The 72,089-nt window shown below is 46.7% G+C and overlaps 1 protein-coding gene and 1 non-coding gene across 3 annotated transcripts; both read left to right on the plus strand.

Annotated features, from left to right (window-relative positions):
* Positions 1 to 14,114: 14,114 nt before the first annotated feature.
* On the plus strand, positions 14,115 to 56,642 carry PTP4A1 (protein tyrosine phosphatase 4A1). Of its 2 annotated transcripts, none has more exons than XM_078611699.1 (6): positions 14,115 to 14,199; positions 24,936 to 25,898; positions 27,238 to 27,330; positions 39,411 to 39,541; positions 53,096 to 53,170; positions 55,460 to 56,642. In XM_078611699.1, the coding sequence occupies exons 2-6, from the start codon at positions 25,794 to 25,796 to the stop codon at positions 55,575 to 55,577; spliced, it is 522 nt and encodes a 173-aa protein (XP_078467825.1). In that variant the 5' UTR covers positions 14,115 to 14,199; positions 24,936 to 25,793; the 3' UTR covers positions 55,578 to 56,642. The 2 variants fall into 2 exon arrangements, with proteins under 2 accessions (XP_078467825.1, XP_078467836.1); XM_078611710.1 differs by lacking the exon at positions 14,115 to 14,199 and adding an exon at positions 20,368 to 20,525.
* A 15,162-nt stretch (positions 56,643 to 71,804) lies between these two features.
* On the plus strand, positions 71,805 to 71,876 carry TRNAD-GUC (transfer RNA aspartic acid (anticodon GUC)). The gene has a single exon. It is a non-coding gene; the product is annotated as a tRNA-Asp (tRNA).
* The last annotated feature ends 213 nt before the right edge of the window (positions 71,877 to 72,089 follow it).

The following is a 72,089-nucleotide window of genomic DNA, read 5'->3' on the forward strand; positions in this document are numbered from 1 at the left end:
AACACCATGGAAGTTTCAACCCGGCCTTAAAGGGCGTTTTTGCAGTATAGTGTGCCCTATCATCTAACGTGGGGGCAATCTGTTTTTTGTATTTTGATGATCAGTACTTTTTTTATGTACTTCTAGATGCGTCACTATGCTAGAGCCACCGCTTCCAGTGTTGTGCATCTGCAATTTCACTGTGCCATCTCCTCTCTGGCCACCTTCTCCATCTGCCACTCTACACTACCAGTGTCCATTTATCACGTGTAGTTACACCACTAGCTTCTACGACATCTTGGGTCCCATCTCACTGCCACAATCAAGCCTGCACATCTGTAAAAAATAGCTTTATAGCTCATCGAATTCCTTCGGTATAAATACATATTCCGATTCGGATTCTGTCTGCAGATGACGTGTTCACTGCGATGGATGGATGAGTGTGCAAAGCCCGCTTTATCTCCACCCTTGTACAAACATGTATGGCCACACGCCTGAGTATTTTCATAATATCTACGATCTTGAGACTCGCATATGGCAGTGAGGTGGTGATGCCCGAGCTGTTATCATCCTCGTATTGATTTTAATTCTAAGGTTTCATTGGAAAAGTGAACCGCTATTTAAATGCTATTACCATTGTGCAATAGGTAACGGGCCTTCAAATGAGAACTCTGTCGCAGGGCAGTTCTGAGATATCCACAGAAGTGGATGTGACAGAACAACTTCTTAAATCCCTTCAAGTGACCTCGGATTCACACTAGGGGGCAGCACTTTTACACATGCCCTGAAATAAGTAAATGTTTATTGCATGACATTCACAAACCAACGTTCCCCCCCCCCCCCACTCAGAGCTGGAAACTTAACCAACTTAAGTGCAGAACTAAATTTAATACTATGGGATTTTTTATCTAGATCTTAAGTTTTCGTGAATGCAATGATCCATACTCTTTAGTTCTTTCGGTAAAGTCACGTAGGTATAAAATAACATGAATTAAAAATAAAACAAATTAAAAATAAATCAAATCACGACGTTTCGGAAGCAACACAAGCTTCCGTCATCAGGTGGGACAGCCACAGCAAGAAACAAATTGCTGTAGTGGGCACAAAAAGCAGATATTTAAAAAAGAGTATTTATTTTATACCTACGTGACTTTACCGAAAGAACTAAAGAGTTTGGGATTTTTGTTTTCACTGCCGACAAATCTAAGACCATGAATTTGCTACTCTTGTAAACCCAGTTTAAATCACAGTAACAGATCAGATTCAAACTTAGAACACGTGTCATAATAAATCAATATTAGTATGAAAATAATTGCATTATTTAAATGAATTTCAATTCGTTTAAGACCAAGTAAGTGCCTATTCAGGTTGTAGTTGTTTTTCAAGGAATACACAGAGTTAAATGCAATGATCATTGACCTCTCCAACTTTAGCCATCCATGAATGGCTTATTTTTAGACTCAGTCACGTCAATAATTAAGTGTTTTTTTAATCTACTCATGAGTCTTAAGAATTATGTATAGGGTGCTGGTTTGAGACATTTGTCCATTTTCTACTCTAAAACATCTGTTCTTATTCTGTAAATTCAGATCTAGGCTCCATGTCCCAGGGGTGTTTGAAGCTTCATTAAAAATGGGAAAAGGAGGCGTTAAAAATGAATGTGTTGTTTCACATTCACGTATAACTCATCATATTCTGATTGCCATTTACTATATTTACCAAACGGATTGTGGCTCTTAACATCTTTAAATGGTTAGGAAGGACTCATTCCACAACACCCCATAAAGGCTCCCATTATGGTACCACTCAAAATTCAAGTTTGTTGTTTTCTGAATTTGCCTGTTACACCGAAGCAGTGCAAGTGTAAATGTAATCCCTCAATAGTAACTGGTTGCTCAACGCAGTTGAAAATTTTATTCGTGGGTACAGAGGAATACCATGGCCATAGACGCAGAGAAGAGGAGCGTATGCAATGCTGAGCAACCGGTCTATTTTTCCAACACACGGCTTAAACCATAAAAAGTAAGAGGAGGGTGTAATTCTAGAAAATTGAAACCTCGATTTTCCCCAAATGATTACTTACTTAGGGAGCGAGCACCATCACACCACCCCCCACCCCCCGAGTTCGATTCCCGCTCACGGCCATCACCAGTGACGATCATTTCAACTGATCCTCGGCCTCCCCAAGGTCAACCTCATCCTCAAATGAGTACCTAGTGCGGTGTGTAAATATCTCCAACGGGAAGACAAAGGTGGTCGTGCGTGGTGCCGACCACCCACCCCCTCGTGTGCCATGCCGGCCTTCATTAGGTGCTCGCTAACATCACTTGCCCCAACAGTCTTTAAAAGGCTATGGGCGGGGGGTCTTTTTAAATCCTTTTATTAAGTTCACTTGCTTGCGCGCTTACGACCGTGCAAATCTTTCGATCGTTTTTTAACCCACTTCCCGTGATCCAATCGAGCTCACATTTTGCACACAGACTCGTTGTGCGTGACAATTTGTCGTGAAAATTTTTTTCCAAAATTTTACACTTTTTAGGAAAAAAATAATTTCATATTTAATTTAAAATACCAATGTGATAAAAATGAAACTCTTACTCAAGAAAACCAGAAATGAATAATAAAATAAAACCGATGCCATGCATATAAAGGATTTAGTGAAAAACTTTGTTTTTACGGGTTAATTTTTTATATTTGAGTTTCCACCACTTAGAGGGGGCGGGGGGGGGGGAAATCAGGGAGTTCGGGATCACGAGGCTCCCTGTAGCCTCTCACGGAGCCACGGTGGCGCTACCCCACGTGCCTCATCGGCAAGGGTAGATTTTAACAAAACAATGTTGGCAGCTGGCATTGGCGCCGTCCGGGCATGGCATTTAATCCGACGACACAGAGGTCATCCTGGCAGTTGGTGACGGAGGAGGAGGAGGGGTGGTGGTGGTGGTTTGTGCCAGAACACGTTCGACCGAAATATACAGCGATAACATCAACAACAACAACGCAATGAGAATGTGCTCCGTGCCATCACCCATAGAGATGAACCGGCCATCTTGTGCCCTTGAGACACCGAGCATTGTGTTTCCACTTGCCTTTTCTAATCATAGTTGCTATAAACATCGGCCGAAAGGTCTATGGTGCATAGCTACCGGAAAATAAGGAGCACTAGATGATAACGTGCAGAAAATAAGAACAAAGCAAAAAACATCGTCTGATTATAGCAAGGCGACATGTGTTTCTACATATTTTGCCAATATTGAAATCCAGAACAAAGAGTGTATACCGTATTGATACGTTTTTGCGGCCATGGAAAAGCATAGCTGACCCGTGCCGTGCCAAGCCTTTACTAGGCCTGACCCGCCATGGACCTTGTCTTGTCCCAACGCTTCAAAGGCCCAAGTGGCTTCATGTTGATCTCGGACCCCTCCTGCTCCATCATCTCCGTTTGTTGAACTTCTTTCGCACCGTACGTAGCCAACCGTGCTAACATCGGAGATCCACCATCAGCTTTCTTTCCCTCGGCAGCCAGAGGAAACCGATAACAATCTATAAAATGTAATTTTCCGCAGTTTTTTTTTTATACAAAAACACAGCCTTTAAAACAACTTCTTGCCACGTTGACCCTATGACGTCATGACTGGTACCTCGTGTCGGCCCAGGCAGTTCCTTTGAGGGAGCCACGTGGCTACTGACGACGACACTAAAATGCGTCTATGGACGGTGGCAGGTTTTAAATGTTGACTTTTGTTTTGTACATTGTTCAGGCACAAAGTTGTTTTTCACATTAGTTATCATGAAAGACCTGACAAACTGCGCACACGTGTGTTTGTGTGTAATTTGTGTTTTGTTTAGCCGCACAGACTAAAAACGATTGCTCAGCCTCTCGGCGTGAAACATGGGCGGGCATTGCAGGTGGACGCCAGCGTCAGGTGTCTAAAAAAATATATTTTTTTAAAACACGGAGAGTCGGAAAGCAAGCGCACAAATAAATAATTACTGGAAGCAGAATTTTTCAACAACACGGCACTCGAAATAATTCGACTAAATCCGCTCACAAGGGCTAATGGATATTAAATCTAGCCCCTGCTCAAGGCAGGAACATGTGCGCGTCGGTCAGCGCCGAGGCCCTCCACGTTGCACTTTCATTTTATATTCCGAGCTGTATAGCTGCAACTCTTACTGGTAGGAACCTCCTAGTTACACCAGCCCACAGGGGATTATTGTGTCCGTCTGTCCGTCGTGCATCCAAAAATGGGAGGGGTGGGGCTGGGTGGAGAGGGGCTGGGTGGAGAGGGGCTGGTCACCCCGTGGTGCCCTTATTAAAACTCAACGTTTAACCTTCTCACGCCGGCTTGTACCCGCCCTCGCAGTCGGGCATATTTGCAGAATACACCACGCCGCCGTTGACCCTGGCCATTGACAGGGCAACCCGACGTTCCTACCAGCTCCCTCCGCAGGAATGTGTTGTGCCGTCTTCAAGCGACTGGGTGGTTCTATCTGGGCATTGGGGGGTTAACAGGTCGGATTCAAGTGGTCGCGAGTCTTAAATGAGATGCAAAAAAAATGGGTTGACGACAAAGATGATTATCCTAAATATTGGAACTTGCTGGATGTTCCTTAACTTGCTCGACATAGTTTAAAGCAAAAAGTCGATTATCCAATCACCAAGTCTGGTTGAGAATATTTCAACCTCACCGGCGAACTGAAACGACACTAATAATTTCCGCTTTAATGCGTACGACGAGCGACAATTTAAATGTGGCTATGTTTGGTTGGTGGAGGCTCCTGCAACTGCAATTTGTCCAGATCATTTGCGTGCACCAATCAAATCAATTGTGAAGCAAAGTATTGCCTGCGAAAATCGAGGTGTTCAGAAGAAAATGACAATGTGCATGTGGAGATGCTGATGGAGGAGGATTTTATTTTGTACCGGGCTAAAGAAAAACTCTCCAGGTTCCTGGTTTCCCCCCCCCCCCCCCTCCAAATTTATAAAACGTGCGTTTAGAGTATCTGGGCGCTATACAACTCAACGCAATAAGCAACTTTGTTGGGCTATCATTTGTGGCCAGGTCGCTTCTGAAAAAGAGCTATATAGCTCAGGTGGGCGGGCTTTACCTGATAAAAAAAATTAGTTTATTAGGGTTTTTTCACAAATCAATGCGATTTATAAAAAGAGTCGGTCATGTGTAGAGAAAACCAAAACACATGACAGTCTTGATCCTGGACTTGCACATGATTTGTGAACATGTGATTGCTTGCTCATATGATCCACGCAGCGGTGCTCACCTCTCATTTATAGCACTGAGTCAGTGGTGGAAATTCCAAATTCCCATCATGCGGACGATTCTATTTATAGCACAACCGATGTTGAGTATAATAATAAACACACGCATGTGGATAATGACGTGTAGCTGATGCATAGCAAGTATGCATCATCGTAGTTGATTGTGATGAAGATGATGATGAGTCGGTGCTGATGAATGACAATGACACGAGTGGATTATAATGATGCTGGAGACGCATGTGCGTGGGTACTGACAAATGGGAATTCATATCAAATCGGCATTACGGGCCAACGCAGTGGAGACACCCCTGCCTTGTACACAGCGCGGCGAATTGTGGGGGTTTTAAAAATATTTTTGATAATGGGCGGTGGGGTTTATAGATGGCCGTGACGTCATTAAAGTATGCAAAACATTTGACCGCCAAGACTCAAGAGGTGGATTAAATAAGGCAACATAACAACCCAGATACTGTCAAATTGGTATGGATTTTTAACAGTTATCCCCTCTTATACATCGGGCTTTCTCTGGGTGTTTCAATTTTCTTTTGGGTGCCAACTACAAAATATGCATCATACTTGCGATTAGTACGGTTGGCTACGTACGGTGCGAAAAGAAGTTCACACCATGGCACATACATAGAATTGACCAAATATCTCAATCCTTGCGAGTCCTGCAAGAAAGGTTCTCAATGCAAACCCTTTATTGGGTAAATAAATATTATAATTATTATTATGGAGCTATCGGAGGGTCCCGTTCAAACCGACACAGTCCCAGAAAAAGAATGTGTGAACGGCCCCGGCATTCTTACACGCGCGCGTTTGCGCATGTACACGTGGGGCGTGTGTACGCGAGCATGGCTGTGTACGTGCGCGTGCTCCATCAGTAATACGGCACACTGGCCTGACAACGGGGCTAAAATAAGCCGTGGGTACGTGCGGACGAACGTTTCCACGTGGTTGAATTTTTCCCGCAAGAGTCACATTTCTGGCTGGCATTAAATGAACGAGGGTGCCTTTAACCACCATGCTGTACGGCGATCAGCTTTGTGGCCTATCATGTGCAGGGAAGCAGAGTGGGAGTGCTCTCTAGCTGTATGCTTGGTGGGGTGGGGGCGATTTTCATCTCCAACTTACTAAAAATGTCAATAGAGGAATTGGCCAATCTGGCCAAATAATCCCAGTGCAGCGCCTTGTATTGAAAACTAGTTATCAAAACTTAAAAAATTATTCTTTGGTAACACTTTGCCAAGTTGTTGGTGCAGCGGTTAGTGCATTGCAGCGTTCGACTCCAGGCCACGGCAAATATTGGGTGGCAAGAATTATACGAACCGATCCTTCACTCCCCCCCCCCCCACGGTCAGTAACCTTCAAAATAGCCAGCGTGGTGAAGTACGGTCAAAATAGTGCCTGTGACTGAAAGACGCGAGGGGGCCCTTCATCTACCAGTGGATTAAAAAAAGATGGCAAAATGCAAACATCGGGAATAATAAGCTAACCGAACATCCCACCTAACCATCAGGAAGCTCACCGACCCTTCTATCCCCCACCCCCACCCCGTATCCGAACCGGCCACTGCAGGTGCAGCTACCTCCTCCACGAATGGAGATGAAGGGAAATCGCCCGAATGTGACCGTGACCTCGCAACAACAAACTGTGGAGCGCGTCGTGATCTCGTGTCCACTGCGAGCGTTATCTGAGGGCACGAGGAGCTCCTCGCTCGCTATGCTCCGAAGCCAGCAGCTGGAGTCACAACTCGGACGTTGATTTATACAGCACAGCATTCCCTCGTTATTCACGAACGGTGCGCTATCTGCGATTTTGGCTATCCGCGAAATTGCATCTGGAATTCTACACGACTGCATCGAGAGAAAAAAAATTAACCCTTAAAAACAAAGTTTTTCACTATAAATCCTTTATATGCGTGGCGGCTAGAGTCCTCTCGTCCTCTGGCTTGAGATGGCTGCCACCTATGGGTCAGATGAATGGCTGCCACCATTAAGCAATTGGTAATTAAATATAATTTATTTTTCCTAAAAAGTGTCAAATTTTGGAGAAAAATGTTTTCACGAAAATACATTGTCACGCACAACGAGTTTGTGTGCAAAATGTCAGCCCGATTGGATCACGGGAAGTGGGTTAAAAAACGACCGAAAGATTTGCACGGTCGTAAGCAAGCAAGCAAGTGAACTTAATATAAAGGATTTAATAAAAGTGATGAGAGAGAAAGTGATGAGATAAAGAGAAGCATCTGCAGATGTTGCACGCACGATATTCGGTGGCAAATATAATGATCCGCGAAATTTTCCATTCGCTAGCATCTCCGGAACATATCGCTCGCGAGTAACGAGGGAATAATGTACTTGCTACACAATTCAAGTCCATACGAAAGAGAGAGCGAGGGACCGTAGTGATATCACCCCCATATATTTTTTTATGTCAATTCAAGGTCGCCACTGTTGTGCCTTGACGGAGCACCTGGCCACGCTTTTAAAGAGTCTTTAATCTCAATGAAACTCCAACGGCGTCGGTCGGGCAGCCCAGGTACATATCTACAAAAGCTCCTTGTTTTCCTATTAAATTGGTGACGATACATGAAACAATAATCTATATTGACCCACTTGACATTCTAAAAATAAAAAAAAATATCTTGAACCTAAATATTCCAGTGAACAAATCCTGTGGTATCCCATGTTAAAGTAGCTCCCCGATGGAGTGTTTCCTCACCTCCATTGCTGGACCCGAGCGAGTTGTGGGAATATGCAGTGGAACTTCCCACATCATAGTACTCATTTTATCGACTCCGGATGGCCGATGGGATGACCAGGATTAGAACTCTTAACCCTCCAATCGCTGCGCTCTGAACCACAACACCACCCAGGCGGATATCCTTTCCAGAAGGGGGGGGGGGGGTGAGGAGGAAAGGAAATTTGAAATAAATCCTCATTGCACCCTAAAGGAATGCTACGTTCCTCTGAGGTCCAACAGGACATGTCTGAAAATCCTACATGATCGCTTTGTTAGGGGGCAATGGTTAGGGGGTGGTCGTGGAGACAGGCAAGGTGGGGCCTGTAGCAGCAGCAGCAATGAGCATATATCCACAAGCATGGGCTTTCCTGAACTTCCTAAATTTATCTCGTGCAAGGCCACAGGATGTCGGGAAGTTTTGCCCTTTTTTGCCCTCCCCATCCCACCCCTGCTCGCCTTTACCTCCTTCCCTTCCCCCGGATTTCAAAGCGAGGCGCAGAGGCAGACTGGGCGGCTAGTGAATGGCTGATGCCAGCAAAATGTATTTCTGTTCTGCTCGTGAGCACCGGCAAAAATCGACGGGAAATAATCTCGCGGAGACGAGACGGGCAGGGCGCCTGGAGGGTTTGGGGCGAGGCACGCGTGCGACACGGGCTGGCTACGCACGAGCCCGGCTGGATCTGATAATCCGCGATTGTATTATCACATGAATTAGGCATGTAACAATTCAGCCCCCCCCCCGCCTAGCAATCCCCCAACAACGCGAAGCATCGTCTTAATTTTGGGAGTGCAGTTCAGTTCAGGAATAATTAGATTAAAAACTTTGAACTGGCCTTTTGTACGATTTGTCATTTTGCACAGTTGTGTTCACTCCATTTGCCCACACATAACATCGGTGTACAATTTGAATATAATTTGCATACATCGTAAATGGACAAAAACTCCCATGCACATATCATGAGCATATTAGTCAATCGGGATTAATTGTGGAGACTAATGCCCGTTTGTGCAGGCCAGGTGCAGTCACATTGTGGCCACAGGGACAGCTGCGACTGAGGGTGCCCTTTCAAATATCCGAGATGAAAGTCGCGTATTGCTTGGAAAGCACGCGGACACATCCTGGCATAGAGGACGCTGTATCAAAAACAAATAATAATCTTCTTTATATTTAGCATATTCATCCATATGCAAATCAAACTCCCATGACAAAGCCGCGAGGGATGGTCATCAGCCAACAAATGAATCGATAAATGGCCTTACATTGTTAATATATAAAACAGAGGACTGCAGTGGTGTTGTGCATTCCAGGGGGCGACTTAATGCTTAGACCAAGATGCACGATCCTTGCGACGTCTTCCGTAGTCCACTTCAGCAAAGTATTCTTGCATCGCACATGGAGTCTTTCCGACTTTAAATATTCCCACCGCGGCAAAACAAAACAGCCTCCCCTCCACCTGTTCCACAGCCGAACCTTATACCCTGTAGGCAATTCTAACCAGACCACGCCTCCTTGTCAATTGGACCAGGGAGTGGGGGAGTGTGGCCTGATGTGATTGTTCCACTTATAGCCCAACACGCAAAACGCACAAACACAAAGTGCCGCGCACGCCGGCGCGGTCACAATCATCCGTGGTGGCTCCCCACGTGCCCGCTCCTATTCCCACAGCCATGGACGCTCCTGCAAACAAAGGTACAGATAAAGATCCCCCGTATAGCCCGGGCAGACTGTTTAGGCAAGTGCTGTTTGCGAGAACCTATTAAGGCCCGCAGAGCACGCGACGGGGTGAGTGGCTAGCACCACACCCGGCCGCCTTCGTCTCCCTCTCCCTAGTGGCAATGTTTACACACTGCACCAGTTACTCATGAGGCCGAGTCGACCTAGGGTAGGCCCAGGATCGGTTCAAATACTCCTCACCTGGTGTTGGCCTTGAGCGGGAATTGAACTCGGGTCACGGGGTTCAAAGCGCAAAAACACACACATACACACAGGCTTGGTGCTGCGAATTTTGTGAAACCTGCCCAGCACGCGACAAACAAGCAGCCTGCATTCGTCCCACCGGGCATTCCGATGCGTCAAAAATAATGACAGCCCATTCTCAATCCATTGCTGTAAATGGGCCTTCCCCCTCCACCCAACATGCCGTGAGTCAGACCATACTTCAACAGGCTGGTTTGTGTGGGTTCGTTCAGGAGGGAGATTCTGGACCAGTTCAGATAATCACTCACGACCGATGTTATCCCTAGCAGGAAATTAAACTGAGATTGCTCGGTTCATTGCCCAATGTGCTAACCGCTGAATTCACCACTTGCGGCTCATGCAATAATTGTTGAATTGTGTTAACGCTGCCGAGTGACATTCATAAATGCATTAAACTATGAAGAACATCCTCTTATCTTAAAACCGATTATTCATCCTTCCCGTTATCTGCACACACCAAGTGGGCCTTATTAAACCGAGCCTGGTGTGGATAAGACACGTTAACCAAGAAGTATCGGAAAGTTTATTCCTATAATAAAGACGGAGCACAAATCACCTGGAAGTGATGTCCCGAAATCACAGCCTTCTCCCTGCGCTTTCGCGCCAATGAGAGATTTGGAAGTGGTAAATTCACCCTATTATTGCATGCGCTTAGCCTTGCCACTCGCAGAAAATGAACGAAATGCAGATATTAAGTACAGATAACGGGAACCACCTATTACACCCCTACACATAAAATAGCATGCGAGGATTTTAACTGGAATAAAATGGTACGTGTTACTACTCACGGCAATGGCTGTTATGAGCACACCTTCCACCTCCACCAGCCACACGTGACTTTACAAGAACAGGACCACCGAGGAAAGCCCAGTGGTCATTCCATGAGTGACAAGCCCAATCCCTGCCACGGTAAAAAGCGTCATTTCAACCACCGGCTCCGTGACCTTCAGCGGAGTTACCGAGCCTACCCCAGTCACTGAGGAATTGTTGCAGGCAAGTTAGGCAAGAGGCGGTGGCTACCAATGAAGGAGCGTGATCTTTCGGCGGGGGGGGGGGGAGACGTTAACCCCCCTCCCACAATGTCACGGGATCACCACGAGTCTCAGGTGGAGGGAGCGGTCGTGGGCGGGCGCGCGGTGTTTACGAGAGGGCCGCTTGACGCCTAGACAAAAAGGGGGGGGGGGGGCGGCTCACGCAGCCCAAGCTCTGGTGGAGAAAGGCGACGTGTACCTATGGGACGACGGGCAGCCGAGGCTGGGGTGGCACAAGGAGGTAATTTGTCTTGCGAGCGGATCGTATCCCGTTTCATCGCGCCCAGTATGGCTCGGAAATAGTTGCAAGCACGTATTAGTATTTCTACCCCCCACCCACCCCCCACCCCACACGCGTTTCCCACATTGTAAATATGGACACTTGTGTCCCAGCTGGTTTAAGATAATGTGGGATTCATGTTTTGGGAGCCAAGCGTGCATGGCCGCATCGCTCTCGGGCCGACTGCAGCTGCTGCCAAAACTTGGGCGGAGCCAAAGGTGTCATTTCCACAACTGCTCAGCAATTATCGCAGCGGGTTACCAAAAGGATGCGAAACAAAATCATTGTTGTGCATCATCAAGGGAGGCACCGTGTTCCCCAATGGCATGGCCAATTATTTTTTTGGTCGATTGACGTGGAACTATTCATTCCACATTTCCACAGGAAAGAGAGGTAGTGAATATCTATTGCATCTCACCTGATGAAATAAAGGATGCCGATTTCTAACACTCATGAGTTTAAATAATAATAATAATAGTAAATTGTTGAACAATCTCATTACATCTGCTTGGTTCTTTCGGTAAAGTCACGTAGAATGGAAATAATAAAATAATAATAATAATAAAACATAATAAAGTAATATTACATTATTGTATTACTTTATTTTATATAATCTTGTTATGTTTTATTTTTATTATTTTATTATTTCCATTCTACGTGACTTTACCGAAAGAACCAAGAAGATGAATCCCTGCAGTCACGAAATAAGCTTTAAATCGAAATCTCATTACACCCCTCGGACAACAATTTCGCCGGAAAGCAGTGGGGTAACTGTTGGAGGGACACAACTAGAGGACACGGCAGGGCCTTGTATACGTCTGGAGGCGAACGAGGATTTTAAAAACACAAATTAGAAAATAAGGAGGCAAATCAAAAGCATGTTGGAGTCGTTTTTGGAAATGTAATACCTACTCGAATCAGCCAGGAATGACCTTAACGCTCGTGACGTCACTCCACATCGACCAGCCCCCCCTCATTAATATTCATGGCCAGGTGACGTCCTCCAAATGCATACCCTCCCCACTCCTCATTAATGAGCGGGTGACGTCACTCAATACGGAGTACTCCCCCCCCCCCCCTAATAATCATGAGCATGTGACATCACTCCACATCGAACAGCCCCCCTCATTAATATTCATGGTGAGGTGACGTCCTCCAAATGGACACCCACCCCCCCCCCCATTCATAATAATTAGCGGCTGACGTCACTCCACATGGGGGGGCGAGGCGCCTCCTCCCCCCCTCTTCAGCGTCAACTTACAACCCTCACTACAAAGGCAGAACCCTCACGTCACGCGATCTACGTAACGCTACTGAGACATCGAAGTAAAAAGGACGTCGTGATGAACAAGGGATTATAACCTTTAAATGAAATAGGTCTGTGTCACCGCGCCCTTACAAATTGGACACGCATTCGTGCAATGAATATCACGTCGTGGTCTTCTTTTCACTTGCCAGTTTCAGATTTACTGCGGCCGCTCGAAGGCAACACTCGGGATGAGCCGTATCTCCCACGTGAACAGCGTCGCGCCCATTACGGCGAGCACGCTATGTAGGACTTCTTTCGCACCGTACGTAGCCAACCGTGCGAATGGGAGGTGCTCCGCAAAAAAAAAACACTCGTTCGTCAGCCCATCGAACACGTGTTCTGCAGCGGCACGGTCGTTCCAAAACAGCTTAGGGTCTAAAAATAGCGGCAGCAGCAGCCTCGCTACGATACACGGCGTACACCAGGATCACGTGTTCACTCCTCCCCACGCCGGTCACAGGCGGTGGCCGCGTATACAGCAAACGTCGTGATGTTGTAGGCAATTTGTCGGCGTGTATTACGAGTGCGTAAGATAAATAAGCGTAACGCTAAAAAGGCCACGCGCAGCGAGTTCACGAAATAAAATCAAAATATTTCGTTGAAAGGGACGCAACTGGAAAAACGCATCACAACTTCTGTGTACCTACGAGGGAGAGTTTACTGCAGGTTGACCGGGATGACAATGGTGAAATTAAGAGGCGAACCGGTAAAGCATGCAACGTTGCGCCGATCTTGGCCAAACAGTAAAGCATGTTTAGGGGGAAGCGAGGGCAGATTGGGCGAGTTTTTGAAAATTGTACTTTGAGCATGCAAAGCCACACTACCCCACTGTGCATTTAAATAAAAACACGATTTCAATTCGTGCCGATGAATGAAATATCATTGTACAAGTACAAAGAGAAAACAACTGTTTATGAAGTAGCCGGCTGGCTAACAGACTAACACATGGACTTGCTGACAAGAACAGAGGCGGGTCAGATGGTCAGACAAGAGATCGGTTATTTCGACGACCACTTGTGTTGCGATCGAAACGTCGTGATTTGTTCGATTTTATTTCCAACTACCAAAGAGTAAAGAGACCGACAGACACGGATTACCGACAGACAGCTACACAAACTGGACGGACACACGTAGATAGTTTCACACACACGTGACCGATTTTTTGTTGTTGTTTAAACTCGGTACACCTTCACCAAGTCACGCGTTTGCAACTTTAAATTAATTGGTGCACACACACTCGGGGTGTAAACACCACGACCGCACACCCACAGCTCTTGATCTTTACACAACACAGCACGGGAGGGGGGGGTCCCCGGTGTGGCCTCAATTCTCTCCCAGGGCGTCCCACCACCCCAACCACCGCTCCACCCCGGCCAATGAGCCATGACCACGCACACACCTCAAAAACGGAATTATCCTGGCGTCCAAACCCCCCCCAACCCAACCCCGGCTTGCGCTTGTCACTCAAAGTGGTCAATCGGAATGCGTCGCTCGGGATCACATGTAGCCAGCCGCGCGGCCACTCCGGCCCCCAGTACTGGAATGGATTCGCTCGCGATCGCAAGAGGACACCGCGAGCCGTGCTGCCCACACGCCGCCGTGAGTTCGAGCTGCGGCCCAACGTCCGCGAACGGACGCGGTTCGCGCGTGTCGCCAAATCCACCGCATCGACCAGGCATCTTCCGCTATCCACCGTTAGACACCTGATAAAAACACGACCCGCTGTTCGCTCCCGTCGAGATGTATTTCCGTTAATGGACCTGTTGAGATTGCATGGAACTCCTAACAAGGCTGCATTCACTTTTACGGAGCTCGATTTTGTTGACGGACCTGTTGAGATGTCAGACATCTGCTAACACGAATGCTGTTGACTACTATTGATTACCTCGAAAGTTTTGGTTCGGGTAATTGCAATCGTGACAATGCAATGGAGTTTAATTGTTCGTGAAAGCGAGTAGCTTATTTTTGACTGATAGTTAATTAAGATGACTGCAATAAAACGTATGTATAAGGAGTGAAGGTGGGTTGCTTGAATCCATACGTCTCTAAAGTGGAGAATAGCAGTGACTTGAGTCGATTCTCCATGAATGTGAATTGCTAACAGAGATCTCTATGAAAGTGAATGGTGGTCAATAAAATCAACCGACTATTTTAAGAGCATTGTTTGTGATGATGTTAATGTTATGCACAATGGATAGTGGTCGATATAAGAATGCCTATTAACGTGAATGCAGTTGCTGTTGCCCGGATTGGGTCACGTGTTGAGCATTTGTTTCTCTCTCTCTCTGAAGCACGACTAACCGCGGGCAATTTCACACGAGTTGAAGTCTCGAGAGAAAATGCTCGATAACCCAGAAATCCGCACGTAGATTCCAAGCGGCCGCAAAACGCTTGCATGTTTAAAAAAAATTAGTGGATAAAAAAATTATGTTAATATCGCGTACTCCAGGTCGTAACGTATTTATTCCATTGCTCACGTTTCTTTAAAATGTTAACATTCGGTAAGACGAAAAAGCTGAATATTATGGTCATGGGGCGTGGGACTGAAACCGCATCATTCTAATATTTATCACATGCAATGTGGCAATGCTACGTTAGATTACAAACCGTTGAACCGATTAATACATCGTACAAAACCTTGGTCCTAGACCCAAGGAAGCCGATAGAAAAATTTGTTTTTAAATTATTGTATCCTTTGAAGAACGGTTTTTTTTCGAATAGAAAAAACCCTCACAAGACACTACGGTTTCGCGGTACAGATGCACATCCTCTCACGAGCCCGAAGATCACAGGACCCGAGATCCTTCGCCACACGAGCTCGGGAGACGTGCAGCAAACGTTCTCCGCGTACTGTGATTATGTCTAACAATTACATTCTAAAAGAGACGGCGCAAATACAGCAATGCATCGGTTTTTTTGTTGTATGCATAAGCAAAAAAAAGCACGGTGGGTTTCGCAGCTCATGTGCGGCTCTGGACGGGCAGGACGGAGGTCAACGTGGGTTACTGTGACAGACATTGGAATGGCACCGAGAGCTCAGTGACCCCATCGGCAGATGGCCAGATACTGTAGGATACAGTATAGAGCTGACCTCTGGGAGGTCAGACGCCGGACTGTGCAACAGCTGAGAAGTCGAGCAGAAGAAGGAAGTGGTGCTTAGATGTAGGTGGCACCAGCGGTATCAGCCATAACGACCTCTTTTTCCCCACGACCTTAACTTTTGTTTTGCATGCGTGAGTGTGGGTCAGGCTGAAACAATGTACTTATCTTCCAAGAAAAGGCAGGGCCAAACAAAACGTTAGGAGGGCGTCTTGCCAAATGACTTCATGAGCCGATTAGATACCGCCCGGGTGTTCGGAAACGAAAATGTCACCTTCCACGCCCAGTCGGGCTCCGTAAAATTCCTGAACAGCCAACAGTAGCAGGAGTGGCCATCGTCTGAAGAATTAGGGGTGGTGGGGTCTGGTACAGGCGGTGGGGGGTGGGGACCCCCCCAGCGTGACAGCTTTTATTGTCCAGAAACAACAGCGCCGGTTGAGTAGCGCCGTGCGGATCGATTGCCGCGCTGTGAAAATAAAAATCTCATTCGCCGTTTAAAACGGGCGTAGTGAGCGCGCAATGGCTTGCATGCACAGTACAATGGCTTGCATACACAGTACACGCAATTGGATGAAAACGGCTTGCGTTTCAGCTTAGGTGCAATTGAAAAAAATATGACCTGACAGAAGCGAGTGGTACCATAATTTAAAAAAAAGATATGCAGTTCAAAGTGCATATTGTATTCTCTGCAAATTTAAGACCAAAAGATTAACTTAATGGTGGAGTGGAGGCACGGTGATAAGCACACTGCGCAATGAACCCGGCAACCCGAGGTCCATTCCCAGCCACGGCTAACAGAATCAGAAGTTTATTTCCCAAGTGAAACCCAAAGGTCTGTTCAAGGACGACCCTGCCAGCACACATCATTGTCGCGAGTGCTCCTCGAACCGGTCCTGGGCCACACACCCTTTACCATCAACCCGCACTGAGCAGGCATTGTGAAATATGGTTAAAAATTTGATGAAATCCAAAAATATCTGAGGAAAACCCCACACTCGTAAGAACTGGCTCCAAGTGACCTCCACATGTTTCCAGAGCTAAGGAAAGCAATTTTTTTTTCTGGCAACTGTAGTGCAACGTGTGCTGTGAATCGAGTGGTTTGAGAATCAAGACCGGGTGTAAGCCACGTGTTGGCCAATGTTCCTTTTCGTCGTATTTTGGCAATAACGTGCCAACGTCTGCATTAACAATAATGAGGCCCAACCACCAAGGGTGATGCGTTTCGACCTTTCCATCTCGATGTGAACCCAGCTAAGTAAATACAAAAGGGTTCTCTCCCGGCAGGGAAGATTCTATGAGATTGGTGGTGAGATACTAAAGCGCCTGGTATAAAGGTGGTGGTGGGGTTCGATTCCGACTTTAAACTTGTATATTTGGAGTTTGCATGTTCTCCCCGTGGTCGCGTGGATTTTTCTCCTGGTCCTCCGGTTTTCCCTCCACATGTTAGAAACGTGCGTTTCGAGTATACTGAATTTGGCTGCTAAAAAATCCCACACAAGCCACTTCATTGGGCTATAATTTGTGGCCAGGTCGCTTCTGAAAAAAAAGCTATATCACACACTCAGTGGGTGTTACCTGGTGAAATGAAATGAAACATTGTTTAGTTTTAGAATAGTGTCGCGTTTCAACAAGGTCACTCGCTGCAGTCTACGTCAGACGACTGCTCTTTCCATTTGCCCCGTGCACAACTCCTTCATTAATGCCATCCGACCAATGCGGATCGTAAAGCCCTCCGTGCAGCATTACGTGGCTATTTAATTTGTTATCCTCAATAATCTCCTCTCTGGCCAGGTGGCTCGGTGCTTGAGCGAGCGGCTCGCAACTAGGTCACGAATTCAGATCTTGATTGGGGGGGGGGGGGTTAAATACCACTTTGTGAGGAAGTAAACATTGGCTGTACTATGGATATACTCACCCCCACCATAGGAATGTGGAATTGAAACCACGGACTGAGGGCTCTTAACAGGAGATGAGCACCATCTCAATGCTCATTTGAACACGGCACCAATTTTGAATCGTTGACTTAACCAGCATTGACCCTTGAGATTGACATGACATTGCTAAGGAGGTCTAAGGGCAGCCAGCCGTTCAACACCACAATCTTTAGACGTTAAAAAAACACAAGCAACATTCTTGAAAAATCTAATTCAGTGAAAGCGAGTAACTAAGTGGAGACCACTGCTCGGCACTTAACTTTGTAGCGACATTTTTTCACCTTTTCGATACGACTCTTATCAGGCGTGTTACCAATCCCAATATTAGACTGAATGAGATTACTCTTTTGGAATAACGTTTACACGAACGCATGCGAAGAGTTGATACCCCCCCCATCCCACTCCAGCAACCCCGAACCCTCGGAAGCTGAACTGGCAACAAGCGAAGGTGCTGCCCAGGTGCCGTCCGTCTCTTTTTATTGGCGCGATTTTGTTTTTCCGATTTTTTGGGGGGTTTTTGTTTTATCCCCGGTCGCGTGTTGGCAGACGCTCCTTTTCATCCGATGATGAGCAAAAGCGTTGAAACATCCCCAGGACAAAGGGTGGAGGAAACCCACAGCGCCTCGTGAGGATGTGAACCCGGCCATTTCACGTTCTGACAAATGCCATTGCCAGAAGCATCGTCTGCAATGTGTGAAGAATGCAGTAAAGCATACATTCAACATTTATAGGATTCATACTCTTAGTTTTTTCGGTAAAGTCACGTAAGTAAAAAATTTAATTAAAATTAATAAAAGTAATAATATAAATAAAATAATTTATTATTATTTCTTTTATTAATTTTAATTTCATATTTCACCTACGTGACTTTACCGAAAAAACTAAGAGGATGAATCCTTGCAGTCACGAAAGCTTCAAATCTAGAATTTATAGGATTACTTTACATTTTTATAAACTTGTACACACGTATGCACTATTACCGTATTTTCCCGCATACACATATACCCCGCAAAAATTTGCGTTGTGTAAAAAAATTTCAGATAGCCCGCACCTCCATATACCCCGCATGCATTCATATATTTAACGTCGTTACCGCAGCTTAACTCCATCATATTAATACGAAGTTTACATTTGTAATACAGTCCACTATCAATTGTTAACATTCAAATCATAACGTGCACAAAGAAAACAAACTAACCGGAAACGAGTGAACTTCAAACAGTAAAGTAACAAAAGTAAATATCCAATAAATAAGTAACACATAACTATTAATAATAATTAACATGATTATTTCCATTATTTTTATTATTTATTTTTTACTTTTTCCTACGTGACTTTACCGAAAAAACCTAAGAGTATGAATCCTTGCAGTCACAAAAGCTTCAAATCTAGAACACACAACTGGTAGATAAGTACAGTTTTAGCACTGGTAGATTGCGCACTGCGCAGATAATAGCGGCACTACGGTAACGCCATTGCCTCGCCCCCCACCTCTCTCTCCCCGCAGGGTCTTGTTTTGTTTGCAAAAAGTGGTATACCCCGCGGGTTATGTGCAGGGAAATATGGTAAATGCATGTAAAGAACATACACCAACTTGCAACATTTTGACGAAGGCTATACTTAACAGGTGCAATAAACGGGCAATATCCAGAATACAAAACAGCATTTGTGAAAGTTAACGTAGATGTGTGTAGCCAAAACTGTAATCGGATCCAAAATAGATTGTTGGGTTAGGCCACGTACCGATCTTAACATGGTCGGATTAATGTGTTTATCTGCATCCTGTGTCGAGGGGTTTCACCCTCGCATATCTGGCCAGATCATCTGCACGACTCAAACTAAAAAATAAGTTAAATCGAGCAATCATTAAATTAAATCTGAGAAAACAACCCCACAGGAACAGTGAACGTTTCAACGAATCGACGATGTCCCCTGGCTACACCACTGACAACTACTACGGGGGCTGCTTGTCCAAGTGTCAAGAATTACCCCGCGTGTCCCGTGGGCTTTTATAGCCACTGCCCCTGGGGTATCCACAGGAGAGGCCTGGCCCCAAAAATAATCCCGGTGCGAACACGTGCCACACCACGCCATAATGGTCACATCACAACACGATGCCATTCCTCTCCATGATGCGAGACCACGTAATGCGGCTGCCGATACACCACAATGGAGAGAGAGAGGCTTGGCTCGAGACTCGACAACATACATCGTAGCGGGGACAAAAAAAAGTTCTTGCTACAACAAAACAATACAACCGCACAGTTTCAAAAAAATCACGAGAACAGGTGCTCTTGCTGTTGGGTCCCCGCACCTTTCCACACACACACATTCGAAAATTAAAATTAAAATCTGCCAGGGGTTGCGGCCCCGGGGGTCGAGATGGGATGGAGGGTGGGAGCAGAAGCTCCCCCCCCCCCACACACCACAGTACCGAGGAGTTCGCGTCACTTGCAAATCAAAACAAAAGGCGGAAATGTTTGGGAGCAGGCCGGGATGGCGTACAGCCATGCGGGAAAGGCATCCGAGCATGCCATTTGGCCGGAGAGCCATTTCCTGCGTGCACACACACACACAACTCGAGAAGGGGGTAAAGATAGCTCCTGCACGAGAGGAGGGAGACCGGGAGAGACCCCCCTCCCCACCACCACATCACCTCCCACACCGGTTCGCCCTTCCTCCCCACGCGTATAAAGAAGAGGGGGGTGCGGAGTGGCTCGATCATTCGGCGCGTGCGTTTAAATCTCACAGCGTGCACACCGGAGGGGTGCCACCACCAACTTCAACCTGAGCCACCACCAACTCCAACCTGAGCCAACACTAAAGCTGCCAACGCGAGCCCGCTCGTCATTGCCGCCAAGCGTCACGCAGGGAGCTCTTTTTTTTAAAAAGGTGTGTCCTGTTTAACGGTGGAGATTGTCCGTAACTTTGATTCCCCCCCCCACCACCACCAAACTTTCACCTGTCTTGACTTGTATATGTCGGAGTGCTACGCGTCTACTATATATATGAAAACATGCATGCGTATCTAAAAATAAATCGGTGCTCGCGTTCATTGGAAAACCCCAGAGAGCAGTGGTGAACAATTCCACGTTGCTATGGCGGGGATCAGAGTCGCCATTAGAGGGAACCGCTTTTGTTGACTTCCCACAAAATTATTCAAAGTTTATCTAACGGAAACTTATAGTTCATTTACGTAACAAGGAACGCAGGATTTTACTGCAGCTGTGCAATTGACGTTGCTGAAATAGTTTTGCGCGACGAGTTATCCGAAGTTAGTTTGATAGTCGCCTCGTGTTAAATCGCAACATTCTTATCTCAATATTGTTTTATATAATTTAACCATTTATCAACATGCGGTGTGTAATGGGTTGACGATGCTGGGCCGAGCTGAACCCCGACCGGGATGTGAACTTGTGAACCTTTCGATTGCGAGACAAAATGTGCCGACCATCGCTCCAACATGCTGGATTAATTTTTTTTTATGAAAGTATTTTTCCAGCCAGGCGGTTCCATCATCCCTCCAGCGTCAATAAAACCGAGGATCGTGTTTTTTGTAGGGAAGGCAACGGTGACAGTCACCCTTGCAGATAGTCACCCCTGCCCATAGGAATGTGGAATGTATGCCACCGAATCAAGGCTTTAACACAGGAGATAAGCACCGCCTTGATGCTCATTTGAGTGGGAAATCAGTTGACCTTTTTTTATGTATACGGAGTACTGTGTCAATCCACTGCTGGATGAAGGCCTCCCCACAGATGTCGGTCGGCACGGTTGGCTACGTACGGTGCGAAAGAAGTTTACCGTACATACAAGTCCGCATTGTTTTGCCAGTTTGTACATATTACATAAATAATTGTGTCATTGCATTAAGTTATTGTTATTCTGTTGTCATGCATGGCGCAAACTCACTGGGGATAATTATTTCGTAGTGATTGTACACATCGTATATTCTTCATCCCCAGTCATTCTATTCTTACTTTGTAGACACACGGCCAGTCTTAAAATAAACACCGAGCGTGACTGTGCTAAATGCAGGAAATTGTCGCTCCAGATATTCTTCCAATGCAAACGCCAGTTCACCACAGTTAAGTAGTCCACATCCTCGGTCACTTGACTCCCTGACCATCCCAGCACAATCCATCTTGACACAAACGAGATCCAGTCACTGCTCTAAATTCTAAGCCATTGTCATGCCCCCCCCCACCTCGACCGGCTTAGCAAAGCCGTTTGAGTTTAGCAACGTAGAACGTCTTTCACACCGCACGTTGCTAAACCGTGCTAATCGGGGGTGGGGGTGCGGGGAAATAACAAACTAAACACAACAAGCAGTTCCAAAGAAACGAGTTTCCAAGCGAGATGTAAAAGTGCATAGCTCCAGTGGCGTCCTAAAGCTTCGGCATGACCCTTCTTGGTTCTTTCGGTAAAGTCACGTAGAAGGGAAAGAATAAAAATATAACATAATAAAAAATATTATTTTATTTTTTATTTTATTATGTTTCATTTTTATTATTTTACTATTTCCCTTCTACGTGACTTTACCGAAAGAACCAATAAGATGAATCCCTGCAGTCACAAAAGCTTTAAATCGAAACTTCGGCATGACATGAGGATTTGCATTCGTTCGGCGCTTTGCGTACAACACGCGGCAACTTCAAAAGCGTTGCAGTAAACAAAACCACGAAAATACACTAACGTGACCGCTGTCACGGAGCTCCACTCGCACATGACATGCAAGACACATTGCGCACTCTACACCTCACGCGGCATGGCCGTTTGTGAAGAACTGTAAATAACAACGTTCGCGTGACGTGTGCTTCCAGGAAAAGCACTGGGATGTTTAGACGTTACATTTCATAAAGAGGTGGTTTAATTTTCTCTCAAGGAGCAGCAAACATTGTTTCTCGTATTTTTTTAAAGCGATGATTCTCGCTTTTATGTATTTTTTTCTGAAAAGTATGCATTTGCAGCTGCGTCATTAACACAATTGCTGGAGGATTGTTCTTCAGGTGTTTGTACCTGTTGCCATCAAGATGGTGTTGTTTTAAGGCTTTGGACACCACATTGTCTCATCTAAATGGGGAGGTCTTTAGACAAAACATTGACAGTTCGGTTTTTGATTGGGTCCTTAGATGATTGATATACGGACCGGTCTCCGATGGAGCCTCTTAAAAAAATGTGACGAACACTGGTCCTTCTAGACACAATGCACTGCATATCGCACCATCGAAAAGGAGGGCTTTGTGGTTTTGCTTTGAATGCCGCGTGTAATCACGGGAGGTCACACACCGTCCAGTGGCCTCACACCACCTTGCACCCAGTTGCAAGGCCTTGCATGACATTTGCTGAACAAATGCTTTGAACGGTTTAAGAGTGAGGCGATGGAGACTGGGGGAGGAACGAGACGGAACAGAAAAACACAGTGACCGCAAGAGCCAAAAATAAAATGATGCATTTGGCAAGGCACGGCCATTACCACGAGGCTCAGCAATTAGATGACAGTTCAGGTGTTGGGTTTCCTGTACTGCCTTGAAGGGCAGTTTGTATAAAGGTCTGGGGGAAATCTTAAGGTCCTGGCTACAACGCTTCGACCCAGATCGTTCTGAAAACAAAAACAAAAAAGGTCAGCTTTATTAGCAATATTAATAATAATTTCAACTTGTAAAAAAGGCACCGCACACAGTATTTGCTCGCTCTCGAAGAGAGAGAATGTATTTGGGACGCATGCTAAACTTCAGAGCCACTTGCAATTCATGTTCCTCCGTCTCCCCCCCCCCCCCCTCTGTGAATCATCCGAGCCTCTGCCCCCCCCACGTCTAATCATTAAGGGTGTGACTCAGCGAAGGCTTAATGGGAACCAGTGGCGCGTGCAGACGCGGAGGGCGCGTGCGCGCTCGCCGCCGCCTCCTGTAACGGATCCATTGTCAACAGCGAAACTGGCGCGTGATTGATGCCTGGACGAGAGTCTAGATTTGAAGCGTTCGTGACTGCAAGGAATCATATTCTTAGGTTTTTTCGGTAAAGTCACGTAGGTAAAACATCGAAATTAATGAAAATAAAATAAAATAAAACAAAAATCACGACGTTTCGGAGGCAACACAAGTCTCCGAAACGTCGTGATTTTTGTTTTATTTTATTTTATTTTCATTAATTTTGATGTTTTACCTACGTGACTTTACCGAAAAAACCTAAGAATATGGACGAGAGTCATTTGTGTGGCCCTATTGTTGTTACAGAGAGGGTCACCCCAGCTGCCCCAAAAATAATTCGCTCTACCCAGGACTTGTCCAACGCGTGTGTGTGGGGGGGGGGGGCTGCGACGTAGTGGTTAGCGCTACACGCTGCGCTACGAACACGGCGACCCGAGTTTGATTCCCGCTCGCGGCCAACACCAGTGGCGATTATCTCAACCGATACTGGGCCTCACCGAGGTTGACTCGGCCTCAAATGGAGTACCTGGTGCAATGTGTAAACATCGCCGCTCGGGAGACTAAGATGCGTGGCGTTGGCCACCCACCCCCTCGTGTGCAGTGCCGGCCTGCATGAAGCGCTCGCTAGCAGCACTTGCCCCTACTGTCTGTTAAGGCTATACGGAGGGGGGAGGGGGTAATATTTGTATTTTTTGTGTGCTGACTAATAGCTTTCACCTATGAAAAAATATCAATTACCCATAAAAAACCAAGCTGTACTCTTAAGGATAGTTGTTCATGAGGGTGCTGTATGGGGATATTTGGCTAATTCCATGAATGATCGGTTGGCCTCATGTGCAAGAAGACCGGAGAACCCAGTGAAAGTCCAGAACTGCCATATCCTTGGCCACCTCGCAGCCCATTTCGCTTGAGATTTGCGGGCTTTCCAACACAATGCAAGGCATTTTGCACAAGCAATCTTTCGGGTAAATGGAATAAGTCTAGTATGCGTCTAGCAAGCAAAGTGTAGTTTTTTTGTAAATTATACAACAGTGCTTTGGTGCCCACGAGGGCAACATCGCCATTACGAAACGGCAACATATTAAACAATGATAGTCTGGTTATTATTTCCATTGGTCGAAATGGAAACGTAGTAGTGAGGGTACGAAAGTTATTCAAAATCAACCTCAAAGCCCACGTTCACCGCCGCACGCCGCTCTGCGAAAACGTCGCAGTACAGGGGACAGGACTCGAGTCCTAGGAAAAGTGCCAGCACACACGGTTTGGTTTCACTCCAAGCACTGGCGTCATGTGGCATAGCATCATCCAAATACCGCTACGTTTCGACCGCTAATCATTCATCTTCGCTTTGCAATTTGTCCACTCGTGGCAGGAGCAGAGGAGTGGCGCCTGTGCTACCGTCGACGGCTGCGCGTGCATGGCCACGCGGTCCGGACGAGGCGACCTCTGCCAGGCGCAACACACCTGAGCCCCCCCCCCCCCCCTACGAGCCCCCACAGAACGCGCCTTCCCCACCCTCCTTCCCCCGCCACGTCCCGCTCACGCGCCTGCCACCGCCGCAGTCGGAGGGGGCGGCCAGAGAAACAAAAAACGGCCCGCAAGTAAAATGGAAGAGCTCGTCATTTAGGCGCTCGCCGCTCTTCATCGCCGTTGACAACCTCGAGCGCAGATCGCTCGCCTTCAATGTATCGGCAACTCGAGCGAACGAGCAAAGCCGGCGGGAACGAGCGCCGCTTTGTTTGCCCGGGCGACCGGAGAATGGTTGCAAAGTGACGGGCCCCGACACCCTACGCTTCTTCGTGGACGAAACGGAAACGGAAAGGGCGCCGTTCCGTACTTTCGCGGCGCTGTGGGTGAATTCGGCTCGGAGGTGCGGAGCTGCGCCAGGAGAAGGGGAGGGTGGTTGCGCAATGTGAGCACGGCCAGGATCGCCGGCTAGGTCGAAGCGAAGCAGCTGCTCTTTGGAGGCTACGGGTGGGGTGGAGGTGGGGGGCAAGGGAAAGTTCAAATCAAGCCGAGACCGATCGAGACACCACGCCGATTACGTAAATGTGAACTTGAAAATGTTGCGGGCACTGAAAGTGACGTCTTGAAGTCTACGCGAACAGGTTTCTGAAGTTGCAATTTCAATCGGAGTGAAGCACATTATATATTCATTACGAAGATACCATACACTGAGTTTATAAAATATCATTTGATTTATTGACATAATAATAAAAAGAAGAAGACAATGGCAAGAATGAATCGACCAGCACCGGTGGAGGTCACGTACAGGGAGATGAGGTTTCTCATTACCCACAACCCCAACAATACCACGCTCAACAAGTTCATAGAGGTGAGCATACCAGACCATAATAACAACAACCGCCATTCGCCACTAAGTGGCGGTGACGTCACCACGACGCTTGTGCCAGGCCATGTGCACCTTGAGGCCACGTGAAATGTCGAACGCCCGCTGGCAGGATATAATAATAAAAAACACACACACACGCCCTTACCGAGGACATCACCACAGAGCCTCCATACTATTTTCTAATGGAGAGTTCTGCGCATGTGACGTTCTGTCCATTGCCCTTTACAGACCGTGCTGCAAGTAGGAGGCAACCAGAGTAGCTGCAGAAAACCGAAGCTGATAAATAAAACAAGTAAACCCGTAAAAACAAAGTTTTTCACTATAAATCCTTTATATGCGTGGCATCGGGGCGGCTACAGTCCTCTCGTCCTCTGGCTTGAGATGGCTGCCACCTATGGGTCAGATGATTGTCTGCCACAATTAAGCAATTGGTAATTAAATATTTAAATTTGTTTTCCCTAAACAGTGTAAAATTTTGGAATTTTTTTTCATGAAAATTAATTGTCACGCACAACGAGTCTGTGTGCAAAATGTCAGCTCGATTGGATCACGGGAAGTGGGTTAAAAAACGACCGAAAGATTTGCACGGTCCTAAGCAAGCAAGCAAGCGAACTTAATATAAAGGATTTAAAAAGGGGATAACACCCCAAATGGCCCACACAGAGGGGTCAAACCCATTTTCGCTCTAGCACCATCACCAGGCCGTCTTGTAACCCCACGGCGAGTCCAACAGCGCACGGCAATCCGTGGTGTCCACAGACCCTGCCGCCTAAAACACTGGATTACAGGAGAGCGGGAAACTGGGTAATGTACGGGAATTACCAGTCGCGTAATGGATTTTCTCCCCAGCCAAACCCCCTCCATCTTGCATCACTCGGAGAATTGTAAAAGTTCAGGGTCACGAATCATTTCGAGAATATTCTAATTTGTTCCATCTCATTTTGTAAAGTCACACTCCACGGGCCCAACAGATGACACGAGCATACAATCCGCAAACAGTTCATTTGCGCGATTAGAAACCGTATTATGATTATTATATTATTGTATTTTATTTCATTATTTTATTATATTAGTTTATTATATAATTTAATTTTTATTATTTTATTATTTCCCTTCTACGTGACTTTACCGAAAGAACCAAGAAGATTAATCCCTGCAGTCACGAAAGCTTTAAATCGAAATTTAGAAACCGTCAAGCTCGGTCACGTACAAACTGTTGCACGTAGTTACGGCGTAAGAATCGATGACAATCGTCGCGATGAGTTGTCGTTTATGATTTCACTCAAACCAACGGCATCGTTTTTGTGCGACTCCTGTGCAGGAACTGAAGCAGTACAGCGTGACGACCGTGGTGCGCGTCTGTGAAGTGACTTACGACAAGAGTCCGCTGGAACGGGAAGGCATAAGCGTCATAGTAAGTCGAGCCAAGACCACAAACACTCATCGCGACACTCGCCATACCACACCTATCGAAGAAGGCCGGGCACAGCGCAGAGGGGGGATGGGTGGCCAACACCACGCCCAGGTTGCCTTTGTCTCCACAGTGATGATGTTAAACACATCACACCAGTTACTCGTTTTTTTAAGGTCGAGTCGACCACTCAGGCAGGCTCAGAACTAATTCAGATGTGACTCACTGCCAGGTTTGTCGCGCAGTGTGCCAACAACCACTTACTCTACCGCTTCCCACCAAGAGACACTCACCGTGAGACACTCACCGCACACGTTCCCCTTTCCTGCACCAAAAGAACCGAGTTGGCCAAAATTATCTCCAAGTTGAACCCTCCTTAAATTATTATAAAAAAATCAGTGTGGTTTTCCCGGGTACACAAATACATTCCTAAAGTAATTGTACGTGCACATGAGCAGGTGGATTAAGGTGCCAATTCGCTGTGAGAGCGCCAAGCCAACATTGCCGAGCCTCTGCGTTTAAATCTGCGTTCCAGCCACCCACTACTAAACCGGGTTCTTAATTGTAGCAAGATGGGTCTGAGCCTGGTCTCCAACGGCTGCATAAAAAAAAAACTCACCGGTTTATATTTCGATCCTTGCTTATTCCTGCTCTGAGGATTTACACGTCAACGTGGCTGTTAGGCACACGAGGTGGCCCACCAACCCGTGTGGATGAGGCACTTTCGAAGGGAGACTACACACGTAGTCCTGCTCACCTTGAGAACGCCTATTACCACAACTGGAATAGAAATGGGGAGAAAATAAATATGACGCTTCAAAATTGCAACTGGGATATTCAGGCAACGGGGTACAACTTTGGTTAGCAACTGCAGTAAATGAACAATAAACCATGCCTGAGCCAAAGCCACCTGAAGACGGAGACTTGTATTGCCTCCGAAACGTCGTGATTTAATAGAGTTATTTTTATTTATTTATTTTTTACCTACGTGACTTTACCGAAAAAAACCCTAAGAGTACCAAAGCCACATTGCAATCCACTACGAGCCCTCTAGAAGCAGCTATTATTTCATTAGAATAAACTCAGGCTAACGGCGCACACACACACACACGCGCGCACTTGGTCAAACAAGTGTGACGAGTGCGCATGCGTGTGTTTTGCTCTGGCAAAACAGCCAACTCGTAAAAATTTACACAAAAAATCCCAACACTCTCTCCAACACAGTTTTGCGCCGCACCCAACTACAATGACCGATGGATGCACTGTGGTGGTGGTGGTGTTGTGGGGGCTTCATCGCCCCCCCCCAACCCTCTTCTTCAACTGCGATTGAGGCTTTGACAGCGAGCAAAGCACAAAGTAACCGCAATTCAATATTGGCAGACAGGGCCTGTGATGTAAGGCAATATGTAAATTATCGCGGTGGCTTTTATTATACGGGCCGCCTCGTTCCACTGCCTTGGGCAGTTTGGTGCAATGACGCAGAAGTGGCCTTTATCGGGGCCAGTGATCCGACCCGCGCTGCGTGTTCATTCTTTCGCTCGTAACGGCAGCTCCAAGTATAGTATTGTTTCTTTGTGCGGCAAAAGCCTAATAATTTATATAGTTAATTCTTTGTTTACCCGGGACAGTTTCAGCGAGCCTCAACAGCCTGTTTTCGGAGGGTCCTGCGTTGGAATGTTTGGGAAATGTTTCATTGGGAAAAAAAAATCATCATTTAAAGAAGGGGGAAACCAGAGTACCCGAGAGAAAACTCGCACATGACGGGGAATTGAGAAAAATGCTCCAAACCCTACAAACCTACTTGCCGTGCTGCTGGTTTACCGAAGGCGATTCGCTGCCCTCTAAGCTGGGGCTCCATCTCTGTGCGATCCGCCAACCCGACTCGCGTGTGCTACCACAACACTCGGTGAAAATGCTGTTGGCTTTCTTTCCAAGCTTTTTATTTGCTTCTTGTACCCTGGGCACAGATTGACGGCTTTAGAGGAGAGGGTTCGTCGCGATTACGAGTCAAGATTGAATGTTTTTGCATCGTTTTCACCATTGTATTATTTCACTTTTTTTCCCCATCTCATCACGACAATTTGTTTCACTATCGGCCTAAATATAACCTTAGCTACTCTTTGTTTACCGACGATAATTCTGCATTGTACAAGACACGGGTTCTGTATCCTACGAGATGAGTATTCTTATTGGATGAGATGAGAGTTCTGTATCGAATGAGCGACAACGATTGCATTAGTCTCCTTAGCCATGTGGCATGGGCTGGTATTAGTGGTGTATTGATGCATGGATTAATTCACCTTGATGCTTAACCTCCTGTTACATTGTATGAGAAGTCAGACCACCGTCCCATCATGTATGTTGTCTGAATTGGCTTCAGACTCATGCAGCAGGGAGAGGGCACTACATTCACCGCAATCCAATTTAATAAATCGACGTTTCATTCAATTATGACCCTGAATTTGCAATAATTCGAGTCGCTGGGTTGGTTAACCATTACACACCTAGCAAGACACAATTTCAGCACACGTTGGATTTTTAATGACGGAATCGAACTTTGCTCGTATCGAAGGAGACTTTAAAACAAACTGTTTAACGATTCGGGGTATGGTCGAGTGGTAGTGCGTTCACCCCTCGTTGCAGAGGTTCACGGCACGAGCACGGAGGCTGCCCTGGTTAATACTGCGAGCATATTATCCGCAGGCACGCGCCGTCTGCTTCAGAGCGGCCATTAAGGATCTCGCGATGTCATTTGAAGGAGAGTATGCCATGTGTGCCGGTGTCCTGGTTCAAGTTTTCCAAATTTGAACAAAAAGTCTTGCAAATTTCCAGATTGAGCAAAGTTACACATGGTAACATCACATAATAATAATAATAATCAACACTTGTTAAAGGGTATTTCACCCGGAGGTCACAAGGTGCTGTATAGACAAATAACAATGTGGAGGTCTGCTAGCCACGACGAGAGGATGACTACAGGAGAAAGTTAGTGTCGTTTTGCTATTTCACCTTTGAAGGAGCGCAGGCTCCGGGTGTTTGCTACTTTTGTCGTCCGTTAGCCTTCTCGCGGTGGCCCACCTGTGACGCGTCTTCACGTTACCTCACCGCAACCAACACCGTACAATATCCAGGCGAAAATGGACGCCATTACTTTGAATGCAGGTGCGGGCACGCCCATTAAAATATGTTTGTGAGTACGGTTGGCTACGTACGGTGCGAAAGAAGTTAAACGTAAATTACACGTGGGAGTGCCATTATTCTAGAACCAATGCCATCCCATTGCTCATTTAAAAGAGGAAACGGGGAAGGGTTTTGGGCTTTCAAATGCTGTTTTCTTACCTAATTTTATATGACGAGACGAAGTTTTACATTTGGGTACTCTCCCAGAGCAGAGCATCGCCCTCTGCATTAGGAGGGAATGGCTGGCAGAATACCATATTACGGACTTGTTTTGGGAGAATCCTTGAAGTGACCTCCTTTATCCACACTTTCAGGTACTTCACTTTCCACCCGTGTGTGCTTGAATTGGAGAAACATTCATTGCACTTTTTTTTGCATTTTTAATTCTCAGGAGCTGGAAATCTAAACCAGTGAAAACTAAAAACCTACGCTTTAGTTTTAATGTGTTTTAGGGGGCGAGGTTGAGTCACTGGCGACTTGGCATAGACGAGAACCTCGCTTAGATCACAGGAAAAGACGACATGTTCACCATGCCAAGTCACACCGAGCTGGTCACACCGTCTTACGAAGCGATGCATTTCACGCAAATTAAAACTGGTTTCAAGTTGTCGACTCCATATCCTCGGATGCCAAAATCTGTCAAACTCAGAACATGTGGGACAAATGCTCAGTGCAACGGAGCTCTGGCTCATCTCTTCTTTGTCCGCATTTGAACTTCGGTCGGTGCGCTCGTGGGCATGTGCATGGGGTGGGGGGGAGTGGAATCATGCCATAGTGGTTTGCGCGCTGCGCTAAAAAGATCTTGGCCACCCAAGACCAACTCCTAACCGGGGATAAACATCAATACCGAGTGATATCTGAACACGTTGTACGAGCCCCCCCTTAAGTTGACTCAGCCTTTTCGAAAAGGAGTAACTCGTGCTGTAGGTGTGTGACACAATCAACTGGGGAGACGAAGGTAGCCCAGGGTGCTTTACTGGCCACAGCAACGCATTGTGTGCTTTGCCAACTCTAACGGGTTCACTAACAGCACTATCCCTAGCAGTCAGAGAGAAGAAATTTGAGGCAGTGGGTGGGTCATTGTCTAAGCCTATATACAAATGACCCTGAACGCACCCAGTCTCGTCAGATCACGGATTAGCCTGGTTAGTAATTGGATAGGAGACTGCCTGGGAGGACGTTGTATTGTGAACTCGATGTCTGAATGTATCTGTAACCAGGTTTTTGACTGTCATATCCTCCCCTATGCATCGGGTTTCTCCCACAACAAAGCCAAACGCTCGTTATTTGGAATTGTAAAAATATCACAATGCAAGGTACCGCGGAAAACGAGTCTTGGAGACCGATTTCAGGCTTTTCCGAAGTGCAATTCTAACAAAGAGCATTATTGTTATTCCTGGGGAGGGGACGTTTATTGGTTAGACAGTCAATCTCACACCAGTTTAAATTAAATTGCGATTTAAAGCTTTCGTGACTGCAGGGATTCATCTTCTTGGTTCTTTCGGTAAAGTAACGTAGAAGGGAAGTAATAAAATAATAAAAATAAGTAATTTTATTATGTTTTATTTTTATTATTTTATTACTTCTCTTCTACGTGACTTTACCGAAAGAACCAAGAACAGTTTAAATTAGTTTTAACTTTTCCGAGGACTCAAAAAACGTGATGTTATCGCGTTTGGAGACCTGTGTCAAATCCAGATGCACTGTCCGGCAGGCACTTTGATGCAACGCAGCGTTACAGCGTTTGTTCAGGGGTGGGGGGAGGAGGGGGAGCTGCCTCTGGGGAGAGCGCCTATTTTGGAGGGTGGCCCGCACGTGGGATTTATTTACCACATCGAGGGAGGTGAAAAAGTTCAATGCACGCCCTTTTACATCCTTCCTCCCCACCCAGTGAGAGCGCCTTCTTCCCCACATCTGTCTGGCCTCGGCGTTTAAAAAAAAAAACAGACTCAAGCTGCACGGCCAGGCCCTCTGGCCTGCCCGGCCTTCGCCATCGTACGTAAAGATGAGGAGGGCGTGCAAGAGGCAGACAGAGGGGCGGGCGGGCGGGGGGGGGGGCACAGTCGGGGCCTATAAATCTTCACCCTCGGCACCTGCGTATTGTTACAGCTGGAAAAATATTAAATGCCTTAATGACAATGGGAAAACAGTAGCGCGTGTGTAAATATTAGATTGTGGAATGTTAGGATCCACATTTTTGGGTCACCCCGTCTGTCTGCGAGCCCAAAAAATGAGGTCAAATGTCTGAATGTGTTTTTTTTTGTGTGTAATCAGCAAACTCCCCAAAAAACTGCCAAATAAAATGTTGTAGCTTTGGCCTATTAAGAGCATCGGTTTAACAAAAAAAACGTTGTTATCAACTCCATTGCTCACGCAAGCCACAATCAACTGTATGAAATGTGCCGTTCAACGAGTTGGCCACCCTCTCCCCGATTCGCCAACGACTCGGCACAAAATACGCGATCGATCACGTCATATTTGATATTAGCATTTAAATCTGCCTAAATTCAACCTATTATTTAAAATCTCCTTTTTACCGTGCTGTGACAAATCTCAATCAGAGACTGTGGGAAATACGACCCCTACTGTGTTAAAGGGTGAAAGGTACATTTAGAGGGGTTTTTCATAAATCCTGTGAAACATCTAGTTCTGATAAACGGGTGTGCCACACTGAGATTTCCCTATGGATTATTGGTCTCTTGGCATATTCTGACATCACGGTTGGAATCAATTGGGCTGGTGGACAGTTTTAGTTTGAAACCCAGAACAGAAAACTCCACTTGTTACTCAAACTTGACATCAGAGGCCCCCTTAAACTTATATTGCAGATCAATGTTACACGTTAAATTTACTTAACAAATTCAAATAAAGTTACATCGTTTCATTTGCATAAGCAAAACGCTCGCTTGGTTCAAAATGGGATTTAATTCGCACTTATCACCGATTTAGTTTAAACGGTACTCCCACGGTTGTGTGAATGAGATTCCGCATCTGGTGCCTCGAACACTCCCCCCCCCCACTCCTCACAGTGGGGCCCCCACGCTGCCTTGAACACACACGTTGTGCCAGTTACACAAAAACGACAGAAAATTGTAACCAACACTGCGAACCCCAGCAGGGTACACCCACGTTGGGCGATTTCGTTTGTTGCAAAGCGGTAGAAGGCACCGCCACTTAGTGGCGTACGGCAGTTGTTGTTGTTGATGATGATGGCAACATGAGTGCATGCAAAACGCGTCCTTTAAATTGTGAGCAGAAGTGAACGTTGTCATCACCGCCCACTCAATATTCTCCACAGTGGTCCGGATACATCTCCGTTGTTACGGCAGCAAATGTGCTCGGCCATGAAATCACAGGTTCAAGTTCCAGCCGGTGTTCAACACGGCCCCATCAATAATCACAATCATCATCAATGATCACCATCATAATCGTGAGAACCTAAAATGTACTAGTCTAGTCAGACCCGCATTTGTAACGGAAATCGCATACACAGGACATTGTATGCGTGCTGTGCATATTATTTGCTCCACGTAGGCATGGAAAAGATGCATAGAAGAATTACGTCTGAGGCAGATAATTCACCATCTGTAGAAATCCAAGGCTCAAGTTATGTTTAAGCTCAATGAGTGACCAAAATCGTACAAACGAGACAATCCAAATAAAATGGGGGGGGGGGGTCAAAAATATTGTATTTATGAATTCAATTGTACAGTAAACTGCCAGATGTTTATAGTCAATAAGGCCCCATATCTAAGAGGGTCCTTTGTCTATAAACAGCTGGCAGTTTCACTATCATTGGTTCAAGCAAGGCCCGACTCTGCATGTTGTTGAAACCGCCTCAGAGTTTGCGTGTATTAAACCAATGTTCCCGAAAAAAACGGCCAAAGCCTTCTGGGATGTGTAAAAAAAACTTTATCATTTAGGTGGAGAAACAAATATGGGAAGGAAGCATCCGATCAACTTATTTTGTATCATTCCCATGTTCCCCACAACAACGCTAATGTTGTGTCCAACTAGGTTTAAACAAGCTTGACTGCTGATGAGACACTTAATATCAAAACCAGTCGAGTGTGCTTTTATTAAACCAATGCTGCAATAACAACAAACACGTACGAATCGAGGATTCAATGAAAGGGGTCGTGAGTTTAAGTATTGATTTTAAATCGATGAATCAATGCAAAATTACATGCCCACTGTTCATATATACCTTCCAAAATATGCTAATAATCCCAGATGGGGTGGGGAGGGAATTCATCTCTCCCATTCCTCCACAGTCGCCAAAAACCAGAACCCACTTTGTGTGGGAAGCCGACAGTGGTTGTCCCCCTATGCACAGTGGCCATTGGAATGGAAATGTTGAATTTCCATCGCCAGCTCAGGTAGACAGGTAGCGAGAGAGGGGAGCGCCGCGGTTCGCTCCGAGTGGAGCGGGCGTCTCCGAGGGGCAAGCCCAGCGAGGTCGCTTTGGCAGCGACACAGCTGTGAAAGCAAAGTCGCTCTTCCTGTTCTAGGGCCCTGCCTGGAATACGAGCAAGCAGGCTTCCTCTGAGAAGAAGCCAAACCGTGCGCAAAGACCAAAATAAAATTAAAAAAACACCGCGACCTTGGAACACGGGCGCAAAACTAGCCGTGTAGAATTAGATGGGGGAAAAAAACTGGTGAAAATGTTTGACTAAATAAAAAGCGCCACCACAGGTGGCTTTTTTTTAAGTGTTTGGCCATTGCGGGGGGGGGGGGGGGAAACACCGGGTCGTGTTTCGTCTGTAAAGTCCCGGCTCGTATAATATAATGAGAAGAGTTTGAAATGACAGTGCGCCCCCCATTTACCAGAGTGGCTTTGAGAGGGTTTGTCCCTTTGCACATCTTAGCACAGAACAAAGAAGCGGAGCGGTTTGAGGATGGGACCGTTGAGCATTTGCACACTTGATTCGTATTAGGGCAGCTTTAGATAATGGTGCATTGTGGAGGTTCAATTGTTTGTTTACGTGGACGCAGCCCTTGTTTCGTTCAACTCAATAAGCAAACCATTGGAACCTCATTTGCCAGTCAAAAATATGATAATTGGTTTTTTACCCTTCTATCTGGCAACAAAACTGACACCTTTTTTTGCGTATGTTACGAAGAAAAGTGGAGTTGAAGCGAGTTGTCACCCTTTCGCGATTCAATGAATTGTCACGATTCAGGGCCAAGGATTCAACTGTAATATCCTTTTTTTTAAACCCATAATTCCTAAGCAAGTGCACTTAGCCCTTAAACTACACTTGCACCCGTATTATTTTTTGATAGTGCATTTGCTGGCTGCATAACCTATGCCGACGAATGGATGCAAAGTTCTCTATAAATCAACGGCTCTCAACACGTAGGTCGTGCCGCTCTGGGAGCTCGCGATAACCTTTGCATTACAAAGGTGGAGAATCAGTCCTACTTGGTTTTCATTTCCCGCCCCCCCCCCCCCCCCCAATTTAACCGAAGTTTTGCCACAACGACTGCCAGCACACATGAGACTAAAGTAAATATTGTAGGGGGCGTTGTTACGCCGGGTTTGGAGAAGCTCAGCGGTATGGGGGTGGGTGGGTGATGTGGCGGATCGGGGGGCAGAGAGCTGAGTGTGAAGTGGAGGAATGGGCTCCGGTGAAGATATTATCTCTCCACCACTCTCACCTTGCATACACTGATCTCTTGTTTATGCTTCCGAACCGCGGTCGGTCATCTGGATCAGAGCAGCACGGCGAACCACGAGCACACGTACGCGCAAGTCACCCCCATTCGAGGCAGACTCACGCAGAGCAGGGAACCCCCTCTGTGAAGAAGGCCCGAAGCCTACGCCCACAGAGGGGTGCCTCTGTGGGGTTTTTTTTTTAAGTCGGCCAGTTGCAGCTGTGTTTTCTCAGAGAAGGGTCTGCCTTTGTTGTATAATAAGGCTGGCAGTGATAATTGTTTTTTTTACCCTTATATCTGGCAACAAAACTGATACCTTTTTTTTTACAAGGAGTCATGTTTGCATAGACCACAATACCTGCAGTCATAATGCAAACAAAAAACATAACTCTGATAATGTATGCACTGTCCTTGAAGTTGATTGGTCCACACCCGAGACAGCTTTCCTTAGAGCCTAGTCTCACATGGGTTGGACCAGATGACGCCAAAAGGCGCACAACTCAAAGACAATGCACCATCAGAGTATGAGAGCTCGGGGTAAGCATTTAACACATTGGAAACCTCATTTGCCAGTAAAAAATAAAAGGTGTCAGTTTTGTTGCCAGATAGAAGGGTAAAAAACCAATTATCATATTTTTTACTGGCAAATGAGGTTCCAATGGTGTAAAGGCTGGCAGTGCTACAGTAACAAAACGGCCTGTGGCTGAAACACGACGAGCCTTTTTATCCGACCGCTCACAGGTCCAGTGGGAAGACGGCAACGGAGAGACATTCGCTCTCACTGCTCACCTCACCAGGTGAGGCCAGAATTCCAAGCCTCCGCGGTCAGTTACCCAGAGCCCTGGTGATACCCACTGTTGTGGAGTCTCGTCAACTTAGCGCAAACTCATTTACAGTCATAATTTCACGGACAAAACCTTGTATTTTTAACCACACTATCCGGTAAATGTTACCTCGCCAAAAATGGGATTCTTTCCACTATCAGTATGCGGGGGGGGGGGGGGGCATGCATTGGTCAGTCCTCGTCGTTAAGAATGTTCATTTGGGACGATGGTGTGGCCCAGCGGCAGCGTGTTCGCCGTTTATAGAAGAGGTTCCGATTCAAATCCAGCAGGCTGCCCTGGTTAATGACTGTGGGTGTATTAACCACAACACATATATGCGCTGTCAGCTTCACAGTGGCCGTTAAAGATCCCTCCCTCCGATGCCATTCGTAACGAGCGAGACACTCGTATATCAGTTGTGATCACGTGACGCTCGGCAGACAAAGCGTATACACGTACTACTCGTATTGCAAGACCTCGCTCGTTTATTAAAATAGTATTTAATTACAATTTGTGCTCGTCTTGCAAAACACTCGCAGACCAAGTTACTCGCAATCCAAGGTTTTACTGTATTTAATATGATAGGGCACATAAATTACGAGAATGTTTATGGAATTGGATTTTTTATCGAATGAAATATTATCATTCTGTCTCTGCCGGTGTTTGTATTTGCCCTTGTAACCTAGGTCTCCTTTTTAAAAGTCACCTGGGTCATAAATATTCTGCTTGTGTATCTGGTGGAGACAATTCCCGTTTTCTAACACAACAGGAACATAATTCTGCAATTGTGGATACATACAACCCCTAACGCACATGAAAGAGGGAATGTGGATATTCAAAGTAGCCCGTTTTTACCCCTCTGCGCGCAGATTATAAAAAAATCAACCCAGCACTCCCCCCAATATAAACACAGCATCGCCAGCATTATTACCCCGCTCAGATAAAGACACGCAGACGCGCCCGTCCTCATCGGCAGAACACGGAGCTGTGACATTTAAAGGGCAGGTAAGGCCAAGAAATACCAAGACCATAATTAGAATGAGTTTAAATACCCACGTGGCCCCTGCCCAATGTGCACATCTGCCAAAGTGGTTTATCTGCGTTCACCCGCGCGGCGATTTACAGCGAAGTAAGACGACTCTCTCGCACGTGGTGACGAGATAATACATTTCTTGGTTCTTTCGGTAAAGTCACGTAGAATGGAAATAATAAAATTATAAAAATAAAACATAATAAAATAATTCTCACGACGTTTCGGCCACAACGCATGCAGCCTAAACGTCGTGAGAATTATTTTATTATGTTTTATTTTTATTATTTTATTATTATTTCCATTCTACGCGACTTTACCGAAAGAACCAAGAAGATGAATCCCTGCAGTCACGAAAGCTTTAAATCGAAATATAATAAATATCGTTACGTGAGATTTAAACACGCAGGTAAATGATCGGCTGCTTTTTACCACCCACTGCCCCTGCATTTCCCATTCCCTGCAAAAGGAATGATGCTGCTGCTTGCGTCTACCTGGCAATAACATTATTTGGAAGCCACTGAAAAAGCGAACACCCCTTCAACGTTTGAGAGTTCAAATAATAATGATAACAGCGTTTCGTTTGTATATGTAGCGTTGTCGTGCGTGCAAATTGCATCTCGCAATTTCCGAAGAACCGCAGACGATCCGGAAGGCAGCTGCCAGGCAGTGAGCCGGCACCAACAAATTTCCAAAGCTCTGCAGTCCTCAACATATTAAAGATGTTTTCAGCCACTTCATGAGCGTGTATAAGTGGCATGAAACTGGAGAAGCCCCACACCTCGACCCCATACAGCTTGCACTCTGCTCGCCTGCCTTCTCCTGGCAATCCCAGGGTATGGCGACCTCGACGCTCACGGCAAGGGGAGTTACGCAACATTCGTGCGTGACATCCACCAAGCCTCGCTGCTTCTCTCCAGTGCTGCATTACAGGAAAAGTGCGCCTCAGGATGTCGTGGGTTCGATCCCGGCCCCTGTATATTTGGAGCTTGCATGTCACCCCCCACCGCCCCCCCCGTGGTTGCGTGGATTTTGTCTGGGTCCTCCGGTTTTTCCCCCTCCACATTTAGAATCAAAATGTGCTTAGAGGTTTGGGCTGCTATAAATTTCCACATAAGCCACTTCGCCGAGTTGTCATGTGTGGCCAGGTCGCTTCTGACAAAGAGCTATATCGCTCAGTGGGCCTTACCTGGTAAAATTGAAAACATAGGTTTGGTTTAAGTGCAATGGCCACCACCGTCCCAGCTATCTGGACCGCAAACTTAAGGTGCCATTTTGTGCAGGGGTTGGGTGACCGATTTGAACTTTTTCCTTTGGTGTCACAGACATTGTTCGGGGCAAGGCGAGATATAAATAAAAAGGGAGCGTGTTGATGTTTTCGCTGTAACCAGGACTGGCAGTTTGACGACGGCGCCCCACCCCCTGGGAAAGTGGTCGACGATTGGCTGAGCCTTCTCAAGACAAAGTTTCGCGAGGACCCGGGCTCGTGTGTAGCCGTCCACTGCGTTGCTGGTCTGGGCAGGTAAGCATGTCTTGCAAAGGATGACGACAAATAGCTCAGCAACGGCATACGTAAACACGTGTATAAAGCAGAGGTCGCAACCGGGTACCCGATACCCGTACCCTACCCGATACCCGGCTACCCGTACCCGGACGGGTACGGGTACCCGTTTGCGACCCTGGTGCGGCCGGGTACGGGTAAGGAATCAAAACCCGTTTGCGACCTCTGGTATAAAGACAAATTTTGCATCTCGCAAGATACACAGTATTTAAATGCTCTCATTAGATACTGTGTACAAAGACAAAGATTTTCCCCAGTATAGCCTGTAACAGACTGTTATAGGGCAAGTGCTGTTAGCGAGCACCTATGAAAGGCCGACACGGCACACGAGGGGGTGGCTGGCCAGCACCACGCCCGACCGCCTTTGTCTCCCCAGTGGCGATGTTTACACACTGCTCCAGTCAACCTAGCGGAGTCCCAAAACCGGTTCGGATAATCATCACTGGTGTTGGCCGTCAGTGGGAATCGAACTGGGGACACCGGGTTTGAAGCGCAGCGCGCAAACCGCTACACCGCCGCTCCACACACGTGCGCGTGTACACAAATACGTACCTGCGTGCATACAAGCACATGTAGGTGACATTTCGCAGATGGATTCTTATTGGCCGAATTTCACAGATAAAGACTGACCCCAAATGTATTCTGTCATGCACACAAGTTACCCATAATTTGAGATAAATCCTATTGTCTGCCTTTATCTGCAGATGCTTACCCAGAAGTGCGAATGTTATCCTATTATCCTTGTTTTGGTGGCTAAGAGGCGTAACCCAAAATGATTAAACATTCATTGTATTATCCATGCTTATCGACGAGTAACCATGAGGATTTCAAGAGTTATCTTGCTGATGACAAGAGTTATTTTGGGAATGGGTGCCGATACTAGAATCCACCACCCCCACCCCACATTCAGGCAGTTAAATAGAATACAGTAAAGTATTTGCATTCAGCCGCAAATGAAAACCTCAAGAAGCAAGATTTCATTTATTAGTAGGTTTTTACCCTTTCAACTGGTACAAAAACTGACACCTTTATACAGGGCATCATGTTTGCAATAACCACAACACAAGCAGTCAAAATGCAAACAAAAAGAAACAACTCTGATGATGATAATTATATGCACTGTCCTTGAAGTTGATTGGTCCACACCCGAGACAGCTTTTCTTAGAGCCTAGTCTCCATTGGTGTTGGACCAGATGACGCCAAAAGGCGTACAACTCAAAAACAGCGCACTATCAGAGTATTGAGAGCTCGGGGTAAGCATTTACACTATGAGACCTCCTTTACCAGTGGCAAAATATATTAGTAGGTTTTTACCCTTTAAACTGGTACAATGGGTTAAAAAACCTGAAAATATTCTCCCCCCCCCCCCAATTGCTGGTATATGAAAATGAAAAATGTTGTCTTTGGATTTTACTATCTGGTGTTTAACCTGGATGCAGTGCCTCTTAAAGCCATCCACATGCGAAAGTTCACAAAAGTCTGGGTTCAACAATGATACATTTCAGGAGACCTGGAAATCTTACATTTTGACTTTCATATTTTATCATTTCAAGCGGAGCCTCGACTACATTTCTGCCAAATTTCAGCTTTTTAGACCTAGATAACCGCAAGCATTTACACCACTCACTCACCGATGACCAACTACATACCAGACAATAAATATATTACTGAACTATGAAAGCATTCCCAACAACTGTGTGGAAATTATGCAAATGACACCGACATAACAAAAACACAATTCCACAAAAAACTGTGCACATGTACAGGCATCGCATGCTACCAATAAGGCGGCAGAGCCCTGTTGCCCATGCTTCGTTCCATTTTCACATGTTCCGTAACGGCGTGGTTAATTCACACAGGCTTTTCACATCACCCAAAAACAAGGCGACGCACGCGACACACACAAAAACTAAATCACGAGTACAAGCACTCGTGCCAAAATCGTCGCTTGAAAATTGTCCCCATCGACAGCAGAACTGTTTTCCTCCACCTTCATCACAGCCGTCACGTTTTCCCTAAGTGCCACGTGCTAAACAAGGCCACTTCACCACAGTGCCTTTGATCAGCGCTTGGGTGTTGTTTTTTGTTCCAGCATTATCATCTGTCCCCATTAAGGGATTATTAAAAGGCAGTGTCCGGGGTGAGTCGAGGCAGGCCTTTCCACACGGATTACTTGTGGTTCGCTGGCCTAGTGGAAACCAGTCCACGATTCAATCGAGAAGTCCAAAAAACAAAAAATAGATCTCTAAATGGAATTGAGGGGAATGGGGTAGGGTGATGTTACATAAATCACGATGTCCTGGCTGCCACCTCCATCTGTCGCAAATGCCGCGTGGTTTTCCGTGATTCGAGGAAGGAAGAGGACACAAGCTGCAATCAGGGCCTCTACAGTCTTTGCGGAGGATTGTTGGCACAATAATTAGCACACTGCACCATGAACCCAGCAACCCGAGTTTGATTCTTAACCAAATATCAAAAACGCACAAAAACAGTGGGCCGAATTTTTTAAAAGTATGGGTTTGATTTAACGATTTCATTTTATATTGTCACCATTCAAAATATCCAAATATGAAAACTTCCATAGGCTCAGATTTAAATACAAAAAAAATTCAACATGTTTGTAATTAATTATGGCAGACCCAAATTTACACAATTCTCGTTTTTAGAATTTTGTTGGTCATAGGCTTATGTTGGCACCATATTTCCGATTTCTAGCCATTCTAGATCATGATAATTTAAATACGTCACAGCCATGAACATTTGTTAGATACAGCATTAGATCTGAACATTCCTTAAACGTCACCAAAATACTACAGTGGAGTGGTGGCACAGTGGTTAGTGCATTCTGCTGCGAACCCAGCGAGCTCAATTTCATTCTTGGGTCATGGCTAACATCAGTGGCGAGTGATATCTGAACCGATCCTGGACCCTTCACCAACGCGCACTGACCATCACAGTAAAATGTGGTAAATAAAAAAAATCCCAAGGCCAACAGAGCAGTGAATTGAGAAGGGCCGAAAAAAAATATGTACAACCACTTAGTATTAGTGTCGGTACAGTAATACCACGTGCAGAAAACTAGGCGCCACATATTTTGCTGCTAAACCAACCTTTTATAGGGGACAGATTTATTTATTTTTAAATGACTTCAGATGCAAAGCGCTGTTGCTGCACCCCCAATTCGTCCACGCATAACCTGCCTTTATTCCGATTGGCTGTGGTCCGTCCCACAAGTCTCCTCTTGTGTTTGCCCACATCACAGCCTAATACCAGGTTCTCCTACAGCTACGTTTGAACCCACAAAGTAGCACTGTGTTCCCATAGCTTAATAAGGAACTGCTATGATTAAGAAAGCCCCATCAATGCTTGTGTAATGTAGTAACTCCACGGGAGACGACTTCACGGGTAACACACTCTTTATTTTATCAAACTTGGTTACAGGTGACTAACACCTACTTTGTATCTCGGGTGACAAACACCCACTTCGCTACTTGGCGACTAACGCCCACTGAGTTACTCGGATGACCAACATCCACTTAGTACTCGGGTGACAAACACCCACTTAGCTACTTGGCGACTAACGCCCACTGAGTTACTCGGATGACCAACATCCACTTAGTACTCGGGTGACAAACACCCACTTAGCTACTTGGCGACTAACGCCCACTGAGCTACTCGGATGACCAACATCCTCTTAGCTACTTGGCGACTAACGCCACTGAGCTACTCGGATGACCAACATCCACTTAGTACTCGGGTGACAAACACCCACTTAGCTACTTGGCGACTAACGCCCACTGAGCTACTCGGATGACCAACATCCACTTAGCTACTCGGCGACTAACGCCACTGAGCTACTCGGATGACCAACATCCACTTAGCTACTCGGCGACTAACGCCACTGAGCTACTCGGCTTCACTAGGTCTTCAGCTCCGTCTTCGGGTCTTCAACTGGGTAACTCTCCCCGAGTGCTCTCGCGCGTCCCCCTTTATACCCCACCTGCGGACGTCGCTGCGAGCACCCACTTATTCGACCAATCGCCGGGCGCTGGCTACGATCCTCTTTTCCCACATCTCATCGTGCCTCACCACTCACTCCGCGCCGCCCCGTCATCTGTCACTCCCGGCGCGCGCGTCCACACCACGCCCACAACGCGTGCCCAACCCCGCACCCCGCGCCGCCCCGTGATCCATCACTGTCACAGTCGGCGCACGTCAATACCACCACTACATCACCCCCTACCACATAGCTCGCAGCCGCCCCGGCTGCTATAAAAATATACAAACCCCCCCTGTGTGCCCCGTAACACAACACAACAACTAAGCTAACAACACAACCCGACGCGAACACTACCATCCGCAACCCTCAACCAATGCCACCGCGACAATAGAACAATATATACAAACCGGCGAGTGACAATAGCAATGTGTATGCAAAAAAAATAAATGGAAATTTTTTTTTTTTCTTTCGACTCGTGCAGTGTCCCCTTTTCTTCCGAGCGTCCCTACAACGGGACATTACCCCGGCAGAGGGGAACACCGGGCGAGCTCGGTGTAGAGCAAAAAAACCGTCTTCATGAAAATTGTTGTGAGACCTAGCCCGAGTCCGCCTTGCCGGTCCGTCGTACGGCACCAGACGCGGTTGAACGTCCGGTGGTGCCGGCGGTTCAGGAAGACATCGGCCAGGCATCGAGGACTCGTGCGTGCCCCGGGGTTCAGGCTCTCGACGGTCAGCAGCCGTCAAGCCCGAGGCACCTGGGGGTGGGTCAGGTGGAGACACGTGAGGAGCAGCCTGCGACACCTCCCTCCCCGAGTCGACGGTCACATCACACGCCCGGTCGTCACGGCACAGAACGGGGTCACACGGTGCCGCATAGGGCTTCAGTCGGGAGGGGTGCACATACCAACGGCGTTTCCCCCATTTAATCTGTATACTCTGGGGTCGTGCCACCCGCACAATTTCCACCGGTCCCCTCCAAGGTCTCAACAACTTGGGGGACGTAGCCAACGGTGCATGTGGACAATGCAGCCAGGCCTTATCGCCTGGTTTCCAATCATGCGTATGCACCCTCCGCTCATGCAATTTCTCGTTTGCAATTTGCCGCGACCGCGAATTCAACCTTGCCGCCTCCCGCGCTTCAGTCAATTTGGCGATATTAAATTTGATGTGGTCTGCCAATTTAGATTTTGCACGTGGCTGGGAAATCCCCAGTTGGACGTCCATGGCCGGATCGGCCTCCCGCCCATACATAAGAAAAAATGGGGAAAACCCTGTCGCCGCATGAGGGGCCATTCGATAGGCCGCGAGTACCCCCGGCACCTGTAAGTCCCAATCAACCTGATCGTCGCAGACCTGTTGGCACAACATAGACGTAATCGTTCTGTTCAGACGCTCAACCATCCCGTCAGTCTGCGGGTGGTAGGGGGAAGTACGCACTTTCTTTGTACCCAACAGGTCGCACACCTCGCGCAACAAAACGCTCGAAAAATTCTTCCCTTGATCCGTCAGCAAGCGTTCGGGGGCGCCCTTGTCCAACACATAACCCTGGACAAAGGCGTCCGCCACCGCCGCAGCCGACTGGTTGGCGAGCGGCCATGCCATAGGCCATCGGGTGAAGTATTCCACGCCAACCAGCAGGAACCTATTTCCCCTTGGTGTAACCGGAAAGGGCCCCAAGATGTCCAACGCTACCAATTCGTTTATACGCGAAACCTGAATGGATTGCAGCGGTGGATTAGCCGCCAATGGTGGCGGTTTCCTTTTGGCGCACTCTACGCATCCCTTAAGAATATTCGCCACGTCGTTACCCATCCCCGGCCAATAATAGTCTCGCTGGATTAGGGCGAGCGTTTTGTGAAAACCCAGATGCATGAGCCGTTCATGAGCTGCCAGAACAATCCTACCCCGCATAGCAACAGGCACCACGAGCACGTGACGCCGGGACATGTTGTCCCACCTCATCAACAGGCCCTGTCTGCACACCCAGGAACCGACCCGCGCCTCCCCTTGTTCGGGAGCGCCAACTCTCCGACGCAGCGTAAGTAGGGAGCTGTCGGACATCTGGAGGCGGCCCCACTCAATGAGGGGCAACGACAACAGCGAATCCCTCCCCGTGGGGGCGTCCTCTCCCGGGGTGTCAGTGGCGGCGAGCGCAACTCCCGGGGCGCCGGCGACCGGGGGTTTGCACCGCGCTGATCCCAACAAACATGTGCAGTCCGTGCACGGCGGCAACCGCGACAAGGCGTCCGCGTTTGAGTGCCGCAACCCTTTTCGGTAAATCGTCGTGAATTGGTAGTCTTGAAGGACCTCCAACCATCGGGACAATTGGCCCGATGGCTGCGCCACGCGCATAGCGTATTGTAGAGCCGCATGGTCCGTCCGGACCGTAAAATGACGGCCGTAAAGATACGGCCTGAATTGCTGTGTAAAAAACACAATGGCTAACAATTCACGACGAGTTACGCAATAGCGTTGTTCTGCGGGGGAAAGAACCCTACTACTGTAGGCGACCACCCGTTCAACCCCCCCGACCAACTGTGAGAGCACCCCCCCGATACCCGTATTGCTGGCGTCCGTGTCAAGCAAAAACGGTTGTGTGAAATCGGGGTAACACAAGGGGGGAGCCTGCACCAAAGCGTCACGGAGGGAGCAGAACGCATCCTCCTCCTCTGCCCCCCAGTGAAACCTCACACCCTTAGCCGTCAAAGCGTGCAGGGGCTTGGCTATGGTGGCAAATTGCTTGACAAAACGACGGTAATAGGAGGCAAAACCAATGAAACTACGAACCTCCGTGACCGAGGTTGGCGTTGGCCATGAGCTGACGCAATGCGTCTTAGCAGGGTCCGTCGAGATCCCTGAACGACTCACGATATGGCCCAAATACCTGACAGATTCCCGAAGCAGAAAACATTTAGCCGGTTTAAATTTTAGCTTAGCGGAACGCATCCTGAAGAACACCGCTCTCAGTCGCTGGAGGTGCTCCTCGAAAGTCCGACTAAAGACGATAATATCGTCAAGATAAATCAAACAGGTATCCCATTGGAGGCCTGACAAAACCAATTCCATGAGTCTCTGGAACGTGGCGGGGGCGGAATGTAAGCCCATGGGCAAACGGTTGAATTCAAAAAGGCCCCCAGGTGTGCGGAAAGCAGTTTTAGGTTTAGACTCGTTATCGAGTGGCAATTGCCAAAATCCAGAAAGCAGATTGAGTGTGGAAAAAAACTGCGCTCCCGCCAAGGCATCCAGCGACTCATCCATTCTGGGGAGCGGATACGCATCCGCCATCGAGATTTTGTTTAAGCGGCGGAAATCGACACAAAACCGCAAGGACCCGTCCTGTTTCTTTACTAGGACAATAGGAGCACCCCACGGACTAGAAGAGGGCGAAATGATATCGGCCGCCAACATATCATTAACCGCCGATTGCACATGTTCCTTCTCGGCCGGGCTGAGCCGGAAAGGATTCTGACGAATAGGGGCCGCGTCCCCTGTAGCTATGTGGTGGCGCAACAGGTCAGTGCAGCCGATATCGTACTTATGTTTGCTGAACACGTCAGCAAACTCGATGAGCAAACCCCTCAATGCTCCCAATTGCACCCCGGACAAGTTAGCAGAACCCGCACACAGCGAGTCCAACCACTCAGTCCCCTCATCACTTTGAGGATGCGACTCGACAGTAAAATCTGCTTGAGCCACGAGCCGTTCCTCAACGGGCAGCGGCGCGGCGTGAGCCAGCACCGTTCCCTGCGCAATTACGGCCGGCCGCGACCCCGTATTCAGGACCATTACGAACGGCTCACTGTCCCCTCTCACCATGGTTTGAGCAACCGCTAAGTCGAGGCCCTTACTGGCTCTGTTTGACGGCCCCAACAGCACCCCCTGTACCTCCGCACCCACCTCGAGTGGCTTCCTGAACCGAAGGGGTACTAACATTTGCGATCCCGGGGGTACCCGTACAGTGCGAGTCGCCAGCGCCTGCACCATCGCACAAACCGTGCGCACTTTGATAGGGCTCGACAAGAAGGCAACCCGCCGACCTGACGGAAGCTCTATGCAGGCCTGATCAATAAGAATTTTGATGGGCATTTTTGACAAAAAGTCCGTACCTAGCAAACAGGGAACGGCCAGCGATGATGATACAAAAATAGGGCCCGCTAATTTAATGTCCCCAATGCAAATAGTCGCCCGAATCTGGCCGATGATCCCCAGGGATCCCCCATTCGCCGCATAAAATGGCACGTCTACCGGCAGAAGGGGTCTACTTTGGACGGGAAGGATGTTATAAATAAGGTCCGAGATGATGGTGGCCGACGCACCCGTGTCAACAAGCACCCGGACCTCAACCCCGTCAATGAACCCCGTTACCACGGACGACCCGGCTGACGCAGCCACGATCCTGTGGGCCAATTCGGACCACTCGACTGCTTGCGGGCCGCGTACGGACCCCCCCCGCCGAATTGAACCCCCGGCACCCAGCCGCGAACCCCCCACCGCGAAGCGGCGACCCGAATGTGCCGTGTTTGTGGACCGAACGTGTGAGGTGCCGCGACTTGCCGGGTTTTGTTGGGATGACTTGTGGCCCTGGTCGTCGTCCCGACGTGGTCCTGCGGTGCGCGGACGCGGGGCCCGGCACCCGGCTGCGACGTGATCCCGAAGGCCGCAGTTGTAGCAGACGACGGACGTCGTAGGTTTCGGTTGCTCCAGCTTGCGGGGCGAACGTGTGGGCGAACGACCTCCCGTTCTCCACTCCCCCGGACACGGTGCAGTGAAGGCCCGCTCCTGCACCGCAGCTGGCTGAGGTTCGGCGATCGTGGCGGCCAGTGCCGCATTCCCCGGCCATTTGCAGACGACCCCCGGCTTGCGTTTGAGGACCTCGTACGCGTGAATGCTCGTGGCGATCGCCAGGGAGCAGATCTCCATCTCGTCTGCCACGTTGATGGGGACCCCCAACTCGTGGGCCAACACCAGCAGCTGCTCCGTCACCATGGCGTCCTTCCCCTCCTTATCCATGCGGGGAAAAGCCGCGTCCGCCAAGGCGAGCAGTGCCGTGCGGTAGGCTAGCGTCGTTTCCCCAGCCACCTTCCGCCGATCGTAGAACTGGTGGCGGCACGTGGAGGGCGGCCCGAACACCTTCGCCATCAGGTGTAGTGCGGCCTGGAGCGTAGAGCGGGACGACCTTGCAGCAGATGTGAAGGCTGCAAGCGCGTCGTCGTCAAGCATCGCAGGCAACGCACGCAGGGCAGTGGTGTCGGACCACCCCGACATCTCCTGATGAGCGAGGAACCTTCGTTGGAAGGCTCCCCAGTCGCCCCCATCCGCCTTGAACGCCGACAGCGCGGGCAATCTTTGCTGGAGGACCCGATCGTCGTCGACGTCGGAGAGATTTTCCCGCGCTCCGCTGGAGTTGTGTAAAATGTCGGCTCGGTTGTCAGGCGCAAAATGGAGGGCTCCGGCGCGCGCCGATGACGTGGGCTGCGCTGCGCGGAGGTGTCCGGCCACGTGGCGTCCGTCTTTCCCGCCAATCGGTGGCGGCCCCCCAAAAACGGCGGCAACTTCCAGGCTTTTGGCGCGAAGCGCCCTTTGGCGGGAATCCTCCACCGTCGCTTCCTCCACGACCCCCGCAGCCGTTTTTCCGCTCGCCGGAACGGAGATGTCGGCCAAGACAGCGGCGGCGAGTAGCAACTCCGCCAAGCGGGTGTGCGCGTCCTGGAGGCCGGTGTCGGAGGCAAGCGGAGCGTCGGCCATCACCGCGAAGTGCTGCATCGGCGGCAACTCCTCGTCCTCTACTCCCGAGGTCGGTGTCCCCGGTACGCCGTCGTCATCCCGACCTCGCTCGTGGGTACGGGTAGTCTTCCTTGTGTCCATACTTCTTGAAGACAGGTTTACTTCTGACGCCAGTTGTAATGTAGTAACTCCACGGGAGACGACTTCACGGGTAACACACTCTTTATTTTATCAAACTTGGTTACAGGTGACTAACACCTACTTTGTATCTCGGGTGACAAACACCCACTTCGCTACTTGGCGACTAACGCCCACTGAGTTACTCGGATGACCAACATCCACTTAGTACTCGGGTGACAAACACCCACTTAGCTACTTGGCGACTAACGCCCACTGAGCTACTCGGATGACCAACATCCTCTTAGCTACTTGGCGACTAACGCCACTGAGCTACTCGGATGACCAACATCCACTTAGTACTCGGGTGACAAACACCCACTTAGCTACTTGGCGACTAACGCCCACTGAGCTACTCGGATGACCAACATCCACTTAGCTACTCGGCGACTAACGCCACTGAGCTACTCGGATGACCAACATCCACTTAGCTACTCGGCGACTAACGCCACTGAGCTACTCGGCTTCACTAGGTCTTCAGCTCCGTCTTCGGGTCTTCAACTGGGTAACTCTCCCCGAGTGCTCTCGCGCGTCCCCCTTTATACCCCACCTGCGGACGTCGCTGCGAGCACCCACTTATTCGACCAATCGCCGGGCGCTGGCTACGATCCTCTTTTCCCACATCTCATCGTGCCTCACCACTCACTCCGCGCCGCCCCGTCATCTGTCACTCCCGGCGCGCGCGTCCACACCACGCCCACAACGCGTGCCCAACCCCGCACCCCGCGCCGCCCCGTGATCCATCACTGTCACAGTCGGCGCACGTCAATACCACCACTACACTTGCAAGGACTTGTGCCAACGTTTAAAAGTGGGCGGGGTGAAAGGCACACACGTAAACATGTGCACACGCATACCTCTGCTTTAAAACGCAGCTGCAGTCCATTTTACTTACACAATATACTATAATTTAGTTGCCCCATCTCTCTCCTTGGATTGTCCCTGTTTAAGCACATTACTTCCATTGGCTGCCGTTAAAGTTTGCAGTCCCGACTAGTCACTTGCCCTACCCAAGTCGGACCCCCTTTTTTACGAATGCGATATCCCACATTCGCGTCGCCACTCTCTAATTAGAGTCTCCAGACTAAACGCATCTCTCGGGAGTTATTTCAAGGGTTGTAAGGAAATAGGATAACGCTCCATCCGCTCCACTCCATAACACCCCTCCCTACGCCAATCCTCACTTGAACCAGACCCCGTCTAACCCAACTCCACTGCCCCCCCCCCCCCCCCATGAAGGGCCCAACTATTTCACAATAGCCAAGCAGCATTAACAGGCCTCTAACCTCTGAAGGGGCAGCAACACACCCATCTAGGGGCCAGGTGACTATAAACCCTCAAGAGAATGGACTCCTCTCCCCCCCCCCCACCAACTGCTGTAAAGTGAAGGAGCATTCTGTTTTGCATTGCACACGGGAGCACGGTAAATACTGCAGGTGTTGTCAATCCACGTGGGACTCTGGTGTAGTGGTGCCTGATAATTTTTACAGGGATCGTGCACAACTCAGCTTCCACAATAACGGTCTGGGTTGGTGTCTGTGGGTCAGGAGGCAATGATGAAAACAATCGGATTATTATGCTCACAATACCATGCATCGAATTGTGGGTGTACGAATTTCTCATTTTTATTTCACGTACGGCCACGCCACGTGTTCGAGAATGGAAGCTCCTCTCGATTTTAGGTAACAAGCTTCAAGGGCAATGAATAGACTCTTGAATTAAATCATAATCAGTTAATTATTACCCGGCCTTTGTCGACGATTTCACTATTTGTCTAGGTCATTACAATACCAGCTTGTGATTACAAAAAATCAAGTAACCTAGGTCTTGTTTTATACCATATATTTTTTATTGTCCATCTTGCATGTCCCCATTCATTGTCAGTCTTCGTTTCATTAGCCTCGAGTTATAGCAATCTACATATGAACCTTATGGCAGGACCCCGAGGTCCCATAAGCCACCGGTTCTCGCATAAACTGCGTTGCAACGTCATTTTATGTCCGTTGAAGACGAACGATACGGCAATCAATTCCTCTCAACGAGCTCTACACGATGCGCTAATCAACGTTTCAAAGTTTTGTTTCTTCTGCGCATTAATCCTCGCTGCGCTTGGACGACACGACAACAGAATGATCCGCGCCAGATGGGTCGCTGCGTTTATGTGCGCGGTGGGACGGAGTCGCCAAAAAATTATCAATTAATTACGATTTCGACTTCCGTTTATTCGGGACCTCGGGGTCCGACCATGAGGTTCATATGCTTAGCGCACAGATGCACAATCTGTTGCACGCGCCTTCACAGTCGTAATCACCGCGTGCCTAATGGACACGTGGCACACAACGCAACTCAAGTTCTGATTCCGAAGAATGGCATCGACCAGCAGTTCTCAATCCGTGGGGCGCACCCCACCCCTGAGGGAGGTCGTGAAGGCCTTTCAGGGAGGTCACAGGCTGCAGCATGGACACCGTGCAGGAGATATTATGAACGTCGGCGGGGGAATGTCAAGCAGCACATTGCAAAACACACCAATACACAAAATAGCACGCATGTCTAACCGGTACCGCATTGAATTGGAGGCAATATCATACAAATTATGTTTAGTGTTGCCTTAGAAATGTGGGGGGTGGGGGAACCACAGGGACCAGTGGTCTTGATTGGAGGCGAGGGGGGGGGGCACGCAAATCCAAAAGAAGTCGAGAACCACTGGTATAGACCATTGCACTCTGAATACGCCATTGGAAAAGACTCCGTTGTAAGTCGAGCATGTCTGCTCTTCAACCTGGCACCCGAGACTTTTCCAATTAATCAATGCAGAATCGCTAGAGCAGGTAAATAAGCAGCCCACGGCTCGCAGGCAAAGGGAGCGTTGCGATTGAGCCGTGGATACGTCGCGAGGGAGGTGCTGGGAATCTGTGCGCTTGGATCAATCGGACAAAAGGAAACAACCCTCCCTGCCCTTGGAGACTTAACATCAATTCGGCACACAGCAGAAGTTCAACGCTCGCCCATGACTCGCTCTTACTTCCCATCTGAGCGTCCGAAAAGTACTTTTTGAAAAATAATAGGTTTTTCCCTTTTCTTGCAATACAACAGGTGACGATATTCAAACACCAAATAGAAACGTTTTGCAAGGAATTAAGTCTGCATTAACCACACGTACTAGTGATGAACGTGCAAATAAACATGTTCTGATAATGTTTGCATCGTCCATGAAACCGATTGGGCCTACACCAGACACAGCCTTCTTAGGGCCGAGTGTCACCATTATCAGACCAGGGAATGCCAAAATGCGAACAGTGCAAAGACAATGCTACACGAATCAGAGCATTCATAGCTCAGGGTGAGCAGCTACATCATGTGACCTTTCATACTTAGATACTGGGAAAAAGGCACCATTATCGAGTGCTTTTTTATTGCAAACTCCTAATGCGCGCTACATCCACCTACAAAATCACCACTACAACGCCTCCGATTAGCACAGTTGGCTACGTACGGTGCGAAAGAAGTTTAACATACATACCCACAAACTGGTTTTGAATGACACTCATTTTAACTTGAGATATGCATTTCCACTTTGCTGGTGACGTGACGGGCTTTGCCGTGTTCACTCTCAGGGCTCCAGTGTTGGTGGCGTTGGCGCTGATCGAGAGTGGGATGAAGTATGAAGACGCTGTACAGTTTATCAGGCAGTAAGTCCGCACATCACGATGCAATATTCGTGGCTTAGCCTCAAAAATGTCATTATTCTCTTCATCCCGGCCATCAATCAGGTGTCCTCAAATCAACAGTGCAAGAGGACACCTCGTGTAAAACAAGTCCAGTAACAATTAGATCTGTCAGAGGGGCAACTGCAAAATAGGATTCCTATGGCAGGTGATTGGATGTGGAAAGATTCAAATAAGGGGCCGTCCATAAATGACGTCACTCACCTGCGGGAGGGGGGGGGGGTCAGACATTTGTGACGATGCGTGACGAGGGGGGGGGGGGTGAGAAATGTGACGTCACATGAAAATGTACAACTTTAAATAAATATAGACAACACGTTCTACTTAATTAAATACTTTTTAATAAATGTTTTCTCCTACAACATCAGAGTGCAGCGCCACATTAAATACGCACTACAATGACAATTGTTTAAAGCGATTTGAAGCATCTTGTTTTGGGGGGGGGCAGAGCTTTGTGACATCATATTTTAGGGGGGCCTGACTTTGTGACGTCGTGTGACGAGGGGGGGGGGGGTCAAAAATCGCGTGACGTCATTTATGGACGGCCCCTAATGAAATGAAGGAGGAGGATGAGAGAGCAGGTTGGGTGTGCTTTTTTTTAAAGCCGATGCGAAAGCAGCATGCCAGTGTGTAAACAATGTTGGTGTTTCTTACCCGCCAAAACATGGCGATAAAGAAATATGGGAAGGTAATGACGAAAAATGGAACAAGTTCTAGAAGGGTGCGCAAAAGAAGCATGGCGAGATGCACGCTTGGATTTGCACCGATAGATAAAATGAGGAACACATGGATTTGATAATATATAGGAGTCTAAAAAATAGGGGGGGGGGGGGTTGGTAAGACGTATCACTAAAACAAACGGTTTGACGCCTGGTGGGGCCGAGAAACACAATGGAATGGGAGGGAAATGGAGATGGAGCGATACAATTCTCGTCCGCAGGCGCGAGGTGAATTGTGACATCGTCGGTACCTTGAGAGAGCAATGGTCGCAGCTTAAGGAGGCCCTAATTTTAGCAAATTAAATTATGTTTGGACTGTACTGCCGTTTCTAGATTTGAAGCTTTCTTGACTGCAAGGATTCATATTCTTGGGTTTTTCCCGGTAAAGTCACGTAGGTAAAAAAAAAAATTTTAATTAATAAAAGTTAAATTAAAATAAAATAAATCACGACCTTTTGGAGGCAACACAAGACGGAAGCTTGTGTTGCCTCCGAAACGTCGTGATTTTTTTTTATTTAATTTTACTTTTATTAATTTTAATTTTAGTTTCGGAGGCAACACAAGACGGAATCTTGTGGTTTCTCCGAAACGTCGTGATTTTTTATTTTATTCTTATTTTACTTTTATTTATTTTATTTTTACCTACGCGACTTTACCGAAAAAAATCCAAGAATATGCACTGCCGTTATTTGATTTTGTCATTCCCCTCACCACCGAGACCGAGTTAATCACCGCCGGTGTGGAGGCATCGGTCTCTTGCCTCGAAGTTTCGTGCCAGAGCGGTCCAACACTGCCCCCTCGTGACTCTTTTTCCCCGCTCATCTCAACTGGCAAGCTCTGCGACAGTCGTGGAAATTCCACGTTGCCATGGTCGGGAGCAGTAATTGCCGTCGGGCAGTCAATCATCATTGGACTACCCACAGAGGTGGTGTTAGCTCAGGAGGTTATAGTGGCCTCGTTAGCCAGGTGTGGCAACCCATGCCTTCGATGCATTATACTCGTTGGTTCTTTCGGTAAAGTCACGCGACTTTACCGAAAGAACCAAAGAGTATGGATTCTTGCAGTCACAAAAACTTCAAATCAAGATCGATTCATTATGTTGGCAGTGACGGTGGATAAGGGGACATGTGAAAATTCGTTTAAATTGCAACCCATTGAGCTGCAAGGTGGCCAGGACATAAGCACACGAGCAAGTGAACCGAACACATCTGTCCAGAGGTTTGACCGATATCCCCTCGTGTGCGAGTTTTCTCCGGGCGCGCTGGTTTCCTCCAAACACGCCACCTCATTTAGAATGAAATTGGCCAAAAAATTACCCTGTAGGACCCCCTCCTGAAAATAAGTTAAGAATCTGTAAGACGTTGCCGGGATTAAAACAAAGCTGCACTTTTTTTTCATAAGACCAAATGGAGCTTCTCATTGGCTTGGGAGTAAAATGCATAACGAATGTTGAACTTGAACTTATTTCGCACCATGTGTAGCCAACCTTGCTAAATCGGAGGTGATGATTGCCCTCTGGTTACTGCCCCTACAGAAAACGACGAGGGGCTATTAACAGCAAGCAGCTGCTGTACCTGGAGAAATACCGGCCCAAGATGCGACTGCGTTTCAAGGATTCTAACGGCCACAAGAACAGCTGCTGCGTCCAATAAAGAAAACAACGACGACGAAATGTAAAAACGGACACTTGGGAAGTGCCGGAAAAGCGAAGACACTCAACCCAAGTTCAGCGGGAGAAGAATCAATTCAAGAAAGGCTGGAAGAGGAGACCACAGGCGCTCTGCCACTGCTTCAGTTACGGTTGGTGCAAAGAGCAGGCTGTCAACCGGGAAGGCGATATGAAATGTGGACCTTTAACAACAACCAGCATTGATTATGCAATCAACAAGTTAACCTGAAAAAAAAGATATGGCCCTCCAGAAAATTAATCCATCAAAAATTGACAAAACCCATAGTACCGGTGTAATTCCACGAGCAGTTTGCTTCAAGCAGTGTTTGTTGTGAATGTCGAATTGTGGAATATGAATGAACGGAGGAAGGAAGGAGGTGCATGCCGTCGTCTGCGGGTGGTCACACCGTTGTGCGGCAGCTGAAGGAAACACTTGACGCAAAGATGATTCGCCTGCCCACTCCATCAGCTTCAAGGTTCTCTGCAAAAACTCTACAATCGAGAGCCCCCCTCCACAACTAACATCATAAGGATGTCTCAAAACACTTTGCTTCACTTCTGTACTGAACATTTTGTTGATCAAATCAACAAAAACAAGTTAAAATCAGCAGCCAGTGGACGAATTGCAAGTAAAACGCATTTCAAAGCGGAAAGTGAAAAGAACTCTTAAAATTCTACACCAAAATGTAAACTAAAAGGAGCCATTTTTTTAACAAAGACTGCCACTGCTTTCTTGTCGATGCGTCCGCAGAAAAACGCATTTGTATTTCAATACCGTTCTGAAATATCAAAACATTTCAGATGTTTTTGAATAAAACAAAGGGCCATAAACCTTGTCATATTTTTGATAATGTAATTGAGATGTGAAGGAACAGGTATGTGAATAAAAACTGTTATTTTAACTGTTGTTTGATATCAGACTATGAAATGATATACATGTAGTGACGTTGCCTAATACTGTAAATCTGCACTTTTTACGTATGTATTTTTAAAAGCTCAAATTGTTTTAAAGACTGACTCAGCTATTCAAAATAAAACCACACACACACACTTGTGCCTTCCATGACGATATCATGTAAAACAGCGTTGCAATGCAATTTAAGAGCGAGGCTGCGGGGGCGCAATTCAGTCTGTGTGCTCAAGCTACTCGGGTCAAGAGGTTGCGAACATTCGGTACTGTGAGAGTTTTTAAGATTTAAAAGAACTGGGACAGCAAAAATGCCAACAACAAAAACCCGTGGGTGGAATTCGGATTACATTATTTGTCCATGTGCTACTGTATCAATGGCATGATTGATGCTCTGTCTGGAGTTTGCAGGTTAAACTAATTATCCAGGTGATACTGCGTTGGCAGTGGTCCACTGACTTTGCTCATTAACGCCACCTTAAAAAGTACAGAATAGGAGGCGTTTCGGCACATGTGCTGTGAAGAAGGCCCATTGCCCAAATCGTCACCTATGATATACTTTAACTTTTAAGGCCACTGTGTTGGACTCATGTGTTGAGTTATTTTTGTATTTCACTGGGTAGACCACAAATGGTCCATTGGAAATGCTTAGACAGCGCAATTTCAATTTATAAAACGCAATAACATATGTACGTTACACCACAAGTGATAAAGAAATGCATTGTCAAATATTTAATAGGTGGCTACCCTAACATTCAGAAGGATTGCTGAGTAAAGGACTCCCCCCATGCTGTATGGGTTATGCGACTTATCTGATCGTACTTCACCATGCTGGTACTTAACAAGACTGAATAAAAAAAAAAGCAAATCTGCATGTTTTATTCATTAGGCATCGCCTAAAAAGTAGCCAATGCGATCTTGTGACTCGTGGTGCTCACAAGATGCGCCGGTCAAAGCTTGGATCGGTAGGCAAAAGTGGCTCCGATCTTTTACTGGACTTGAGAACCCCAGCCAAAGCGAAGGGCTCACAAAACACACAGGCCACACATACTCCCGAGACCGGAGTTTGAGCCCCGAGCGCGCACCAAATGACACAATCCGCTTCTCCGGTATCAGCATGGTCACTGAAGTACTCAAAAACAAAACAAACACACCAAAAAAGGTATAAAAGAAACAAGTTTTAAGCCATAATAGGCAGCCAATTGACACATTGCAAATAAGTTGTCAATGTATTTAAATTATATATTTGCATTCTAGATTTGAAGCTTCCGTGACTGCAAGGATTCATACTCTTAGTTATTTCGGTAAAGTCACGTAGGTAAAAAATGAAATTAAAATTAATAAAAAATAAATAAAATTATTTTAATTTCATTTACGTGACTTTACCGAAAGAATTAAGAGTATATATATATTTGCACACACACACTCTCCTGCAAGGCTTGCAGCGCAGGTCTCGTGGTTTGGGCAAGGTAAGTGCTTAAACCGTTAATTAAGCAGACGCCAGTGTGATATTACTATGTCAACGAGGCATGCGACTGCTGTCAAGGAGGTACAAACTGAAATAGACGTTGCGCCTACATGCGGAAAGCACGGTTGAAATGTCAACGGGGTTTAAAACAAAAACAGACAGTCAGACACGTCTCTTCACATGCCACCTCCAGCACACGCGCACACACACACACGTGTGCATGTTCGCAAGCCTTTGGGCTAGTCTGGCCGGTGGCTCCCCTTTGCACTGCAGAACTCTGTATAGATACCCCCCCCCCCGCCTCAAACTACTTAGTAGTGCAGAGGCCACTTAACCGAAAAAAAGTCCCCGTAGCAAGGGCATCTGTAAATACTAAAAAAACACTCATGGTCTGACACGAGCATTTGGCTATCAATAACCGAACTTTGAAGGGTACACGCAGATGGTGTAAACGGAGCGTTGTGGGAATCACAGACAAGACATTTCCTCCGCTTGCCTTCAAATTGCTTGCCCTTGATAAATGAAAAGAAAGCGTGGAACAGATCCATCGATTTCATATTGACTCTTGCGCTCGGGATACACGCGTAGAATTTGTGCGAGTGAGAATCGATTACTTTGCTGTATTTATGATGTGTGTGCATAAAAAGTGAGTGATGGAGCAAAGGCGATTGTACAAAAATGGGACGGGTGTAATGGAGAAACAATACAAAAGGAGATGGCAAAAAGGAGAATGTTATTCTCGTATGTTACGACGACCTTGATTCATGACAATTCATCGAATGGGGGGGTGAATCGTTCAAGCGTGTAGTGCAAAAAAATACGTCGAGTGCTTACAGGGTCTGTTTTCAAATCGGTCTTGTGAGTTGCACGCAATAACGGGGAGGCCTCAATAAAGTCGAAGCTTGTGTCAAAGGCTTGTGTGTACACACGCAGTGCATTCTGGATCTTTTCTGAGAGGCCACATCGGGTCAGAGATACTTTAAAAAAGAAAAAAAAATCGCTCAACTTGCAGCAATCGTTTTACGGATGCTCAATGAAGCACCAACACACACACACATATATGTATGTAGAACTTCTTTCACACCGTACATATGTAACCGTGCTAATCGGAGGTGCGGAGGAAGGACAACAAACAGGACAAAAAGCACCAGGACGGTTTAGCAACAGGCCATAATCACTCCTTTCTCAGCCCCGTTCGAAACTAAAAATATCTTGGTTCACTGTCGCAACATGGTAAAAAAAAACTCCAGCCAATCGTAAGCCAGCTTGCCTTCATCATTAAAAGCGGTGCACGCGGTTTATCGCAGCCCAGCCAAGTTTGGTCTGCACTGGTATTTCGAACACAATATAAATGGCTCGCGAAACAATGGTGCCTCGTTAAATAATCGTCGGGAGAAGAGGAAACGAGCAGGATGTCGCTCGCGTGTAGCGGCGAGTTTGGCAAATCAGCTGGGCTACCAATTGCGATGGAAGTTCAATTCCCGGTCAACCAAGATGAGACTCCTGAATGACCTCCAGTCATGTCCCTGGGACGGTACAGGTTTGCTTTGTTTGTTAACATGCTATTTAGATTACTGCTGTACAATTATTAAAATTTCAAACACCCCTTAGGATTTATTCGTCCGTGTGTTATATGTATTTATAAATAGCAGGCAACAACAAAAAATATTTATTAGCCGCCTAAAGGGATGGCCAAACATTTTTGGGCAACTCGCCTTCAGCAGAGCGTCAGTGAATTTTTACTTTCTTTTCAGGAGGGTTCTACATTGGGATGTTTGACCGATTCCACTGATGAGTGTTCGTCAAGTGGGAGAAATGACAATGAATGTAGAGAAAACCAATTCACTCCACACAGATAGGTTCAATAATCCATTGCTCTACCGCCATCTAAAAATGGGCAACTCTACAACTCTCACATTGAAAAATCAGTGGTAGACCTCGTCACAGGAATGTGGACGTTCAATTATAGGCACCACTTGAAGCTGATGAAACTCGGGAGAAAACCCACACTTTAATAAAAAAGAAGCCATGCCAATCCAAAAACTATTATGGAAGCCATGCCCATGATTGTATACGGTACATAAAAATAGAATTGCCTCCTATGCACGAAACAAAGCCAAGCACGAGAGTGCAAGCTTTTGATCAAGCACTTGGGGAGGCACGGGTTGGTGGTTCAGACTTGGTGAAAATACCAACGTTGGACTATGGAGGTAGCCGGGACATGGCAGGGCATCAAAAAGAAACGTGAATCGTCTGGGCGACGCGTAAGGTGGTTTTCCCCCACGTAAGTGTAAGATTTGCATTGTGCGTTTCCGACCCCATGCAAGACTAAGTGAATGTAATTGTTCAAAAAGTCCTGAAATTCATTTGAGATTTTTCTGACTTAATAAAGGATAAAAAATAAAACAGTTGATTTTGAATATCGACACTAATACCATTGCTGTGGAAACATTCCCATTGTAGGGGTAGGGAGGGGACACGTGAGATGCTTTGTCTGTATCGGTGGAGACTTTATTTGGCGTCTAATAAATAAATAAATGTATGTTACTTGCTATTTCGAAATATGTATAAACACATCGACGGTTAAATCCTAAGGAGTGGTTGAATCAAGGCCATAGCCATGGAGTCAACATTGGGGGGGGGGGGGGGGGGCAAATCTTCCAGGGTGTCTGGGGGTCCCAACCCAGAAAATTATCTAAATTTGAAAACTCATTTCCTGCCTAAAATATTAAAAAGTTCACTAACACATGGGATGGACTTTTTTATTTTTTTACAATGATGTATAATAGTGTATTGTATTACATTGCTCTGTTTTTACTTTTTTACCATTTCTTGCATGTTTCATTGTATGTAATGGCAGAGATTAGAGATTAATAAAGTACAACCATAACCACAATCATATAAACAGAAATCTATGCATTGATTTATATAAAGACAAGTCCAGATATTGTGGCCAAGGTTTAGCAAATTGTTGTTTTTATTTACATAGCAATTTTTTTATAGCAATGTATTGGAGGGGGACATTGAGCATATTTGAATATTGGGGATGCGGAGATGCGCCCCCCCCCCCCCCCCCCCAATATATATTGTAATTACGGCCTTGGATTGAATGCTAAGAATTGTACAACACAAGTCTAAATAGCATGTTTTCTTTTTAAACCCGTACCGTCCATTGATATTAGATTAGAGTAATTAAAGCGTTCAGCACACTGCTTAATTATAAACAGAATAAACAATAGGTGAAATTGAATACCGACCCGAAGAACGCACATTATGCAACAGCCCAATGCGATGGTACAAACAAATCATTTCAAATATTTATTTTCTTCTTAGACTTGTTTTCGCCCAGGCTGCATTGTGATTTCAACCGCTCCGTGTGTCATGATCGCGAGTTTTCCAAAATTAGGCGTGGAGGGACTTTTTGTTTTTGTGATTAACTATTACTTTGTATTCAATGTGTGGAAATACTTTGTCTTTATTTGATTGTGTGTGTTTGCTGTGGGGTGGGGTCCGATGTTGTTTCTCTTCCTTCTGAAGCAACCAAATAAAAATGAGAGTTTATAAATACACACACAAAGACAAAGAGATCCCCCGCGTTTAGCCTTCAGGGGCTGTTGGGGCAAGTGCTGTTAGCGATCGCTTAATGAAAGCTGGCACGGTACAGAAATCTGAATATTTATATATATATACACTGGAGGAATCCGATTAGCTGCTATAATAAAGCTCTTTTTCACAAATGTCCAGTAGGGGCAGGTCAGAACGTGACAACAACAGGGCCACGCTGGACCACCACCTTTGCCTCCCTAGAGGTGATGTTAACGCACCACACCAGGTACCGATTTGGGATCGAGCCGACCGAGCCGAGGTCCAGGACCGGTTGAGATCATGGGCACTTGGTGCTGGCCGTCGTAGCGCGGCGCGCCAACCACTGTACCACCACATATATCAAAGACAAAGATCCCCCGTATAGCTTTAACAGACAGATGGGGCAAGTGCTGTTAGCGAGCACCTATGAAGGCCGGCACAGTACACGAGGGGGTGGGTGGCCAGCACCACGCCCGACCACCCTTGTCCCCAGTGATGATGTTTAAACACCGCAACATGTACTCATTTGAGGCCGAGTCAACCTAGGGGAGGAGACCCAGGACCGGTGCAGAAAATCGTCACTGGGGTGTTGGCCGTGAACGGGAAACGAACTCGGATCGCCGGGTTTGTAGCGCAGCGCGCAAACCACTACACTACCACTCCCCACATATATATCACACACACACTCCTGGTTGATGACATTCAGTCAGAAATGGTGGCGCGCGTCTGTGATCTAGCACTTTAGAGGCAAGGGTTGGTGGATTACAACGACAATTGTGAAGCTGCTGCATTCACCGGGACGGGAAGTGGCCCAGCAGATGTCAATACAGCACACCGAGTCCCGAATCAATGTGAGTGGACCTTTGGGAGATAGTCCCTGGGTTTTCTCTGGGTACCCGGGCTTCCTCTCACTTGCCACTCATTAAATGATGTTGGCATCCCAATGTAAAAAGGCGTGTCTGAAAAAAGGTGCCTCGGGACGGGGTGAATATTTCCTGGATAAACAAAGGGCATTGTTCATATTTTTCAAAATATACCATCCATATTAATAGATCAGAATCAGTCAGTCATGTTCGTCATGTAAACATTTAAGCAGATGCATTTTACACAGGAGACCTGAATGCATTGGCCATGTCAAATTATTATTTTTTTTAAACACATTATATCCGTGGGTGCATTGATAATCATGTACTATTTACATCGGAATGCCTCGTTGTGTCTCAAGAATAATTTTCTCGAGTTTCTGGCCTTGCATTGTTTCCCCAAAACACTTTTTTTCGTTTAGGTCGAACTTTACTATTACATGCCGGAGCAAGTTGAAGTGCCTAGGGAAACTCTGAAGTACGAGAGATGACGAACTTGCTGCATTGCCTTCTACAGACACCTCACATCGTCTTGTTCTGGGTGGCCATCGATCAGGCAATGGATGAGGGGGGTTGAGCCTTCAGTAGTGGGAGGGGGGGTGCAATCCGCTTTAGCCCCCTATGTACGTATGTAAACATGTTGAATTTCTTTCGCACCACATGTAGCCAACCGTCCTAATCGGGAGGTGCGACGGTGTTAGGACAACAAACTAAAAAACAAAAAGGCAGTTCCAAAGAAATTAGTTTTCAATCTGGATGTAAAAGTGCACAGCTCCGGTGGCTCCCGAATATCGGAAAGGAAGAGCGTTCCAGACGGCCGCAGAAGCGCGCACCTGAAAGCGCGCGATGCAGGTGAGTTCTTTGTTCGATGGCTTAACAAAAGCCGCTGCTGTTGCTGCTGCGATGACGCCCGGAAGTTTGCGTGATGATTTATGCTCCCTGACGAGATCAGCGAGAGGCATTGTGGGCCCCAAAGGGCTTACGGGGGAGAGGCAGAGCCTCACCCCCTCCACCTCACCCAGATCATGGCGACTGCAACTCTTTTGACCCCTCCCTCCGTGGTTACCCCTATAACCCCGTGCCCACAGAAGCCATTGCCATTGTCACAACACCCAGAGAAAGAGAGAGAGACGTCAAGAAGCTCAACGCCAGCATCACCTCCTGGAGATGCGGTGCTTTTTTTTGTTTGCCCTCGTCAGAAAATGTTCTCGCTCTCCACTCTCATCAGTCATCGTCGCGCGCGCTGCCAAGAAATGCTTTAATCTGCTCCTCGTGCGATGATGGATTTGCAGCTTTTTCCAAGTGCAGCGAGAATTCATTATTAAACAGAATGCGTCCACGACAAAACTAGGAGGCTTAAAGCATTATTTTAAAACTAATTTTAAACAACTTATTTTTCCTTAAGTTACTAAATAACACTCCATGATAAAAAAACAAACAGGGTGTTCCATTAATAAAATGCGTTTGTGAAATATTGTAAATTGTAAAAAAAAAATCGTAATAACTGCTTTTGGCAATGTTGTGGTGAAGATGGGTAGCTTACAAATTGAGGCCTGAAATCACACAGACTTCCCATCTTTTCACGGCTGCCAGTCTTCTTCACCTCCCCAAGGAGAGGAGGTACCCCTTCAAATGGGTCTACCGGTTATAATCGTAGGGCATGGAACACCAGACCCCTAGCGCTCTTGTGAATCCTGAAGTTGAAAAGCAATGTTCAATAGCTCTCATGCAATTTGAATTAGACGTGTTGAATCCGACTGTTTATCTAATTTGAAAATGCCACTCAACCACTGTCGTTTGAGCAAACTTAACTTATGGGTATTCGAAAATGCCACTCTCCAGACTTAGAAAGTAGACGATTGGGTCCTCATAAAGACAAACACAACCAGTTAAAAAAAATGTGTCCCTTTCACAGGACATCGAATACTTAGTGTAAATGCTAATAATCATACTTTTCACAATTTAGAATTTAATAAAAAATATATTGTTGCAATTCTCAAAATGCTGCAGCAAGGTAATGAATATTTTTTTAAGGTCTCTTTCAGAGATGGTACGAGCTGCAGTGCATAGAAGAAATGTAGCCGGTGGGTACGGCAAGGTGTGAATGACAACACTTCATAGGGAAGAGCTGCAACTACGCTGGATTAAGGTACACGTCAACATGGATTAACGTCAGATTGGAGGTACTCGCCCATATGGCAACTGCAGAATTACTTCCTGTTGTAGATTTAAAAGACTCTTTTGAAATTTCGCATGTTATAGATATTTGATGTAGCATGCTTATATAAACAAAACTGGGCACACCCCAGCTTTGGCGAGAAAAGAACCCAACAGTGTCATGGTTATAAATCACACCTTATATTCCACTCAGGAATCCCATCCCTGAAGCCGAGTACAACAGCATTCGCAGCAGCGGGGAGCAGCATTTGACGCATTAGCAAGATTAGTCCATCGGCATGGGAATTCAAGCAACACGTTGAGATTAAAGGAGGAATGTTCATCGCTTGGCCCACGCGGAGTCAGTCACATTTTTTTTCAAACACACTCTGCGAACGGGTTCATTTGAAACTAAATATTTCCCGGTCTCTCTTTTTTCTTGTACACCCGATATCGTTTTCACCGACTGTCCACTGCAAGGACATGCACGCCGGATAACCGCATCGGGGCTTTTCAATCTCAAATCGTATGGCCCTCCCCACCACAGTCCACGCTCTCGATTGTACACTTACTTTGTGTGTGCATTTCGTTTGTGGTCCTTCCCCCGCACATCCGATTAGCACGGTTGACTACGTACGGTGCAAAAGAAGTTCAACATACATACCTAAGGGTTCGTCAGTTTAACACGTAGGCTTTCGCGACCAATATCATCCATATTATAGGTTTTTTTGGGGGTGGTTTTAGATTGCATAAATATAAATGTGTGGATTTGCTCTCCAACACACCGCTGTGCTGTACTAGAAAAGAACTGGCATGTTCCGTTTAATGACAAACCTTACTGATTGGCTATTGGGTGGTGGCGGGTTTAACGGCACATTTGTATTTACGTGATCTAACCCAATAAAACCTCAATAATGAATACATACCTAAGACTGCAAAAGACTACGGCGACCACAAAGCTGAAACCATGCAACACTAGTAGGCGACACTGGCCCATGATTGAGAACATCTGAAAATGAGCGCTTTTTTTAAGTAACAATATTGTTTTACAGATTTTGCAAAGACTCATCATCCGTGGATAGTGAGCACGAGGATTGCAGCTGTTAGTTCGACGAGGCTCAACTAACATCGAGCACAGAAGTTAATATCCCAGTCGAGATAAAACTCAGGCGTATTATCGATTCAGCTAACGTTATGCTCAGAATGACATTGGCAAAACCCAATACAAGTATACAAACCGTGGGACAAATACAAATCAAAGGTATCATATATTGGACTGGAATGGATGATTCCCGCGATGAAAAAGACCGTGAGCAATGGGAGCTAGAGAAGAGAATGCACCGCTGAGGACGCAAACGACAGAGATGGAGCAACGAAATTTGCCACAAGTGCGAGCGCGCTCGATGAATTGTGGCATCGTAAAATCGCGAGAAAAGGCGAAAAGTGCGAGGTCCCCTGTATACAGTAGCGAAAAAACCATAGATGTTGATCCTAATGTCCACATCAACATCACCCAAGGGTCACTCACAAGAGCAGCACCTGGGTGATGTCAGGAAAACTGGTTGCCATCACAGGAATGTGGAATTTCCACAATCAAAGACAAGCACGACACGGTGCTCATTTGTACACGAGAGGACACTTATTTAAACGTTGGCAAGACTACAAGCTTGACAGATTAATTGACAACAGTACAATTCTAGATTATATATAAACACAAAAATGACAATCTTGATTTGAAGCTTTCGTGACTGCAGGAATCCACTCTCTTTGGTTCTTTCGGTAAAGTCACGTAGTTAGAAATAAAATGAAATAAAACAAATCACGACGTTTCGATCGCAACACAAGCGGCCGTCATCAGGCCTGGCAAATCTGCAAAACACGACCCGCTTGTGTTGCGATCGAAACGTCGTCATTTTTTAATTATATTGCCAACTACCTGACTTCGCCACAAGATTTGAAGCTTTCGTGACTGCAAGGATTCATATTCTTAGGTATTTTCGGTAAAGTCACGTAGGTAAAAAAATTCTCTCACTTGATACAGCTATAGTGCTGTGACGGTTCCACCTGAAGACTGAAGCTTGTGTTGCCTCCGAAACGTCGTGATTTTTATTTTATTTTTATTTTACTTTTATTAATTTTAATTTTTTTACCTACGTGACTTTATAGAAAAAACCTAATAATATTCGCCGAAAAAACCAACGAGTACAAAAATGACAACACGCGTTAAATGCCCTCTTCTCACTCCACTCCCGTAACTGGTCACCCACCAGCGAACCCTCCCCCACCACAGTTCCCCAACGGAAACCTTCGGCCCCCGTGACCCGCCCCCCCCCCGTCTCGCCTCAAACGTCACGCGTCGCGGGCAACGACCCCGTGAACCGGACCGCTGGCAGGGGTCACGCAGCTGACAGGCGAACACGGATCAGTGGCGGTGTACACACACCGGTCTGCTCGGTCAAATCGTGCGTCCTCGCTCTTTAACAACAACAAAAAGACAATTTGCCCCCTGGAAGCATAGCAAACATAGCTTACACCCCACCACCCCCACCCTTACGCTTTTCGCCTACCGGAACCCCTAGGACGTGAGTCTGTGATGTGAGGCATTGGCCACCTCGTGTTAACGCGAACGCAAAGCGAGACAATCAGCGCTCCCGGACGGACGAGGGGATGGGCGTGTTCACGCGACTGTGTGTCCAAACATGATTTATGGAGGAACCGATTTGAACACTTCATTTTTACGCAAAATGTAGACGTCTGCTCCTAGGCTTGCGCATGGCAATATGTTCTGGAGACAAATGTCTGCTGGCCACGATGAAAGGGCTTATTGAGCTTTACCTGGTAAAGTAAAAAATTGCTTAGTTTAATTTTTTTTATTAGTTTTAATTTAATTTTTTACCCACGTGACTTTACCGAAAGAACTAAGAGTAGGAATTCTTGCAGTCACGAAAGCTTCAAATCTAGAATTAGTTTTATTTGTTTTACCTTGCCTATACTTTACACTTCTGTCTCGTTGTTGTATTGTTTGTTGTTAACGTTCTGACCCCGTGCCCCTACTGGACATGTGAAAAATAGAGCTTCATAGCTCATCGGATTTCTCCAGTATAAATAAATATTCTGATTCTGCTTCAGGAGAGACTTGGTGAACGTTTGCTGTTCCTCTTCTTCTTGTTTCTTTCGGTAAAGTCACGTAGAAGGGAAATAATAAAATAATAAAAATAAAACATAATTAAAAAAAATTATTTTATTATTTCCCTTCTACGTGACTTTACCGAAAGAACCAAGAAGATGAATCCCTGCAGTCACGAAAGCTTTAAATCGAAATTTGTTCCTCTTCTGTTGAAGGAGCGCCGACTACATTGGTTTACTGTGTGGTCCGTAGTCTGAGTTGCGTGGCCACAATCACATTCATGAGCAATCAAATACAGTAAAACCTTGGATTGCGAGTAACTTGGTCTGCGAGTGTTTTGCAAGACGAGCAATTTTTTTTAAATAAATATTAATTTGATAAACGAGCGAGGTCTTGCAATACGAGTAGTACGTATACGCTTTGTCTGCCGAGCGTCACGTGATCACAACTGATATACGAGTGCTTTTATTTACGAGTGCTTTGGATTACAAACACGTTTCCGGAACGAATTATGCTCGCAATCCAAGGTTTTACTCTTGTTGTTTTATTAATTATAACAATGTATTAAGTAATCATAATTTTATTCTCAGCCATGGCCAATCGACTGCTGAATTAAGGCTTCCCTACGCTGTCAGGTTTAACCATACTTCACCACATTGGTCAATGTGGGTTGGCGATTTTGGATAGCCCTATAACCAGTCCAGATATCACTCGCCAAAGAGACGTCTTTAGAATTAGGTATGACGTATTTAAAAGAGACGTCACATAGAAGAGAGATAGGGAAGATATACATTTCAGAAGAGCGATAAAAGAGGAAACAGACAAGAATTATTTTAGAATACATATACGAGTTGGAAGACACGTGACAAGAATGAAATCAGAAGATGAATATGGCACAGAAGGGGGGCACAGTTTCGCAGTTGTCAGCTCACTTAACTCGGCGAACGAAATTGCATTGTTCACCAACTAACAATGATTGTGAAGCAAGGTCAAACAATCCCCCACAAACCCGTGTATAAGAAGACCTTCATCCAGCAGTAGATATACGTCAATTTTCAACGTCTAATACGCGTACATTACTTCAGCGACATCAACAACACTGATGCGACGCAAGGATTTCACTTTGAAAATAAAAACCGCTCCATTCACACGAGCGTCTCGCAGACAAAACGAACTGCTGCTCGTACAGCTACAGCTGCTGCATGTTCACGAAACGCGCTCAGTAGCACATTGCGCTGTGGGACACAAATGCGCGCGTTCGTTCGTGGAGCCTATAGACGCGTCGTACCTGCTGCTGCTGCTGCTGCATGGAGTTCCAATCTGCCAGGGTCCGGATTGTTCCTTGCGAACGTTGCCGAGTGAATTCGGGAGATGTGCGGCTCCTTGCCTTGTTGCCACCCTCGTAATAACGAAGTTTTAATCTGCCAGGGCTATGCCCACTCTCGGTCCCGATTGCTTTAGCAACCCACGTGTTGTTATTTAGTCGGTCGTCACTCCGCCCCTCCACACACCTCCCATTAGCACGGTTGGCCGCGTACGGTGCGAAAGAAGTTGCCCGTAACTTTACAGACACGCTGCTCTGTCTGGGTTATTCTCCTTGGGTGGTATTAATGCAAAGTGGTTGATTTGTTATTGAAATGCAGTAACGTTGAAATGAACGCGTGATTGTCGTTAACTCCATCGCTCCTCGGCATTAGGAATGGCGAGTCACGCGGGGAGTGGCACATGCCGCCAATTGCGATTTCACGGCGTTCATTTGCCGGCAGCGGCCATCTATCGTGACACGTGCTGGTTTTCACTATCAACAATTGCCATCAACAAGCGTGCCACGTGCTTGTTTTCACTATCAACAATCGCCGTCAACAATTGTGACACGTGTTTGTTTTCGCTATCAACAATTGCCATCAACAAGCGTGCCACGTGCTTGTTTTCGCTATCAACAATTGCCATCAACAATCATGGCACGTGCTTGTTTTCGCTATCAACAATTGCCATCAACAAGCGTGGCACGTGCTTGTTTTCACTATCAACAATTGCCATCAACAAGCGTGCCACGTGCTTGTTTTCGCTATCAACAATTGCCATCAACAATCATGGCACGTGCTTGTTTTCACTATCAACAATTGCCATCAACAAGCGTGGCACGTGCTTGTTTTCACTATCAACAATTGCCATCAACAATCATGGCACGTGCTTGTTTTCGCTATCAACAATTGCCATCAACAAGCGTGGCACGTGCTTGTTTTCACTATCAACAATTGCCATCAACAAGCGTGCCACGTGCTTGTTTTCGCTATCAACAATTGCCATCAACAATCATGGCACGTGCTTGTTTTCGCTATCAACAATCGCCGTCAACAATCGTGGCACGTGTTTGTTTTCGCTATCAACAATCGCTATCAACAATCGCCATTAAAACAATCGCTATCAACAATTGCCATCAACAATCATAGCACGTGCTTGTTTTCACTATCAACAATCGCTATCAACAATCGCCATTAAAACAATCGCTATCAACAATTGCCATCAACAATCATAGCACGTGCTTGTTTTCACTATCAACAATCGCCATCAACAATCATGCCACGTGCTTGTTTTCACTATCAACAATTGCCAACAACAATCATGGCACGTGCTTGTTTTCACTATCAACAATTGCCATCAACAATCATGCCACGTGCTTGTTTTCACTATCAACAATTGCCAACAACAATCATGGCACGTGCTTGTTTTCGCTATCAACAATCGCCAACAACAATTGTGCCACGTGCTTGTTTTCACTATCAACAATCGCTATCAGCAATCATGGCACGTGCTTGTTTTCGCTATCAACAATTGCCATCAACAATCGTGGCACGTGTTTGTTTTCGTTATCAACAATTGCCATCAACAATCGTGGCACGTGTTTGTTTTCGCTATCAACAATTGCCATCAACAATTGTGGCACGTGCTTGTTTTTGCTCTCAACAATCGCTATCAACAATCGCCATTAAAACAATCGCTATCAACAATCGCCATCAACAATCGTGGCGCGTGCTAGTTTTTTTACGTATTCGTGCCACGTGGGATTTAACAACTGCCCCTTTAATCACCGATCGACCCGTTCGATCAATCATTCAAGATTCCACTTTAGTATTTTAACTGCTAATTGAATGTGTTGCAATAGAAATTGGTCCACGCTAAAATTGTTCCCTTGCAGCTGGCGAGAGAAGCTACACGTTACGGTATTGGGAAAAAGCAGTGACATTTTCCATTGTACAGGTTGCTTCAAAACAACGTTAACACTTACATGGGACTATCGTTTTTAATGGAAAACATTGCTCCCTCCCCGGATAAAGTTTTTGAAATGGCACTTTGGGGCCGGCCATAAATGACGTCACGCACCTAGGGGGGGGGGTCAGACATTTGTGACGATGTGTGACCAGGGGGGGGAGGTTTGAGAAATGTGACGTCACATCAAAATGCGCAACTTTAAATAAATATAGACAACACGTTCCACTTAATTAAATAGACTTTTTAATACATTTTTCTCCTACAACATCAGCGTGCAGCGCCACATTAAATACGCACTACAATGACAATGTTTTATTTTTTGGGGGGTGGGCAGAGCTTTGGGACGTCATATTTGAGGGGGGGGTCTGACTTTTTGTGACGCCGTGTGACGAAGGTGGGGGGGTCAAAAATCGTCCAAAATAGCGTGACGTCATTTATGGACGGCCCCTTTGACGTTTTGGGTCTTTTGTGCTCAGCAACGGCACCGCGTGGCTTTCGCTACCAGCCATTGGCAGCCCAAATGTCAGCACTTTGGAAAGACAAAATTATTTTGAGTTTTGAATTTTATCGTTTTGCGTCCGGCTCTGACCCATGCCTCTAACATTACCAGTCCAAGCAAGCCTGGTTGCTGATGAGACAATCAATATCTAAACCAGACAAAGATGCTTGCGCGTGTTAAAAAAAACAAAGCTTTTTAAATAACTCACTTCCAGAATACCACGTGGCTGATGGGATGTGTGAAAAATATGATGTCAATTGACAGATCAGGTGCTCAAACGGAGAAAGGTTTACGTCTAAGTACGCTTCATGAGCCTACACATCCAGTGCAGTCCTCGATAGTATAGTGGTTAGTATCCCCGCCTGTCACGCGGGAGACCGGGGTTCAATTCCCCGTCGGGGAGAGCACCATTTTTATTTTTTTTATTAAGCAAAACCCTTATTATTTTTATTAAGCAAAACCCTCCTTCTATCTTTAATTTCACATCCGCCAGAATTCATTGCGCTTCACTGTTATATATTTTTTTTACTCCAGTGCGAAATTAGTAACATTTAATGATACACCAAGTATCTTGTATGTGTAACATATCCACATCAATGCAAAGGGGGCGAGGATA

The sequence above is a fragment of the Lampetra planeri genome, chromosome 2, assembly GCF_965212315.1.
Source record: "Lampetra planeri chromosome 2, kcLamPlan1.2.h2, whole genome shotgun sequence".
Taxonomy (NCBI): Eukaryota; Metazoa; Chordata; class Hyperoartia; order Petromyzontiformes; family Petromyzontidae; genus Lampetra; species Lampetra planeri.

Bases quoted from the DNA above. Each gene is read 5' to 3' on its own strand.
- PTP4A1 (XM_078611699.1), top strand. From the start codon at position 25,794: ATGGCAAGAATGAATCGACCAGCACCGGTGGAGGTCACGTACAGGGAG. The intron at 27,331-39,410 runs GTAAGTCGAGCC...CGCTGTAACCAG, and splicing joins GGGAAGGCATAAGCGTCATA to GACTGGCAGTTTGACGACGG. The intron at 53,171-55,459 runs GTAAGTCCGCAC...CTGCCCCTACAG, and splicing joins GCTGTACAGTTTATCAGGCA to AAAACGACGAGGGGCTATTA.